Source organism: Notolepis coatsorum (assembly GCF_963971535.1).
Source record: "Notolepis coatsorum genome assembly, chromosome: 8".
NCBI classification, from domain to species: Eukaryota; Metazoa; Chordata; class Actinopteri; order Aulopiformes; family Paralepididae; genus Notolepis; species Notolepis coatsorum.
The window spans coordinates 125,317,753-125,389,841 of record NC_140172.1 but is presented as its reverse complement, the minus strand read 5'-3'; the positions used below and the strand labels follow the sequence as shown (position 1 = coordinate 125,389,841).

At 46.2% G+C, this 72,089-nt stretch overlaps 2 protein-coding genes across 2 annotated transcripts in view; both read right to left on the bottom strand.

Annotated features, from left to right (window-relative positions):
• Positions 1-17,881, bottom strand: part of sh3pxd2b (SH3 and PX domains 2B) — a 127,438-nt gene extending 109,557 nt beyond the window's left edge. The window contains 2 exon segments of the mRNA XM_084320675.1: positions 8,209-8,289; positions 17,286-17,881. Coding sequence (XP_084176801.1) covers positions 8,209-8,289; positions 17,286-17,357 — 153 coding nt within the window. The 5' untranslated portion in view covers positions 17,358-17,881.
• Positions 17,882-23,688: 5,807 nt separating this feature from the next.
• On the bottom strand, positions 23,689-62,938 carry LOC311233548 (uncharacterized protein). The gene is made up of 6 exons (XM_084320514.1): positions 62,932-62,938; positions 62,511-62,576; positions 53,911-54,297; positions 34,012-34,102; positions 32,511-32,656; positions 23,689-23,887 (listed from the first exon to the last, which is right to left on the bottom strand). Exons 2-6 carry the CDS (start codon positions 62,548-62,550, stop codon positions 23,721-23,723), a joined length of 831 nt encoding a protein of 276 aa, XP_084176640.1. The 5' UTR covers positions 62,551-62,576; positions 62,932-62,938; the 3' UTR covers positions 23,689-23,720.
• Positions 62,939-72,089: the final 9,151 nt, after the last annotated feature.

Here is a 72,089-nt window from a genome sequence, read left to right as displayed (position 1 = left end):
TACTTTTGAACACTGAAGGAATGTGCAACGAGATAGACTAACCCGTGCTAATGACCCATGTCTTTCCTTGTTGTCGGAGTCACTGTCTGCTCAGTGTAACTTGTTGGCTTAGATTTGGAAGTATACAAAATGACTCAGGCTATCTTGAATCAGGGGTTCTTAATATGGGATATTTTGACATTAAGTGGTATGAAATAATTGCCAGTAGTGTAGTTTCTGTTGTGGACGGTTACAACCTTTGTCTGTATGTTGTGGTGCAGATTTAAAACCTTTTTTTCTCAAGAGTCTGAAGCTTGCCGGTTCGCTCGGAACCCTGCCAGAACCCTGCCAGAACCCTGCCAGAACCCTGACCGCAGGACTCGGTAAGTAAGCTGATGCATATGCATCAACTACACCACTGGCAAGTAGGCTATTTCATACCATTTAATGTCTAAAAAAACGATCCCTTTAAAAGAAACCCTGCCTAGTACAAGCACATATGACGTCGTATGGAGGCAAGAAATAAGTGCAGTGACGAACACAGAACAATGTAAAATACTCTCTACATGAATCAACTCCACCCTGGGCCCAGTGATCACGCACAAAACCACACACTAAGGTCCGGTTGAGGTTAAGCTTTAGCTTCTATAGCGTGGTCACCAGGGCAGGATGTGATGCATAGGACGTCCTGTCTGGTAAAGCAGGAACAGGTCATCTTTCATTTGCTGCCCAGTCTTTTCTTCTGTTCATTTCAACCACTCCCCCCAACAAGAGGTTCACAAGGGTCAGAGAGAGAACATGACATCTGAGAGAACGAGATACACAAGCAGCATAAAGAGATAAGAGAGATAAGGGGGGGGGAGATGGGGAGAGAGAGAGAGAGAGAGAGAGAGAGAGAGAGAGAGAGAGAGAGAGAGAGAGAGAGAGAGAGAGCGAGAGAGAGAGAGAGAGAGAGAGAGAGAGAGAGCGAGAAAGAGAGAGAGAGATAGAGACACGCACACACACTCAAGCTAGGTCACAGCAGTCCAGACTGGGTGACTCAACTATCACTATTCAGACAATTCATCTATCTCAAACCCTGCCCTCTTTTCTTTTATTGGGTCAATTCTGGCCAGGTGTCAGAGAAGATGTCCCAGTCGCCTTTTCCTTAATGATAAGCAAGCAGTGCAAGAATGCGGAAGCATTCTACCGTAGTGGCGTGCGGTAATGCGCCTTTCATTTTCCGCCGCCCAGCGCCCGTGCGTGCACCGGCGGCGTGCTCGCTCAGGTGCGTGCGCGCGCCGGCGTGCTCGCGCGAGGTGCTCGCGCGAGGTGCCCGCACATGCGCATGAGATCCCGCCTTGGTTCGACACGAGCGGAGCTCAATATATATAAGTCACCGCCCCTTATTCAGTATCTAGAAATAGCTCAATTGGCAAGACTACATGGCTGTGGATCCTATGGCTTGTTTGCTGGCGAGTTCGAATCCCATTGAATATTTTTTTTTTAACGTGTATTCTTTCGCCGGTTAAGGTTAGGCATGGTTAAGGTTAAGGTTAGGCATTGTTTCGGAGTTGGTTAAGGTTAGAACGGTTAAGTTTAGGCGCTGTTAAGGAGCTGGTTAAGGTTAGAGTTTGTCAAAGAGAATGGCAATATAATTTCTATGGTTAAGGTTAGGCATGGTTAAGGTTAAGGTTAAGGTTAGGCATTGTTTCGGAGTTGGTTAAGGTTAGAACGGTTAAGTTTAGGCGCTGTTAAGGAGCTGGTTAAGGTTAGAGTTTGTCAAAGAGAATGGCAATAGACAGCCTATTTCCGCGCGACAGCTCCCAAAGCGGGCCTGAAAAGAAAGGCGCTTTACCGTAGTGGCGTGCGGTGACGAATGCTTCCGCATTTTTGCACTGCTTGCTTATCATTAAGGTAGACGCGTCCCAGTCCTACCAATACTACCATTACCTTCAAAGTCCCTTAATGTCCAATTAACAAACCCTTCGAAGACATGATCCCAAGTGTATATGTAAACCAATTCTACAGACAAAACAACAAAGAACAAACCATCTGATTTTTATCAGTTGAACTTTAACCAAATTAGTCGAGTATTTTACATGCATTACATATTGTATTGGGAGCGACAGGAGAACACAATGAGCATGCATCAGTTGCACAATAAAAGAACGTTTCACAAAATGCAATTAGAAATGAACATATTGCGAAAGGCTTTGTTCGTAATTATTTTCTTTTGTGGAACTAATGGAATAAAGATGCATCACTGAAGTAAGTTGGTCTGTCGTGCAAAGTGTTTGGAGGAGCCTGCATCCTCTCCTATGGATGTGAATCCAGAGAAGAAGCTTTAATTCATTCCCGTGCAGGATGACAAAACCTCTGCCACAGACTCGCCCAAGCTACTAATCCATCACAGTAATCACCAAGCCGTAATTTGGTTTTGTCCAAGTTCCTCTGTTTGTCGTTATTGCCTTATTCCCAGAGTCCCCCCTCTGAGCCGAGCCTCTCTCACGTCAGTGGGCAACATTCAGAGACCTCTCATTGAGACCAGACGTTGACGAAGCGTTTCGACAATCGTCGGCATCGTTTCGTAGATTACGTTACGTTCTCCTTACTGTCAGTCACCCGACTCCCCCGGGGAGAAGTGCAAGTCTCTTCCAGGAAACAATCCCTCATAAACATATCCTCCTCACAAACTTCCTTTCCCCATCCATATCTTCTTATTCATAATATGTTTATTTGCCAGGACGACAGTTAATTTCAAGCTAGGCTTAACATCGCAAGGTTTTTGTGTGATTCTATTCACAAATGTCACCATGTATGCATAATATATGCTCACTACTACATGTATTTATTGCTCCAACTCCGCCCACTACATACAGTGTACTCGACTACATACGAACTCTCTAACCCCTGTCCCCATCTCCCCATCTCTCTGAGTGGTTGTCTCGTAGTGTTGTCCAAGGTGGTGGATGTCTCGGGGTGATGGCCAAGATTGTAATGACTGTTCTACCCCCACATTGGTTATGTGCACCATTGAGGTCATGGATCAGCTTCCTACCGTCTTCTGTCCGACCTACAACGTCTAAACCATGCCTATTCTATTTCATTGCTGGGTTAAGTACTTCTATTCTATTCACATATATGCTTACTACATGTATCTATTGCTATGTCCGCCCATCACAAACATGCAAACTGTCTAACGCCTGTCCCCGTCTCCCTGTGAGTGGATGTCTCGTGGTGATGACCGGAGTGGTGGACGTCCCATGGTGATGGCCGGGAGGATGCGATCCTCTCTACGCCGCCCTCCTACCTCAAATGGATCCGTCATCAGCTCTATTTTCAATCTTTTCAAAATGTTCTTATGTACCCCAGTTGCTATTGCATGTACTTATTTGTGTTTCATTACACGCATAGTACATACTTACCAACTGTTTCGCCTGTTTTATAGCAACACTACTATCGCCAACATCTAAGAAGGGAGATCCCCCCTTGAACGGCCCTTCTAAGATTTCTCCCCTCCACATTGCCTGTGGTTCTTTTTTCCTATTGCTAGGTTTTTAGTGAGTTTTTCCTTACCTTCGCATGGGGTATGTCTGGGGGTGTTGCATTCATTCATTAAATTTTATTTTGGATTTCATGGTGTTTTTGTTTTGTTCTTGATTTATTGTGATGTTTCTTCTTGACTTGTTTAAAGAAGACGTGTACGGCCCATGGGGACATTAACGAACAAATACATTTGATTTGATTTGTATTTTTAAAGAGTGCAAAATGACTGGGGTGTACTTTTGTAGGAATAAAAAACAGTAGGGATTGGGCTTTAAGTTAACTCTAAATGACATTCTCCTTTAATGCCAAACCTAACAGGAGATAGGAGATCAGGGTGTTATCTACATCTCCCTCGCCAGGCAGAACCCACCCACAGGCTGTCAACACAGCAGGAAGTGAGGCAACTGGCACGGCAGAGGCTAAATATATATATATTACCAAGACGGGCTCTCTCGTGGTAATATTCATACAAGATCATCACCTTAGAATGAATGCTTCTCAATGATGTGACTGGTGAGGAGATGGCTGTTCACAGCACGCTATTATTACAGTGTAATGGCAGAAAAATAACCAACTTAATCGGTACAAAAATGGTATACTAACTGACACCTGATTATTTCCAATACCCTTTTTACCTTTTTCATCTTATTTTTGATCAATTTCTTTTATTGTCAATTTACTGTTTTATGTCGATTTTTTATGCTCTAATTTGCTTTTGTATATTCTCTTCCAACCATTGTAGCGCTCTTGACAACAACACAATAATCTCCCCCCAGGGGTGGAGGAGGGTATTCTGCTATCTTCTAATAATGTCGGGCAGAGCCGTCTTCCCCCCTAAAGAGATTTTTACCAATCAACAAAAAGTGGCCACCTGTAATATCATATTATCAATAAAGGACAACAAACAACCAGACTCAGCATCTCTGGAAGCCGCCCTACCTGCATACTTTACTCTGATAAAGATTATCATTATGGATGAAAAAGGACTTGGCAGCGACGGCGACAGGTGCAGTGAATTACAATAAGAGGAGCTGATCTATGATGAGATCTTTGGCAGTTTCTCCAGCGTTGAATTATCTTAATGAAACTGCTGTTGAGATTCTGTAGATAGTTTAGTATCCTTGATGTTGAAATTAAAGTCACACAGGCGCCTTCACAAATCCTGAACGTATCATCATCATAATTCTGTATGCGAAGTAACTTTACTCCGGACTGCATTTATTTATAGAGCTTTTATCCAAAGCGCTTTACAACTTATGCCTCACATTCACCCATTCACTCACACACAGACGGTGGAGGCAACCATGCAAGGTGCCCACCTGCTCACCGGGAGAAGTTAGGGGTTAAGTGTCAAGTGCTCAAGGACACTTTGGCACACTGCCGGGGGGAGTCGGAATCGAACCGGGAACCTTCTGATTACCAGACTACTGCTCTACCTCCTGAGCCACTGTCGCCCCACAGTGTGCAAACCTAGAGCATCCTGTCATCCACGTCAATAGAGGGCTTGCACGGAACATTTGTGTAGTTCACTCTCTTCCGTTGGTGACCACTTTCAAAAGAAAATGCCTAATTGAGAGTAGGTAAAACACTGGAAAAGCATGATATTACTGTTCTACTGTGACATATCAACCGCTGTTTTTCACATAGCAACCATTGTCTCTTCCATTGCCACGCACAAAACAATGGTTGCTATGTTGCAGGCAGCCATGCTGGAAGAAAGAGAACTATACAAACATTCCGAGCAAGGCCTCCATTAAAAGGAATGTAATCAAAGTAAGGTTGACGGTGTACTGCGCCCACAGACGTTGAATTGATCATTTTGACTATTCCCATTCTAGTAAAGATATCTGAATGGCTCATCACAATCCTTCTTGTTGGCACATCCTAAAAAATGGCTGCCACTGAATGTTTGATAATATTGTCATGGAAACTAAGGCTGAATAAGACAAAGGGGATCATCATACACAGAGTTGGACAACACTCCACCTGTATTCCACTGTCAAACATCTCTGCCCAAAGATTCAGAAGTAAACTAACCGGTGCTACCTATGCTCTTATTATTTCCATTAACATATTGAATAAATAATATTATATTATTGTTCCCCCCAGATGAAAAAGTGAAAAAGTTAAATAATTACATTTCACTGCGTCTGTGCAGCCTTGTCCTCATGCAAAAAAGACATAGAATATAGTTCTGATAACTACGTAGGGCTGTACCGAATGCTTCGAAGCTTCGATCATAATGTTGACATTCGAATTCTAAATCAACATTCGAATTTAAAATGTTTAATAATTTTTTATTTTTTTTTTTTAATCTTTTTTTTTTTAAATTATTATCTGTTTAAACCAATTCGAATTTAAAATGTTTAATAATATTATTATTATTATTTTTATCTTTTTTTTTTTATTATCTGTTTAAACCAATGGGGGTATAATATTATAATATTATACATAAGACGTCACCATCACTTTCATACCAACCGTGCCCTTATTGGATTATTTATGTTGACGAAACTGAGTTATATTTAATGAGTTATATTCATTAAAGAAATTTGATTTAATAAAAGAAAAGTACTAATTTAATCAGATTAATCACTAATCATTAATCAAAAAATTGAGGATTTCGTTTGAGAAAAAAAAATTATAGACATTCGAAGCTTCGTTCGAATACTTCAATCGAAGCTTCGAATGTTAAAAAATGACATTCGGTACAGCCATATAACTACGTATAGCACTGCATAACTCGTAAATGTTCAGACAAGCTTCATTTTTGGTTATTAGGGATACTCTGTACGCACCCAATTCAAAGTTATAGCTGCATTTTCTTTCAAACTAAGTCACGGATATCCGGATTCGGTACAGATATCGTCTGTCTTGGGCAGAGCTGTTCAGCAGACTCTGCTTCGGAGCTTGGAAGAGGATGGGTCACAATCCCAACTTTCGGACGTACGTTATTCAGCACTGAGACAACGCTGCTTCTCACAAATGCGATGTATCTCTCGGTGGTATGCAGAGAAGCCGCTTTCAAACGTTTCTATGAGAACACTGACCCGTCCTCTTATTATTATTCTAGTGACTAGAATCTAGTCAATGCATTTGATTAATTGAAAATGGAGCACCCCTATGTAAACAAGACGAAAGTATTTTTCTGGTCTTCATCCTCTTAGCAGTTCTTGTATTGAACTGTATTGTACCCATTCTGCAATCTGTTAATAAAGTTTTCAATCAATCAATCACAATGGCAAAGGCATCGTTTGGATGAACATTCTAGTGGCAATTGAATATGAACATTCCAACTTTGAATTTGACAATTATACTAAATCTCATACACTGAAACAATACTGATTTCCATGACAACGTTATCCTAATTCTTGGCAGCCATCCTATAGTGAACCAAAGGAGATTACCGTAATACTCCAGCACCAGGTTGGACCACCTATGCGCACGTTTAGGATGTAAAGTCGACACTCGAGGCTTAGTTTCTACTAATTAGTATGTAACTGAATCATCTACTGAAATTGAGTAGTTGATCAAACTCTGCAAGCTGCAGTTGTGATTGGAGGATTAAGAAAAGAGGGCGGGTTTGATATAGGTCTATTCTGTGACATCGTATGATTTACACCTACCCTAGGGGCATGTGTATAACCACTCAGCTGTTGCTTAGAGTTACATTGTAACTTATCTCTGTGGTGGAACCGCTTTCATTTTAGTAACACGCAAATCACAATGTAGTACGACTTTACGTTATAACCGGCCTAAGTCTGAACTCGCGCACAGCTGGTGCAACAGGACCCGTTTATCCGTTCTAATTCTGTGACTGCGTCTTAAATTAAGTTTTGCGCTTTACTGTAAGAGGCTGTTCTCAAACCCATGCTCTCTAAATATAGACGGCTACAGACTCTGCTAGGATCCACTGCATTGGAAAGAGGAACTGCAACCAGGATACTGATGAGATTCCCTCCTTGTGCAACTCAACGCCAGCGTGACGTTAAGGCACCGAGTCAGACATTTCTGTGGTCGTCGCTTGAAATCCACATTCGCCACCATTTCCCTATGAACCCAGTTGGGGCCTTTGCAGATTCTTCTCTCATGCACAGTAATGAGTGTTAATGTAAGGTACACAGGGGAGGTGTGGATGGGGTTTGTCACCAGCTCTGGGTGTGTGGGACTGTATTCAGAGTATTCTCATGACAAATGTCCTACCATAAATGGTAGATGGACTGCATTCACACACCGATAACGGAGGCAACCATGCATGGTGACAACCTGCTTACCGGGAGCAGTTAGGGGTTAAGTGACTTGCTCAAGGACACTTCGGAGCTGGAATCAAACCGGGAACCTTTCCAATTACCAGCCGACCGCTCTACGTCCTAAGCCCCCCAATGTCCTACCAATGTAGCACAATGCCATCAACACCGCCCATCGGCCATTCCTTTCATTATGATCACAGGTGTTATTTGATTACCATCGCCTGTGGTTTTCCAACAAAGATGCCTGGGGTGGTGATGATGACAAACTACTTTTGAATAGGCTGGATTGATGTAACTGTGGTGTTGCTCAAATTCCTTTTTAGTCTTGTGTGTCTTCATTGAGCATTTTTGTAAACTGTACCAAACCCATAGCTCACACACCCGCACACAGGAAAACACACAAACACAAACGTGCATGCACATGAACGCCAACATGCACACACTCACTCACCTGCAGGTCAAAGAACTTGCTGTAGCGTCTGAAGATGAGCTCTGTGCTGCCATCGCTCCAGGACACTTTGATGATGTAAACCTGAAACACAAAACACAAAACACATTGGTCCCGTCTCCTTTTGAATTGCCATTGCGTTTCGGGGTCTGATCGGTGCGATCGTTGTATGTTACTAGGCAGAGTGAGTAACTGATCATGAATAGTCACACCTGAAATCCATCCAAAACTGGAAGCGCTTTCTGAATGAATGATGAAGGGAAACAGGATGCGATTCAGACTGCACCGCCACAACCGTCCGACTTCAATGGTTTAATGAAAACCCCATAGGGCCGTGCACTCTGACTCAACATGTGACTTGAGCCTCAAAGACGACGCGAGAGAGCAGCGCGCTGTACGCATCCTCTGACCACATCTTGTGGTTGTCGCTGTCATCGTCATCTGTTCCCTGCCTGAAGCACAACAAGTGATCCCTGTGAACTCACTTCCTCATGCCGTGCCCACGGTCTCTCCTGTGAGAGAGGAGGTCACCACGCTATGCAGTTCTTTTTTCCTTTTACCTTGCGGTTGGCTTTAGAAATTATGAATGAAATCATATGATGCGACTGATCTTTGTGGAAGGGACTATTGAAGGTAAAAGGAAATGTTGTGGAGCAAAAGAGGCTACCAAGGTTACACCTTACAGGTTGAAAAAACCCTCAGCTCGGAACTAGGCTAAATCTGCACCTGGCTCGCTGACAACAAACTATCATTAAAACAGAGTCCATTCTCTTCGGTTCAAATAACAAACTCAGCAAGGCCGACGGCTTCTCAGTTACAGTGGGTGACAATATTGTCACAAGGAAAGATGAAATTACATACCTAGGTTCCATCCTAGAGGCAAATCTTTCCTGTGACAAAATGGCATCCAATGTAATAAAAAAAAGTCAACCAACGAACTAGATTCTTGTACCGGATCTCCTCTCTGGTAAACAAGAATACCCTGAAGACTCTGGCAGGAGCACTCATTCAAGGGCTTGCACCTCAAAGGCGCTAAAAACAAAATTACAAACATCACAAAACAAACTGGTCAGACTACTGCTTGACCTTACTCCTAGAACCCACCTCACCCCTGCCCACTTTGACTACCTAGGATGGCTTAGAGTAGACGACAGATTACAGCAACTTGCAATGGGCCTGGTCTACAAGATACACCACACGACTAAGGTACCGATGTACATGTCAAAATACTTCCCAAAGGTCAGTGAATACCACGACCACAACACCAGAGGGAGCTCCACAAATCATGTTCAACCCAGATTCGGCTCAAACAAGGGACTAAACACGTTTAGCAATTATGCCACATCAATGTGGAACGCCCTACCCAAAGCTGTAAAGGAATGTGAATCACTACCCACTTTTAAAACCACTCTCAAGGAGCACCTACGGGAGACTGCAATTCGAAACTGGCCCCTGTAAATGGCCTAACCCAACCCCCTCCAATGTACAGTAAATGTCCTAACCCAGTAATACACAGTGACGAGACCCTCTTCTTGGACCAAGTAAGGTTGTCGTGTCGATAATCCAATGTAACAGTTACGCCCACCCCACCTACCCATCCCCCCCCCACTAGGGATGGGTACCGAATTCGGTACTTTTGAGGTACCGAACCGAAACACGTCGGTACTACCGAGTATCGAATCAAGTGAGAAACCGAAAAAAATTAAAAAAAATAAATTATTTTACTTTTCTTTTTTTTTTTACTTTTTTTTTTTCATGTCAACGTTCACACGCACAATATATGCTTACCTAGGATTTGACTTGATTCAACAACAAAGCAGTCGGAGCAATGACAAGCCAAAAACTGTCGAAATTGTAGTTATTTGAAGTTTGGATTTTTTTTTTACGACTGAGGTAGGTAAATTACATTTCTTGAGACTAAAGTACCGAAAAAAGGTACCGTTGGGTACCGGTATCGATTCACAGGTACCGGTACCGGTTCAAATGTGAAAGGTACCCATCCCTACCCCCCACCCCACCCACCCACCTCCAATGTACAGTTCCCCCCCCACCCCACCCCACCTACCCCACCCCACCTACCCAACCCCCCCCCCCTCCCACCTCCTCCAATGTACAGTTTCTTCGTCAAATGTAATCTCTCTTCTTTTTTTTTGTTGCTCTTTTTGTATCACAAACAGTACTATATTTGTAAATCTGGTATGTCATAAATGTATAGATGTAGGTTCAAATAACAAACTCAGCAAGGCCGACGGCTTCTCAGTTACAGTGGGTGACAATATTGTCACAAGGAAAGATGAAATTACATACCTAGGTTCCATCCTAGAGGCAAATCTTTCCTGTGACAAAATGGCATCCAATGTAATAAAAAAAAGTCAACCAACGAACTAGATTCTTGTACCGGATCTCCTCTCTGGTAAACAAGAATACCCTGAAGACTCTGGCAGGAGCACTCATTCAAGGGCTTGCACCTCAAAGGCGCTAAAAACAAAATTACAAACATCACAAAACAAACTGGTCAGACTACTGCTTGACCTTACTCCTAGAACCCACCTCACCCCTGCCCACTTTGACTACCTAGGATGGCTTAGAGTAGACGACAGATTACAGCAACTTGCAATGGGCCTGGTCTACAAGATACACCACACGACTAAGGTACCGATGTACATGTCAAAATACTTCCCAAAGGTCAGTGAATACCACGACCACAACACCAGAGGGAGCTCCACAAATCATGTTCAACCCAGATTCGGCTCAAACAAGGGACTAAACACGTTTAGCAATTATGCCACATCAATGTGGAACGCCCTACCCAAAGCTGTAAAGGAATGTGAATCACTACCCACTTTTAAAACCACTCTCAAGGAGCACCTACGGGAGACTGCAATTCGAAACTGGCCCCTGTAAATGGCCTAACCCAACCCCCTCCAATGTACAGTAAATGTCCTAACCCAGTAATACACAGTGACGAGACCCTCTTCTTGGACCAAGTAAGGTTGTCGTGTCGATAATCCAATGTAACAGTTACGCCCACCCCACCTACCCATCCCCCCCCCACTAGGGATGGGTACCGAATTCGGTACTTTTGAGGTACCGAACCGAAACACGTCGGTACTACCGAGTATCGAATCAAGTGAGAAACCGAAAAAAATTAAAAAAAATAAATTATTTTACTTTTCTTTTTTTTTTTACTTTTTTTTTTTCATGTCAACGTTCACACGCACAATATATGCTTACCTAGGATTTGACTTGATTCAACAACAAAGCAGTCGGAGCAATGACAAGCCAAAAACTGTCGAAATTGTAGTTATTTGAAGTTTGGATTTTTTTTTTACGACTGAGGTAGGTAAATTACATTTCTTGAGACTAAAGTACCGAAAAAAGGTACCGTTGGGTACCGGTATCGATTCACAGGTACCGGTACCGGTTCAAATGTGAAAGGTACCCATCCCTACCCCCCACCCCACCCACCCACCTCCAATGTACAGTTCCCCCCCCACCCCACCCCACCTACCCCACCCCACCTACCCAACCCCCCCCCCCTCCCACCTCCTCCAATGTACAGTTTCTTCGTCAAATGTAATCTCTCTTCTTTTTTTTTGTTGCTCTTTTTGTATCACAAACAGTACTATATTTGTAAATCTGGTATGTCATAAATGTATAGATGTAGCAGTACTGTCTATCTGTATGTCATGTATGTCATATATGTTATGATGAATTGAAAATGGGGGACCCTGATGTAAACAAGACGAAAGTCTTTCTCTGGTCTGCATCCCCTTAACAATTGTGTGTATTGAGCTATACTGTATTGTACCCATTCTGCAATCTGTTAATACAATTTTCAATCAATCAATCAATCAATCAAGACTGTGGCTATAAGCATTGCCATTAGTCTGGATCACAGGACTGAGACTGTGGGTATAAGCATTGGCTATTGGTTGACTATTTCAGTCTGAATTCTCCTCCACTTCCGTTATCTGCAACACTATTTTGCAAGGTCACCGTCGCTGTATCCTGGGCTTAGCGCTGCCCAGGATGATTGTGATTAGTTTAAAGAAATACAAACAAGCCAGAGAGTTTGTCCCCCCTATACTGGCATGACAATAGGTTCAGCCAGACCTCTCTCGGGCGACGGCACAGTGCTAACACAGTGTGGAGACTCCGGAGAGAGCTATGGCTACGAGAGACTACCCAAAGTTTAAAAAAAAAAAAAATCTATCTCTTTTACACATTCGTCTGTCCCACCCCTTGCCAATGATCAAAGCCTTGCACAGTGATTAATAAACCTAAAACATCTAGGCTAACCCACTGTCGTCATCTAGCTTAATCATCACAGCCTGTTGGCTCACCCTCAACTCTAACAAACACGTTGCTTTTTTTCCCTGGAGGAGGAGAGGAGAGGCAGGGAGGTGATCGGAAACTCCCTGGTGTCTGGACCATAGGTCTGGATGAATGCTTCTCTTGGCCTCACTCCCAGGCTTTCTCAGGCCTCTCTCTCTCTCTCTCTCTCTCTCTCTCTCTCTCTCTCTCCGGCCATGGCCTGTCCACTGTAGGAGCTCAGAGGGAGGCAGAGTTCATTACAGCCTAGTATAATACACTCTACATTGTAATGAAGGAGTGAAGTGATTAGATTGTCGTGGCTAATGTATTTAGTAGGTACTTTTCTGAATGACCGACTTTCCTGCTTTTGTTTCGTTTTTTTTGTTTAACTTTTTTCCCTATCTGCAAAAAATTGTTTACGAGTACGACTCGAGGTATTATCCCTCTCTAAACTAAGATTACAACAGGCTTTCCCAACCTTGGGGTTAGGACCCCATGTGGGGCCACCGGACATTCAATTGGGGTCCCTTCAAAATAAAACGACTGTATTAATATTGTGTTGTTATCAGTGTGCTTGACAAACTGCTTTAATGGATTTTTGGGCTTGTACAGAAGGGACTGTAAGACATACACCCGCTGGTCTGAGAGTTCGACACTGACGAGTGTACAACAGCCGCTTGGTTTCTGCCCCTTACAAAATCACGTGGGCCTATTAGGACAGCGTGAGTGATTTCATTCATTTCAAATGTTGGTGTCATAGGAATGTTCTGACCTCAGTATATGGTATCAACAACTGCTCTCTTACAAGGCCTATTTTAAAGCAGACAGGTCCAGCAAAGGGCAACAACTTTGCCATAGCTTGTCAAAAAAGAAAACAATCACCATACATACTACCTATAGCCTTAGCTATGAAAGATTCACAGACCAATGAAACGCTACTCCTCATATCTATCCTCAATGCCAGTGTTTCCCATAAACAGGATAGTTTCAGGCTATTTGTGTCGGCCACAAATATCCGTTAGACCCACCACAAAATAAGATTCCCAAAACTGATACAATAGTTTATTGTGTTGTATGAGCCGTTTTGTTTTTGCTCCCTGCCTAGTGCCTACCACCAACACAGCAAACAACCTAGGGACTAGGGCTGGGCAATTAATCAAGTTTCAATTATGATTTGGGCATCCTGCGATCATGAAAACAAGATAATCGAGATGAAGCGATTATTGTGCTGCATGCCATGTTGCTCTCATTTTGTCTTGTGTTTGTAAATGCGGCGCACCCTTCCTTCACAGTGGTGCGCTCTGCCCCTCCAGCTCAAACAGTAGTTTCAGCATCGTGTTGAGAGGGAGGAGGGAGCCACGAGGCGCTTCTCCAGTTGTTTTGAAACATCTTCGGTAACTTGTAGAATATGACAGAAAGGCGGCATTTGGTCGGGAAGAAAGGTAGAAAGAATTCAGTCGTGGTCATACAATGTTCTCAAAAGATCAGTGAGTAATCGTGTTTGCTAATCGTGAATTCAATATCAATCTAAATAATGGTGATTATGATCTTTGCCCTAATGGAGCACCCCTACCAGGGACACAATGCACGGCCTCTCATGGTCTGAGGTCTTAACACCTAGTCTACGTGTGTGTATAGTACACTGGGAGCCAGCATGGACCAGAACCATACTGACTGTACCGGAAAACACAGGGACAGATGGTGGAGACACGGGACCTCTAGAACTGCACGTCCTTCACCAATAACACTCACAGCGCTGAAGTCTGTTGGTAGATCAACCCCGTCATCAATTCACACACATACACGGATGAATGCACACACACACACATACGCATTGCAAAGTAAACACAAAGCCAACTCATCCACCTGCTGATAAGAGTTTGACCGTGGCCCCACCCACTTCTTCCTAGATGAGATGATGTCATGTCCGTCTCAAACAGACCAGTAGTCATCCATCCATACCATATTCTTGCAATATCGACATCAAGGTATTTGGTCCAAAAGATATTGTGATATTTGATTATCGCCCAGCCCTAGAATGTGGCTCTACTGTTTTCCCACTTGCACCAAACGTGAGAAAAGTGCCTTTGTCTTTATGGCATTCTTGTCTTGTCTCTCTCACAAGCCATGCATTATGCATCAACACAGCAGGCTGAGCAGGGAATGGTTGTCAATAAAGGAGAAAACTCAACAAACATTTCTCTGCGCTTTTTCAGTCTGTTTGTCTGTCTGTCTGTCTGTTTGTCTTAAGTTAACCCATTGAAACTGGGAAACACATTTATGTGTATAATACAGGCTATATACATTTATAATGCATTATTAGCAGCAGTTTAGGTCTAAATGGGTGCTTCCAAACGGAAGCCAGACATAAACCAACTGAAACGTTGTCATGGTTACGGCCTGATCGCAGCATTATCACCTATAATGCACATGAAGACTGGATGAATGACTGTGCCCGTTTGAACCTGTCTAGACCGTTGTAAAGCTAAAGCCTGTGCTATTTCTCTACAGGCTGCATGATTGTTTTGCACATGTTGATACAAAAAAAACAAGCCTTAAAGATCTATCACCAGTACTCCTTACTAAAGTCAAAGTCAAAGTCAGCTTTATTGTCGCTTCTCATTATGTGCAAGTCATACAGAGAAATTAAATGACGTTTCCCCCTGAAGCCACGTGCTTAAAAAAATACCTGTATCACTGTACATAATACATATTACAACTGATCGGGTTAGCATTACACAGAGTAGTACTAATTTATATATTTTATACCCAGTTTAATCACCTGTACACTGTATACCACTATTGCACTTTACTGTTACATTTGCACTCTGGTTGGATGCCAAACGTCTTTTCATTGTATTGTACTTGTGCTGTATAATGACAATACATTTTGAATGTAATCTAAAACACAAGTTCAGCCGTCCTATATTAAAGGTATTTGGGCTAAATACCATAAATACATACTCTTCTGTCCTGAAAGCAGTCAGTAGGCCATTCCCTGTTCAAACACGTCTCCAAGGTTTTGTTTACACTGTGCCAACAATGACCTCAGAAACGGACACGCAAAGCGTGCGGCCTACGGTATTTCCTGGTCAATTACAAGTCACAGCTGGCGGACGAAATAGGACTGCCTGAAGGTAGGACAGGCCTGGGCCTCCCCCCCATCTGAACTTCAACCATGATTTGTCCCACCAACGGTGGTCCACACGGTTTGGACAAGCATTGTGGGACATGGACATTCCCTGGTGGGACCGCCAGCCTATCTGGATCAGTCCCTTTGATGACATGGGCCAATGAGCAGGGATGGGATCCTAAAGTCTGGGCGCCATGTGACACTCGCCTCCATTAGAATGCTGTCCTGTACGTGTCATAGTATGGTATAGCTGAAACAGTAATAGCCTAACGCTAGCCATGAGCTACCAGGCTAGTGTTACTACACAATAAAAGTCATTAGTCATAGACATAATTGTCTGGGTGTAGGCCACTCCAGATGTTGCAGAGGGCTATACAGACTGTAGGCCAGGCCTACTCAGGTCCAGAAGTCCCATATGGACCACTTCCAACAATGGATTGATGATTGGTGATTGATTGAGCTGTACTGTATTGTACCCATTCTGCATTCTGTTAATACAATTTTCAATCAATCAATCAATCACGACCCACAATAGTGACCCCACTTCCTCTAAGGACAGAAGGGATCAAACTCAGGCTACTTAGGCCAACTTGTGCGTATAATACCTGAGAAATGTAGTTTTTCTTTCCTTTGTTCTTTTCAGCATAAGCCTATATGTTATGCTGGCCTAACACACTTTCAAGAACCACGAAAAGCATATATGCACTGGGTTATTTAAAGGAGTCAAAGTTACTTATATAGCCTAAAGTGACCTTTAGATATAGCTGGTGAAGTTACTTTTAGACTATATGTTGCTGGCAGATATATGGGACGTCACATGAGGACAGGGGCTGGTTTTAGGCAGGCAGTCATTTTCCCTACCCCATCCGATGATCTGTCCCTGAATCCATATTTAGGCTATGTGTAGAGTAGACACAACACAAGTCAGAGGGGTAATAATGAAGTCAGATCATAGATGGCGATTGTCCGGCTTCATTTCAGCACCCCAATATACAATAATTATAACTTCAGCTGCACACAGCATACAATCTGGCCTATGTCCCGTTATTCCAGAGTCTGTATCCTAGTAATATAGACTAGTAGTCTTGAGCATAAAACGTTGAAACAATGACCTGAAAACAAAACAATGACCTGAAAACATCTGCACACAGCATACAATCTGGCCCTATGTCCCGTTATTCCAGATGCTGTATCCTAGTAATATAGTAGACTTGATCATAAAACGTTGAAACAATGACCTGAAAACATCCGTGAACTCTTCAATAAAATCTGAACGCTGGCCCATTTCAACTGTTGTAAAATGTAATTTGATACGTCCCCCTTTGTTTTTACTTTCCCCCCGATAGCCAGGAATAATAAGGGAATAAGAGTCATTCGATGAGGGGGAAAAGAAGTGCGCTCGAAGTGGTAACTCAGTTTTGATTTGTACTTCTTTAGGTTGTACTTTAGTTTGTATATATTTTGTATAGTGTTTGGCCTTTATTCTTTTTTTTACCTTTTACTGTATGAAGCACACTCTCAGGGGGGGGCTCATGCAGAACCAAGCATTTCACTGTAATGTACATTATAGTGGGAAATAAAACTTGAAACTTGAAATACATAATGATGAGCTGTCAACTTGTTGACTTACATAGTGTTTATTGGGGTTCCTCCGCTTCTGGACGTCTTGCACAGTTACTTCGTGCACGGTCCGCCGTGGCATGATCAGTCCGTCCTCCTCTGTGCGTCTCCGTCTCAACAAAAGGCCTGGTTGTTGTTGTTTTATTGTATGACAAACGATTAAACCCACAACTGGAGAAAAAAGTTTATATACCGAGACTCAGTAGAATTGTGAATGCGACAACTGGCGATCTAAATCCAAACAGCTTTATATCCCGTCCCGCACCGATTCATCGCTCAAAAATAATAAGTGCGTCTTTTCGGAGGCGTTTACATCTGCGCGTCTTTTCAGGCTGCACCATATGTATATTATTAGTATATATATATTTCCGAAATAGGATCAAGCGGTTTTTGTAGCCAAACTTGTTCCCCTTCTTCCTCGATTGTGTCGTCCACTCCTCTTCTTCACTTCTATGCGATCAGCCTCGACACTGTATGGAGGAGGTGGGAGGGTCATTGAACAATGATCATATTCCCCCCCCCGGTGATCGAATTCACACACACACCGAAAAGGAAAAAAGTATCCTGAAAAGAGAGCGAATCGTACGCCTTGCTTTCTACATGGACCACCTACTTCTTTTGGAAGCCATGAATCAGTTCTTCTTTTTTCCCTCTTGCGGTGTCTCTCATCCGGCTCCAACCAAATTCCCAGCCTATCCTAGCTCACCTACTCTCACCACAACAAGTAGCTCCAGGTCCCATGGTCTTCATGGACCACCTATAACCCCCCCTTGACTGATGGGGACACAACATCATCCAGATGTAAGATACTGTATATGGGCCTCCTGTAGTAATAAATAATAGCCTAATGATATGCCAAGGACATTTTTATTTGGACACTGACAACTATTTTAGTAGTGATGTGCTCATAGCTTAGTAATAATAGGCAGCATTGGTTTGTGTTGTCATTCACCCCCCCCCCCCCCCGTAAAGCTCCAGTAGGCAGCTTTTTTTGTATTTTATTTGCCAGAAAATGCCATAATACCCTTTCGTCTATCAGTAAGTGAAGTAGTGTGAGAGTAAATCTGCATATCGTGTGTTTTAAACAGGTAGGCCTGTACCAAGTGTCTTGATTTGGCCTACAAATCACATGAGTCATAAGTGATATTATCATAGGCCACACTCACAAAAACACTTAATATTGCATAATACTGATCATAACATTTCTCCTACCCTGTTGATATGATTATTGGGGGACATTTGGCCCCCACTATTGGTTCATTTAAGAATGGCTCAACATGTTTGGTTAATGACTACAGAGCAAGTGAATGAATGAATGAATGAAATGAATGAAAAAAAAGTGTCATGTTGATTGGATAAAACATATGTTATGATAAATAATATCACTGGTCACTGTCACCCACAAGTACATTTTGTACTCCAGTTAGTTATCAACCAGAGGGTAAAACTTCAATCAAATGCAATGTTTCTAGAAAAGAAAAGAAAAAACACTAGAGCTACTAAAAAAACCAAGACCGTTTAATATTCGTCATGGCATATACAGTATGCGGTGCATATGCCAAGTTGTATGACAACATGATTAACCGTCTGTCGTGTCACAGTGAAAGGGTTAACCATTTGGTAGTGTGGTAGTGAAAGGGTTACCCTTGTGGCATGTGGGCCATTTTAAAGGTACATTCTGTAATGTCGTCAAACAGCAACCTCTAGGCAGAAGAGGTTGCTCTTGGTATTGCGTTTTACTTCAAATATTTAGTTTTTGTCTGATCGGCAGATCTGAGTGAGCGGGTGTTGGTGTAGGGATGGATGAGTTCCGTGATGTAGATAGGGGCCTGACCGTGGAGTACTCTGAAAGTAAAAGTGTTCTATAGTGTACCGGGAGCCAGTGCAGGGATGCCAGAATGGGAGTGATGTGACATGATTTTTTTGACCTTGTGAGTAGCCTGGCTGCAGCATTTTGGACCATTTGTAGTTTGTCTGTGGATGATTTGGTGAGACAGGTGAAAAGCGAGTTGTCAAGCCTAGAGGAAATAAAAGCGCATGTACGGACAGTTCTAGTTCAGAGTGAGATATGATGGTGCGTAGTTTTGCAATATTTCTGAGGTGAAAAAAGCAGTGGGTATAGGGAGAGGGGTTTCTACTGAATTTAATTGATTTAATTGAAAACCTTTATTTATCTGAGAGGGGAGATTCAGATACGCTGGCCGCGTGAATACTTTCCCTAAGCCAGTTGTACTTTTGCGCGATCTGATTGGCCACTGACGTTTCTGGTCATGTGACATGTGTGCCAATCGTGGGACGGCAAGTTCTGCCACCGGTTAAGCTTAGGCACTCTTTCGAAGTTGGTTAAGGTTAGAGTTTGTCTTAGAGCAGGGCGATAGAACACTAGCCCTGATTCCAAACTCTAACCTTAACCAACTTCGAAAAAGTCGCCTAAGCTTAACCAGTGATAAACTAGGCGTTAGGTAGTTTGCAGGCTGTTATAGACCCGGAAATAGGCGCAGAACTTGCCGTCCCACGATTGGCGCACATGTCACATGACCAGAAACGTCAGTGGCCAATCAGATTGCGCAAAAGTACAACTGGCTTAGGGAAAGTACACCCCAGACTCTACCAAGAGAGGTCTGGAGAAATGCACAGTATAATAAGTTACTAAACTCCAAACCACACGACAGACCAAAACAAAAAGTAAACGGAGCACAATACCAAGCAGGGCTCTCTCTCACGTTGGGCTCCCAGAAGGCAAGGGACTTTGTTGAACAATTGACTAAGTGTTCTGACGATTGGACCAACTATGAAAGAGTCCTCTCTAAAGTTCAATGGTTTAGAGGCCACGTGAATTAAACCAAACTGAGCTGTTTTGTGTACTTTCTTGCAATAAATAAATTGATGTTCAGCAACAAATCAGCATCACATAACATTGGTAATCTAGCAGAGTTATTTTTAGCAAATAGCAGAATAGTCATCCTTGTATATTCTCTCACTGTACTAACTTATAGTGAAATATATATCAGTGAAATGAAACTGGGGACCCCCTGGAACTCCCTCAGGGACCCTTGGGGGTCCCCGGACCCCAATTTGAGAACCACCGGCCTAAAGCTCTCAGCGACGAGATCAGTATTATCCTGTACAACATAGAGGAGAGGCAAAGCTGTGGTTACAAGCACTGGGTTTGCTGCAGTCTGCTGCACACCGGTGCCAACGGCCATGAAGTGGCACAACATCAAAAATGTTTTTATACAGAAGCAGTTTAACACTAAACAAAGCCAGAAGCTTTATGTTCTGACCATTGTATCTTGGTCCCCCACCAAGAGAAAAAAAACTCTACTATACTCTCTAACTCTATGAGTTCATTGTTTCAGCACAGTGTGCAATTACTGAAAGAAAATGAATCAACGGCTGCAGTGGAGGAGGGAATGTGTGCTGAAGCGCTGCAGCTACTCTTCGACTAACAGAAAAGGGGCGGTACTGGTTATGATGCAAAAGTTACAGTGAATTAATTCGATGTAAATGAGACAGATAAATCAAGTCGTAAAGCGCTATGTGGTCATCATAAGCACTCATGGAATGCCTCCCACCCGATCATGCTGTGTAAAGTACCACGTTCCCTCAGCAAAATGGAATGAATCAACAAAATGTTACAAGGGACACTGAGAAAGAAACAAGCCGCATCAAAGAGGAACAAATAAATGGACTTTAATGGGAAATATATGGATGTTTTTTTTTCTCTTGCAGAGTTTTTCAAAACCCTGTAGTAGGCCTATATCGAAGCTTGGGAACAAGTCATCTTATACGTTTGAAATATTATTGGGTCAGGGTTAAACAACCTGCGATTGGTTGGAAAATGTACGGGGTCTACTGTCCAGGTCAAAGCAAGTTCAGTGGTATTGAGGTTGGCCGAAAAAAGAAGCATCTCATGTGCACTCTGAAGATAAAATAACGTTGAGCTGCTTAAAAGGCTAATTGGACTTGGAGTCATTGATTAAAAAGGACCCAGTATCTCAGGATGCAGATAAACCTACTTACTTCCTCCTGGTCTCAAGCTCTTGATGCCTGCAATCTTGTTGGTCAAAGTTTCATGTCTCTAGGATCAGATGGACATCTCACAGGAAATTGAGCCAGCAGTGGGTAAACAAGCCCTCTATTGACCATAATTCACATGGGGCCATTTTGCTCTTATGTCGTGATCAGGTTGGGATTCCTTTTATGTCATGTTCAGGAAAGGAATCCCAATCTGAGCATGACATAAGCACAAAATGGCAGCTGTGTGATAATGGTCAATACAGGCTTGGTCAGGTACCAAACCTCTATGATTGTATGTATCCAAGCTTCATCTTGGTCAAACTATATAAAAAAGCAGCCATTCAAACTCATTTAAATGTACTTATCTATACAATAACTACAGGGATTCATTTAAAAAAAAATCTGCATTTTGAGAAAAACATTTATTCAAGATTTAGAATGAGATAATACTCTAAAGTCTAAACCCTCCCACCCTCAACAATGTGTTTTTATTGGCAAAGGTCTTAAAATAGCTATTCGGTATCTTCAGACATTGGGTTTTGCATTTAAATCTGCAATAATTTAGCAAAATAATTGGTGACAGGAGATATAGGCCTATAGGGCACAGCAGCATCTTCTTTGATAGTTATATATATAGGTCAATGTCTCTTTTCCACCTGACAGACAGATGTTGTTGCAATCTTAAAATTCTGGGATTGATAATATTGATTACTGGAAAGCTAAATGAGCAATATAATTCTAAGGAACACACACTTAGTACTAAGTAAGCAATAGATGTTCCAGCTGTCATTGGACACAGCAGCAGACGTAAACACAAGGGAAATTATGTCTTCTGTCACAGATTCCATTTCTGAGGAAAAAAATATTTCAGATGGTTTATAGCACACAAGTATTGGAAATTACTATGCCTCTGTGTGTGGGTTTAGATTCAACAGATGTTCCACGTTGAGAATGAGAAAAAGCACAAAAAAAGAAAGAAAAAAGTAAAAGAAAAAGCACAATCTTGATGATAGCAATTTATTCACTCTTTCCCCTATAGTGTTTGAAAGAGCAGACATGAACTCTGTGGATTCCAACCTGACAATTCTGTTGAAAAGCAACGCCACCTTTTGGTATGTTAGGCTCATTACATCTGGCAGCACCTCTCTGCACATAATACTGTAACACTAGGTGCCCTCCTGGCTGAAATGAAAATTGCAGCTAATGTGAAAATGTCAGGTTTTCTAGTGGAAAAATGTATGAACCACAGCGAGTCACAATTTAGAGCACAAAATCCACCTCTCTTTGACAGCCTGAGTACGACCACCTTGGGATTCAAATGGTTTGTATTTGCAGGGAATGTCTCTAGTCCAATCACAACGCATGCTTGGAACTGTTGTGTCACATGAACAATTATGTGTGAGAGAGGAGATATGAATAACAATTTGGGGCACTTCACCAAAAAACAATGCTAATTTTATTTTGCACATAATCTCACACACATCCAAAAACTCTAAACAGTTTTGCACACATTCATTTAGTTTGCCAGTTATTGAGAGTAAATGAGATTGAATATGGCCACCAGTGATGTCATCAGCTCAATGAAATCACAAGGTATCAGTCCCTATAAGACAAGGTTGCTATATGCTTGCACCTCATGGTACCAAAGCACCTCAAAGGCGCTAAAAACAAGATTACAAGCATCACAAAACAAACTGGTCAGTCTACTGCTTGACCTTACTCCTAAAACCCACCTCACCCCTGCCCACTTTGACAACCTATAGGATGGCTTAGAGTAGATGACAGAGTACAGCAACTTGCAATGGGCCTGGTCTACAAGATACACTACACCACTAAGGTACCCATGTACATGTCGAAATACTTCCCAAAGGTCAGTGAATACCACGACCACAACACCAGAGGGAGTTCCACAAATCATGTTCAACCCAGATTCGGCACAAACAAGGGACTAAACACGGTTCTTGGGACCATCTGGTCTGCATCCCCTTAACAATTGTGTGTATTGAGCCGTACTGTATTGTACCCATTCTGCAATCTGTTAATAAAGTTATCAATCAATCAGGTAGTGCTATTTCTTTCATCTACATCCTTTTGTTGAGCTGTACAACACAAAGATTCATGATGTCCCCCATGACATCACTGGTGGCCATTTTCAAACTAATTTACCCTCAATAACTGGCAAACTAAATTAATGTGTGCAAAACTTAGAGTTTAGAGTTTTTGGATGTGCAAAATAAGCAAGCATTGTCTTTTGGTGAAATGGCACTTTAACCCTTTCACTGTGACACTACAGAAGGTTAACCCTTTCACTGCCACACAACAAAGGGTTAACCATTTGATAGTGTGGTAGTGAAAGGGTTAACACAAAGAAAGTAACAAATTGCTGCTCTCCAAAGGACATTGGGGTCAAGTGAAGGTTCATAGGTCATATGAAGGGTGAAGGGTCAGAGCCGTCACACATCTGCAGCTCCATGTGGGAGGTGATGCCAGAGAAGAGGTCCTGCAGTGGCAGCAGGTATCCCAGGCCCTCACCCCGGGTCACGGGTCCCATGTAGCGATACGGACGGATGTTGAAGATCTTCACACAGTGCACTGAATGAAATGAGATATATGACACATTTTATAATAATGATAATTACGGCTCCCGCCTACCTCCGGTCAATGGTCTCTAACAACACACCCTCAAGACCCCTCCGCTCTACATCCTCTGGCCGCCTCAGACCCACTCCTATCCGAACTCCGGGAGGGTCATCAAAGAGAAGCCACCTATTCTCGGTCCTCGCTCCACAATGGTGGAACTGTTGCAACTACCACCTCGTCACAACTCGTCAAGCCTAATCAGACGCAGTCCGAAACAGCTGGGCACACGCGGAGACCGAGACACCTGCCGCATAAGAAGCCCGACAGACCATCTCTCAGTGCTTGATCGTACTGATCACTTGTGGTTAGTCTAACCTAATATATTCAAGTATTAGCATATTTCCCTCGTGTTGTAAACTAACACGGCTTCGTTATTTTGTTTTCCCAGTGTTTTGTTCTTTTGTTTTTCTAACCGGTGATGAAAAAGTCAACAAATAATTAAACTGTTTTAGACATTTGTTAATGATGAATAGTCTTCACTTTAGATTAGGGCACGCAATAGCATCTGCAAAGGATTTATAGATGTTTTATGAATGTCCAACAAATCATTTGTTAAACATGAAAAGACAAGTCTGGTAATGGCTTTTTGTGTGTATTCATAAAAGTCCACAAATAGCGGCACGGTGGTGTAGTGGTTAACACTGTCGCCTCACAGCAAGAAGGTCCAGGGTTCGATTCCCGCTTGGGGACCAGGTTTCCATTATGCCAGGTACCCAGGTGGGGTATCTCCCAGGCCCTTCTGTGTGGAGTTTGCATGTTCTCCCCGTGCTCGCAAGGGTTTCCCCCCCGATAAGATAAACCCAATGGAAAAACATGCACAACAACAGATCGCTAACGCTGTGGCGTCCTTGACGAAGACGGACAGAAGCACTTGGATTGGTCCCCTGGCGCGGCTCACGTTGACGCCTGTCTGCTCCCGGCTGCCCTTGGGGGCGAAGGACGACGGGATGGGTTAATCGCAGAGACTAATCGCATCAGCGATCCTACAGACAATGCATGCGTGTGTGTTCCGGTGTGTGTGTGTGTGTTGAGGATAATTGCCAATGCCAATTAAAGACCTCTGAGCAGGTCCTGCATTATATTATTAAATATTTAACAAACTATTAGACATTTGTTAATGATGAATAAATAGTCTTCACTTTAGATTAGGGCACACAATAACTTCTGCAAATGATGTATAGACCTTTTAAGAATGCCTTACAAATGATTTGTTGAACATGAAAAAATAAATGGAGGTATAGTAATTTTTTCATATCCATTTTTCAAAGCATCTACAAATGTGTTACTACACATTAAATAACATTATTTAATGATGAACAAATCAAGTACCAACAATGTTGATAATGAGTTATGAATAATGTATAATTCTAAATGATTTTATAATAATTTACTAATGTATATAAATGGTTTGTTCATGTTTAGTTCATTATCCACAAATACCTTATAAATGTCTTATAACTGAGTGTTATTATAAAGTGTTACCAGATGTTCTGTACACGAAAGAAGGTGCTGAACGAGCTCAGTGGCAGTTTTTCATGTCTGGTCATTTTTAACCATCAAAGATAAGAAAAAAATGTAATTGCTATACTCCTTTGGTTCATTACAATTTACTCAAGCCTAGTAACATACACAATAAGTGGGGATACATTCCCTCAGATCCATAGGTGTCCCTAGATACCAAGAACATGCAAATGGACCTTGTAGAAGTGGAGCCATCTTCCATTTACTTAGGTATGTATTAGGCTTAAGAGGTTAATATCTAAATATCTAAAATGAAGAAGAAGAATCTTTTTTTTATTAAATAAACAGTACACTAACCTTCTTACTGTCTTATACTATCATACACTCTTTCTACTATACTAATTATGTCTTTACTACTATGCAGTCAACCCTGCAGCACCCAAGTTTCAGCACTGTACCCTTCCTGCTGACTTGTCGAACAGAACGTGTAAGTCGCTTTGGATAAAAGCGTCAGCTAAATGAGAACATTTATTATTATTATTATTATTATTATTATTATTATTATTATTATTATTATTATTATTATTATTATTATTATTATTATTATTATTATTATTATTATTATTATTATTATTATTATTATTATTATTATTATTATTATTATTATTATTATTATTATTACATGGGTGTGGATCTAGATATTATATGAAATGGTGAAATATTTCTTTTTTCTGTGTACTTCCCGGGACCCCTCTACGACCTTTTGGGGACCCTGGACCCTGCGTTGAGATCTGCTGAGCTAGAACACTTTCCGACAGTGTCATCAAATCCTATCTGCCGCTAACGAGAAGACATTTGGGCACTGATGTGGGTGTCACGGAGGAGTAATACCGGTATGTGTCTCTATGATGCCTAATCATGCCTGTGGTTTACCCAGAGATAAAAGGAGCTTACAGGGCATGTGTTCCTCCTGGAACAGTTTAATTAGCGTTTGCGAGATACAGTAGAAGAGTAATGATGTTTACTCATCACAGTACTTCATCTGAGAATAGACACACATAATGGGCACACACACACACACACACACACACACACACACACACACACACACACACACACACACACACACACACACACACACACACACACACACACACACACACACACACACACACACACACACACACACACACACACAGTACAAAATCATTAGTTGTCTCAACTTAAATTTTTTTATAGACTTTTGCCTTGGCTTTTTTTTTGTTGAATCAACTAATTGGAGAGAGTGAATATTAAATATCAAGTCTACATCACTTGGTTGAATCAATTAAATACAAGTAGTGATCTAAGGCCCCGTTTAGACGGAAACGCTAGCAGGTGAATCCGCAAAAATATTTTTTCAGATGTGCCTTTCGTTTATACGGAAACGGCGTTTTTACGGGGTGAAACCGTAAAAAAGTGAGACCACCCTCCAGGGTGGAATTCCTAGAAACGGTAAACCTTTGCGCTCTCGTCTAAACTGTCAAACCGCATAAAACGATGACGAAAGGGTCGTCAAGGCTCTCGTCGCGCCTACTGCTTACATCACAGGCATGCGCCAGTAGCCTAGAAGCGTAAACAAAGCATGTCTGATTCTATCCATGGCGATCACCTGAAGGCTACATTGGCAGTACTTTTAAATACACAAGAATCTGTCCCGCGGCTATCACAACTATTATGACTCGACCCCCACTGTCTGTGAGTGACTCTGCTTTGGTCCAATCACATTCCCCACCCACACTCTGCGAATCAGAGGCAGAGTAGGGCGGGTCTTCACAGCACGTCATGTGACATATGCGCCAATCGTGTGACAGCGGGGCTCCGTTGTCTCGAGTTGTTACAGCCTCGTCTGCACGGATAATTCCACCCCAAAACGCTCGTCTAAACGCAAAATTAAAAGTGAAACCGCAAGACGACTTTTGCGGTTTCTGTTCAGACTTACATCCCAAAACGCTTGTCTAAACGTAGCCTAAGTAAACCTAAACTTTAAATGGTAAATGGCTGCATTTATATAGCGCTTATATCCAAAGTGCTTTACAATTTGTTCCTCACATTTTACCCATTCACTCACACATTCACACACCGACAGCAGAGGCAACCATGTAAGGTGCCAACCTGCTCATCGGGAGCAGTTAGGGGTTAAGTGTCTTGCTCAAGGACACTTCGACACACTGCCCGGGATAACCGGGAATCGAACCGGGAACTTCCGGATAACCAGACAACTTTAATATTCACTCTCTCTCTCCAGTGCAAAAGGTTACTTGGAATCTTCTTTTACAGTGTACAGTACACACAACCCGGTACACACATGCACAAACACACACCTGCATGTGAACACACATATACTCTCACACTCAAGAGCATGGACACAAACACACTCATACATAATATTAAGGACTGTGTAATGAGCACATGCACACATACCAAAACTACACAACCATAAACGCTGACGCATGGCTTTGCACCGTAATGACCGCCATTAGCAGAGATCATTAGGCATTAGCGGCCCTTTGATGGGGTTTCACAGGCAGCCGGGTCCTGGTGTCAGAGGCAACCAGGAGTTCAGGAGAGTCCCAGCCGCTATCTCCAGCACCTTGACTAATCCCTACAAATCACCTCCTCCCCTGATGCCCCCCATACAGCTACCTACCGCCTCCGCAAAGCAACCCCAACTTCCCCCCGATCTGCCCCGTCAGCACGGGGGCCTAACATAAAGTACAAGCCTGTAGATTAGCAACCAAGAACGCCAGCACCCCTTGACCGGTCATCATGAAAATCACACAGAGATTGTGAGTTACGCGACGACTGGTTCAAGTTCAAGTTCTTTAATAGTTGTCATACAGAAGTACAGAATACTTTCATACAAAATGCTTCTTACTGTTACGCTCCAGAGACTGTGCTAGACAAGATAGTATCAAATAACATAATAACATAATATAGCATGAATTTAGAAGAAGAATGAGGTCACAGTTGTTCGGTATAGACATATGTACAATGTTCTGAGTTACCATATAATATACAATACACAATACTATGCAGTGTACTAATGTACAGTACTATCTAGTGCAAAGCAGAAATGGGATGAGGTACAATTTTAGGTACAATTTACAGTAAGGTGTACGAGTTGTAGTGCAATCCTTCATCCATAAATATAAAGTGTGGGGAGTGGGTGCTACAGTGTGTTTGTTTAAAGTGGGTGTGTGCTATAAAGTGTGTGTAGTGGGTGCTACAGTGTGTTTGTTTAAAGTGAGTGTGTGCGTGTGGATGTGTGTGCTATGTGTGTTTGGTGGTTGTTGTTGTGTAGTGTTCATTCATTGTTCGTTTAGCAGCCTGATGGCCTGGGGATAGAAGCTACTTCTGAGTCTTTCTGTGCTCGCCTTGAGACTCCTGTGTCGCTTGCCTGACGGCAGCAGTTCAAAGAGGCAGTTGTTCGGGTGGCTCGAGTCCTTAATAATTCTCTTAGCCTTCCCCTTGCAACGCTTGTTGTAAATGTTCTGGAGGGTGGGGAGCCCCCCTCCAATTGTGCGTTCGGCTGAACGTGTCACTCTTTGTAGTCTGCTTTGGTCTTTTGCAGTGCTATTCCCAAACCAGGAGGTGATGTTGCCGGTCAAGATGCTCTCTATTGTACATGAGTAGAAGTTCTTAAGGATCTTCTGGCTGACTTGGAACTTCCTTAGGCGCCTGAGGAAGTAGAGGCGTTGTCGTGCCTTCTTCACCACACTGTTAATGTGTATGGTCCATTTCAAGTCCTCGGATATGTGGGCTCCGAGGTACTTGAAGCTGTTGACTCTCTCAACCGGTGCCCCGTCGATGCTGAGGGGGCTGTAGTCCTTGACCCCCGACCTCCTGAAGTCCACAATCATCTCCTTTGTTTTGCTGACGTTCAGGGAGAGGCTGTTTTCCTGGCACCATCCCGCCAGGACCTTGACCTCTTCCAGGTAGGCCCTCTCGTCGTTGGCAGAGATCAGGCCCACCACCACTGTGTCGTCAGCAAATTTGACGATTGTATTGCTACTCCGCTGAGCCACACAGTCGTGTGTGTACAGGGAGTAGAGGAGGGGACTCAGAACACAGCCCTGGGGGGCCCCTATGTTGAGGGTGATGGATGAGGAGGTGCAGTTGCCTGCTCTCACCACCTGGGGTCTGCCAGTCAGGAAGTCCAAGACCCACTGGCAGAGGTCATAGCCCAAGCCCAGGTCCCTGAGCTTGGCTATGAGTATGGAGGGGACTATGGTATTGAATGCCGAGCTGTAGTCGATGAATAGCATTCTCACATAGTTCCCCTGCCTCTTGTCCAGGTGTGATGCTGCTGTGTGCAGCACATGGGATATGGCGTCCTCCGTGGACCTGTTGGGGCGGTATGCAAATTGCAGGGGGTCCATGTTGATGGGGAGGGAGGAGCAGATGTAGCCCTTTACTAGCTTCTCAAAGCACTTCATGGCTATGGAGGTGAGAGCTACAGGGCGGTAGTCGTTGAGGCAAGCAGGCTTGGATTTTTTGGGTACAGGGATAATAGTGGACTTCTTCAGGCAGGTGGGGATGACAGCCTGTTCTAAGGACAGGTTAAATATGTCAGTGAATACTGGGGCCAGTTGGTCGGCACAGACTTTTAGGACGCGGCCGGGGATGCCGTCCGGACCTGCTGCCTTCCTGATATTCACTTTTTTAAAGGTCCGCCTCACCTCATGCTCTGTTACCCTGAACACTGCGCCTCCATCAGCAGCCGACCCCCCCCCCCCCCATTGCCGAGGCTTGTGAGCTGGTGTTGTTATTACCAGCATCAAACCTCGCATAGAAGGTATTGAGGTCGTTTGCTAAGGAGATGTCATTGTTCAGTTTGAGGGAGGCGCCTTTGTAGTCTGTCATCGTTTTGAGCCCCTGCCACATAGCTCTAGAGTCAGCTTGTTCAAACTGGAGTTCAATTTTATCCCTGTAGCGCCGTTTGGCCTCTGACACTGTCCTCCTTACGTTGTGTTGCGCCACCTTGTGGTCATTCATGTTGCCTGCCACTAGGCCGTCATTGTATGCTTTGGTGCGCTCTCTCAGAGCTTCACGGACGGATTTGTCTACCCAGGGTTTTTGATTTGGGTAAACTTTCATTTTGGTAGTGGGGATTGTTTCTTTCACCCTAGTACAGACATAGTCCAGCACTGTCTCCGTGTAGGCATTAATGTTATCTGTGTCGCGGAATACAATCCAGTCTGTGTTGTGGAACACTGACCGGATCGTATCCTCTGACGTCACATCCCATTTCTGCACCTCTCGCGAGACTACGGGAGTACTTTTAATTCTTTGTCTGTACTTTGGTGTAAGGAAAATGGATGCGTGATCTGACTTGCCAAAGCCACTATCAGAATGAGCCTTGTAGCCACCTTTAAATTGCGTGTAACAGTGATCTAGGATGTTACCGCCTCTGGTGTTGCAAGTCACATGCTGGTAGAAATCAGGCAATACCTTTCTCAGATTGGCGCTATTGAAATCTCCCAGTACTAAAATGGCGGCGTTAACGTTCGTCGCTTGTATATTATTTACCTCGTCGTGTAGTCTGGAGAGCGCGGCGTTGTTGTTGGCTTGCGGTGGAATATACACTCCGACCAGGACGATCGCCGTTAACTCCCTCGGGAGGAAGAAAGGACGACACTTGATGGTTATATATTCCAGTTCTGGGGAGCAGTAGTTGGATAATTCCTTCACATTCGTTGGATCACTCCAATTTTTGTTAAACATGAAGGCAATACCTCCACCACGTTGTTTACCGGACTCTGATTGTGTCCGATCCTTCCTATGGATAAAGAAGTGATCCGCTGGTTGAATCGCGTGATCTGGAACCTCCGGTGTTAGCCAAGTTTCGGTGAAGCAAAGGACATTGCAGTCCCTAACGTCTCTTTGATATTGAATCCTTGCTCGGATGTCATCCAGTTTATTGACTATTGATTGTACATTGGCTAGCAATATACTGGGAAGTGGTGTACGGTGTCGTCTGGATCTCAGCCTGTTTCGGATCCCAGCCCTTTTTCCTCGACGTCTTTTCCTGGGGTCTAGGAACAAAGGATCTGGTCCTAGTCTCCGGAGGATTTCTTCCGGCCATTGATGTGGTTCGGAAAGTTGATCCAGCGAGTAATCCAGTTGGTAAGTTTCCCGTAATCCAATGTCTATGAGTGACTGACGGTCATATACATTAAATGCACCAACAGTTGGTACGCACAAAACTCTAAAAACTATAAATATTAACAAAAGTAAACACAGTCTCGACGGAGCTAACAGAGAGGCAGCCGAACGGGGCGGCGCCATCATCAAGGGTAAGGGTGTAAGGGTGCAATGATCGTTCAATTTGAAATATGACCTCACCCTACTACCTGCCATTTTGTTTAACAGTGTTCTGTGGAGGTTTTACAGTTGGTCATCGAACAAGCCGATGAATTAAAGGCTTTTTAATTTTACTAATGGCGAGCGGCGTTGAGCGACTTTGTTCTTGTTCATGTTGAGAACCTTCATCCATGGTGCTTCTTCTCAAATTGAACCCAAATGTAGCACTACCCCTTTTTTCTTTCTACACACACACACGCACGCACACACACACACACACACACACACACACACACACACACACACACACACACACACACACACACACACACACACACACACACACACACACACACACACACACACACACACACACACACACACGCACACACACACACACATATACAGTACATATATATACACATACACTTACATATACAGTACATATACATATACATTATTGAAATATAATGATTTTGGTCGGTGGTAATGCAGTAATTCCATTGTGAATAGATATAACATTCAGATTACAATGTTCACTGAGATAGATTCCCAGTTTGTTTCTCATTGAGATTCATTTGAGATAATCTGAGGAAATTCTCCAAATGTCTCTACTGTATTGAAAAATGCTAATTCCTGTCTAGGAGATAATAGAGATAACACATTCAGAGATATCTCAGATCATCAAACATCAATCAATCAATCAATCAACCAATCAATCAGTAATCCTCCTATAATAGAGCACTAGAAGGCGACTGGTAGACCCTACCGTCATTGAAAAGTTTGACTCCATCGTACTGTATTCCACCAGAGCCTGTGCGACCCACCGGTCCTGCCAGTGAGCCAGAGAACGGAGCGTTGATGATGCCATAGTCGTCACACACCACATCCACAGCCCTGTGGAGGTCCTGGCCTCTGTCAGGGGAGCCAACAGAGAGTTATCACCATGCTGCGTTCACAAGCTGCCATCTGTACCATGGTAATCTACTGGTGTTCACTCATGGCGCTCTTCATGGCAGCCTCAAATAGCCCAAAATACACTATATCGGCCATTGGTGAAAATCAAACTGAAAATGTGTTTTAAAAAGTCTCAGAGGAGATCCTCGCACTATGCCAAATCAAGACGTATTAATTATGCAGTCTCCCTTTCTTCAAACGGCAACACAAAGATCAAAGATTGGACTCTTTGGAAGCAAAGATATGTGTCAAATAGCCAAAGATATATGATATATGAAGTGTTCTAAGCTCTGGGCTTGGAACTCAAAAGTCTCAGAGCAGATCCTCATGCCGTGTCAGCTCACACTGTATTAGTAGTGGGGCGTCTGGGTCAGTGTTGTAGTACTCCAGTCCGAGTCATGGACTGATTTTCAGGACTCGTGACTCGACTTGGACTTGAGCACTGATGACTCAGACTCGGACTTGGACTCGAGCATTGACTGCATTCGGACTCGGAAGGTGCAGACGAGGACTCAGACTTGTTAATTGATAAATACAGTTATTTCTTTTGAATATCTTTTATAATAGGCCCTAATCATTTGGCATAAGATATTGATGGCATTGGCTAGTGCATTTGTGTGGCTATTGTGTCACAAAGTAAATAAACTCCCTTTAAAATTGTGACCGCAGTGTCATTTATGTTTAATGTAGACCTTTTTTTATTTGTGGAGTGGAGTGGACTCAACCTTGATGACTCGGACTCGGACTAGGGTAATGGGGACTCGACTCTGGCTCTTCTTTGGTGACTCGGACTTGGACTCAGACTTGAACACTGGGGACTCAAGACTCGATTCAGACTCGAGAATTAGTGACTCGACTACAACACTGGTGTGGGTAGTGTAGAGGTAAAAGCACTCTCCTACCACCGCAGAGACCAGGGTTCAATTCCGGCTCGGTCAGGCTCGGTCAGATTCTCCAGCGAACACAGTAGGCAGTGGGAAGCCGGTGAGGGTATTAGTCCTGGTCGTTTCATTAGCGACCCCTACTGGTCGGTCGGGGGGGGGGGGGGGGGGGGCCTGTTCAGCGGGGAGGGGATCTAGAGGAGAGATAACGCAAACCTCACGCTCTCCCAGTGAAACTCCTCGCTGCGGCTGGCGACTCCACATGTATCGGAGAAGACATGTGGTTAGTCCACACCATCCCCAGACCGACGGATTGCGCAATGATCCGGACTGTGACATACAGAGGGGAATTGGCATAAAGACTAAATTGGGGACAATTGTATTAGTAGTAACTTTATTAATAAACAGACACAACAAACGAGATATCACTACCTTCCGGAGTTGAAGGCCCCGCAGCCGTACACATCACACGCCCTCACTCTGTTGTTGTAATGACCGGCACACAGGATGCTCCAGGCGGCCACTGTGGAGACATCATCATCATCATCATCATCATCATCATCATCATCATCATCATCATCATCATCATCATCATCATCATCATCATCATCAACCTTTATTTATTCTCGAAAATACAATTGAGGTCACCCTCATTTTCAATGTCGTCGAGACTTTACAGACATTTCAATGCACACATTTCTACAATATAACAATAAGAAATATGAATAACTATCTATATAGGTCCGCGTCAACATTAGCAACAGCAGAAAGTCTTGGTAGTCTTGAGGTAAAGGCACTTGCCTCCCATGCCAGTGCCCTGGGATCGTTCACCAGCAGGGGAACTCAAATATTTTTGGAAAATGTGAAAAAGTTAAAAGAAATTGCATAATATATGTACTAGGGGCGACAGTGGCTCGGGAGGTAGAGAGGTTGTCTGTTAATCCGGAGGTTCTCGGTTCGATTCCTGCTCCTCCCGAGCAAGACACTTAACCCCTAATTGCTCCCTGTTGAATTTAGAGGTTGTATGTAGGGTTGTAACTAACTGTAACTGTACTCTACTGCTTCCTTTAACTGCATATATATCTGTGTCCACTGGAGGGCGCTATAGGCGGAGCTTCTACTGTTTCCACCAGGTTGGGAGGCGTCTATGCCTTCTACAACGCTGTTCGGTTTCCGGGTTCCTCTGATTGGCCACTAAGCCCACGTGACCCTACGCTAGCACGCCCCCCTTATGGCTGAGAGTCACACACAGCTAGTGGCAGGCAGAGAGCCTTGCTACTACTAGCCGAGTGATGAATGAAAATCTATCTGTTTCACCTAACAACACTATTGCTCCGTGATCATAGCCATCCATCTCTAAAGCTAACCACTATTTGTAAAAGCCACAACCACGTTACCATATGTAATAATGTAAATCATTGTGTCGTTGTACATATTGTGTATACACCGTTAGAAGCTAACGTAGCTTAGCTTGGTAGCTATTGTTGTGCTAACACCCAGCTTGTTAGCCAGCATGAATGCCCGATGTAGAAGGCATAGACGCAGGTCGCTTGTTGGCCGGCATGAGTGCCCGATTTGGGGTGGTTCTCTCCTCTTTTTGTGCCTTTGTCCTCGCGGGTGTTCTGCCAGGGAACTTATGGACGCGACAATAGTGGTGGTTGTAGGGTGTTTGAGCTTGTAGCGTTAGGTAGCTCATAGCTATCGTTAGCTTGTGGACGCGACAATAGTGGTGGTTGTAGGGTGTTTGAGCTTGTAGCATTAGTTAGCTCATAGCTATCGTTAGCTTCTAACGGTGTATACACAATATGTACAACGACACAATGATCAAACACCTTATAACTACTACTATTGTCATGTCCATAAGTTCCCTGGCAGAACACCAAATCGGGCACTCATGCCGGCCAACAAGCGACCTTCGTCTATGCCTTCTACATCGGGCATTCATGCTGCCTAACAAGCTGGGTGTTAGCACAACAATAGCTACCAAGCTAAGCTACGTTAGCTTCTAACGGTGTATACACAATATGTACAACGACACAATGATTTACATTGCTACGTTAGCTTCTAACGGTGTATACACAATATGTACAACGACACAATGATTTACATTATTACATATGGTAACGTGGTTGTGGCTTTTACAAATAGTGGTTAGCTTTAGAGATGGATGGCTATGATCACGGAGCAATAGTGTTGTTAGGTGAAACAGATAGATTTTCATTCATCACTCGGCTAGTAGTAGCAAGGCTCTCTGCCTGCCACTAGCTGTGTGTGACTCTCAGCCATAAGGGGGGCGTGCTAGCATAGGGTCACGTGGGCTTAGTGGCCAATCAGAGGAACCCGGAGACCGAACAGCGTTGTAGAAGGCATAGACGCGGTTGGGAGTATATAAGCCTTTGTTTCCTCCCCCTCTACCTTCTTACCACATCTGCCTCTCACGGAGAGGAGTTCTCATGCGCTGTGCTGCTGTGAATCACTGTGAATGAATAAACAAGCCAAAGGCTAAAGATGGAATTCATGCCTCCTATATATATTATTGTCGCCCCATAGCCAATTCTGTCAACAGGTTATGGGCCCAGATCTCGCAGGGGCGAAATAATAAGGGTAGTGTTGGGGAAAATGTGTATGGGGTGGACTAGTTTAATATAGGTCAACTAGCAGTGCTGAAAGACGGTCTGGCTGACGTTCTTAAAACAACTTGGAACAGATGGACATTTCAGTACGGCACGTTGTGTGCTGGTAATCTCGTACATCGTATGCTTTCATATCTTGTTCTTTTCTCTCTTTCATACAGGCACAGCACACACACACAGACACACGGACACACACAGGCACAGCACACACACACAGACACACGGACACATACAGGCACAGCACACACACACACACACCGACATACACAGACACACGGACACACACAGGCACAGCACACACACACAGACACACGGACACACACATACACAGCACACACACACAGACACAGCACACACACACAGACACACAGACACACACAGTCACACAGACACACACACACACACACAGACACACACAGTCGCACAGACATACACACCGACACACACACACACACACACATTCCCTGTGACACAATACACACATACAATACACATACGTCTGTACGCAGACGCACACACACGCAGACGCACACACACACAGACACACACACACATACACACACACACACACACACACACACACACATCTCACTCTCTCTTCAATGTTCTTAAATGTTTTACATCATATCGTGGGTGTACATCATATCTTGTTTATCTCTCTTCATGTTCTTAATGTTCTTATCTCTCTCCGATGTTAAATCTACGTATCATCTTAATGTACGTCATGTCAGATCTGACATGATATGATACGTCATCATATCTGTCATGGGGGGGCAGGACTGAGAGGGGATTTAGGGGACGAGCAGAGGGATTGAGAGGAGAGTGTTTTTTGTTCAAGCTGTGGTGATCCTCTGCTCGACCCATAGCTCTTGCTGTTAAGAACTTCTTTTCTTAAATAAATTACCTACTTGTTACAATTGGAAATATCGTCTCCTGCTGTGTTAAACAACCTTCAGCCACAACATTTGGTGACCCTTGACCTGTAGATCGCTCCACCGGGCCTTTTCATACGGCCAGTTCCTGGAATCTCCCGTAAACATTCTGCCGGTTGTCGACAAAAAAAGGTAAGCGTTGGGCTTGTTATATAAATATCCGTCAGAGTTTCTGCGGGAGGAGAAAGTGAGCTGGTTGTGTGAACTGGTTTTCTGGATGGACGGCTAAAAAGAATACGACTGATGAGGTGTTTACACTGGGGCGATTCCTCTTTTAACAGGCTATAAGTACGCCACTAATCAATTTTAATTGCATGTTTTCGACCTCTGGTCAAATTTTTCTCCATCTCTTCAAACCTCTCCCCGACCCTTTTCCCTGATTTCTTAACGACACTCTCCACATATACACATAACTGTGCCTTCTGTCCTCCGTAGATAAGACTCTCAATTTTCAAAAACAAAAACCGGTACCTCTGCTGTTATTCAAAACACACTATCACAGCTGGCATTCTCTGTGTCAAACACTATTGTTCGTTTTCTTATTGGCTTGTGAGGTTGTTGCTACAGAGAGGCTAGCTGTCCTACACACACACACACACACACACAAAGTCACACATACAATACACACACACACACACACGCACACACACACACAGTCACACACACAGTCACACACACGCACACACACACAGTCACACATATAAACACACATACACAGACACACACGTCTGTACACAGACGCACACACACACACACACACATACACACACACACACACACAAACACACATACACACACACACATCTCACTAAATCTTCTCTCTCTCTCTCTCTCTCTCTCTCTCTCTCTCTCTCTCTCTCTCTCTCTCTCTCTCTCCTGCACACACACACAGTCACACACACACGGTCACACACACACACACACACACAATCACACACAAACACACACACACACCGACACACACACAGACACACACACACACATAGACACACACACACACACACACACACATTCCTGTGTCCCGGTAGACAGCGGGTTGTGACACACACACACACCGACACACACACACACACACACACACATTCCTGTGTCCCGGTAGACAGCGGGTTGTGACGCACACACACACAGTCACACACACACGGTCACACACACACACACACACACAATCACACACAAACACACACACACACCGACACACACACAGACACACACACACACATAGACACACACACACACACACACACACATTCCTGTGTCCCGGTAGACAGCGGGTTGTGACACACACACACACCGACACACACACACACACACACATTCCTGTGTCCTGGTAGACAGCGGGTTGTGACGCACACACACACAGTCACACACACACGGTCACACACACACACACACACAATCACACACAAACACACACACACACCGACACACACACAGACACACACACACACACACACATTCCTGTGTCCCGGTAGACAGCGGGTTGTGACGCACACACACACAGTCACACACACACAGTCACACACACACACACACACAATCACACACAAACACACACACACACCGACACACACACAGACAGCGGGTTGTGACGCACACACACACAGTCCCACACACACAGTCACACACACACACACACAATCACACACAAACACACACACACACCGACATACACACATACACACACACACACAGACACACACACCGACATACACACACACACACACACACACACACACACAGTCACACACAGACACACACACACCGAGTTGTAGTAGCGTTGTAGAGTAGTAGATCTAGGTTAACTGTGTCCTGGGGTAGTTGTAGAGTAGTAGATCTAGGTTAACTGTGTCCTGGGGTAGTTGTAGAGTAGTAGATCTAGGTTAACTGTGTCCTGGAGTGGTAGTTGTAGAGTAGTAGATCTAGGTTAACTGTGTCCTGGAGTGGTAGTTGTAGAGTAGTAGTAGCTGAAGTACAACCACACACACACACACAACACAATAAACACATATACACACTAGACAACGATGCATACAGCAGAGGACATACTGTTAGACCGGAACCCGCTGATAAAGAACCTAATTCTCAAGGTTGGTGTCCGGTGGCAGAGGCGTACAAAGGCCGGGGACACAAAATGGCCTTCCGGAGGTACTTTTGATCTCGACGTATGCGAAGAGATGAATGTAATGATTCGTAACCACAAGCCAGGCGACAACAGCAAAAAGAGGTTGAAAAAGAGGACAGAAGAGTTGGGGGTAATGAAGCTCTACGCCCAGAAGGGGAGAGCATACAGGCAGGAAGCTTTAGCGCTAAATCAGAGAGAGACGGATATAGGGAAACCAACATCCCCACCTTATGTCACGCAATTGCCGGTGGGCACTGTGACAATAAGAGGAGAATATGAGGAGACGGAATTAGGGACCCCCGCTAGGTCAGAAACCCCCGCTAGGTCAGAAACCTCCGCTAGATCAGAGACCTCCCTTAGGCGAGATACCCCCCCCAAACTGACCCCGCAGGATCTCTATCCGAAAGTCCTGGCGGCATATGGCGAGACAGTACGTCGGAAGTTGTATGATGCAGAGGAAGAGGAGGTAGAGAACCTGGGCAGGCAGAGGGAGGGAGTCGGGGGGAAGATAGAGGAAGAGGCCCGTCAAAATATGGCACAGCAGACATCAGGGAAACACGGAGCGTGTGGCCACACTAAACTGTTGAATGAGGAGGAAGATGAGAATGACACAAAACCAGGACAGGAGAAAGGAAACATTACAGGAACCCTGACTTTCGCCCCTACATTCGTGGGAAGTGTGACAAGCACAGGCCAGTTTCCCCTGCTAATAAAGGGGAACGATATCTTTCACATGCCATGGTCACCTCTAGACATCGATGGTTTAATAGTAAGACTACCGGACCTTTCAGAAGGAGCCTCCAGGTGGATCACGCAGTTTGAGGAAAATACGTCATCTTTTCTGCTAGCAGTGGGTGACGTCAAATCCCTGTTGACGCGTTTGCTAGGAGTTGGTGCCTGCCGGGACATCATGGGTGATACATCGATGCGAGTGGCATGCGACACGCAGGCCCATGATGGAGACATATTCAACGCGCATAGAGCGGCGTTGTGGTACAAACTCAGGAATCAATATCCATCACGTATTAATCCGGCAAAACTGGCAGGCAACCCCATAATGGAGACGGAAGGGCCTGGCGCCTATGTGAACAAAGTACTGAAGGAGTGGAGAGGTGAGCTAGGACACAACCCAGAAATTGACCCGTTGCAGAGAGCGATGTTTAGAGAAAGTGTGATGAGAGGGCTTCCAGAGGTGGTTAAGAATAGACTGGAAGACGTGGTGGGGTTAATGGACATGACTTATCCTTTGTTCTGTGCACATGTAACACATAGTGTGGAGAAGCAAAGGGCTCAGGAGCAGAAAGTCAGGGATCAGGATAGAAATGACGCAAGGAAGTTAACTCAGCAACAACTGCAGCCCCAAAGGAGGTTGCAGGCAGTAATGGTGTCATCTGCTACCTCTCCACCCATGCAGGACCAGGGACCCCCGCCTGCACCTCAGGTAGTGAGAAGTTATGGCTATAGTTCACAGAACCAGGCGTCCAGGCGGCAGGCAGGGAATGGGCAATCAGGCCCACGGTTTACACAGGGACCGGGGAACGAACAACAGTTTCCCCGTTTCCACTGTTGGAACTGCGGCATGCAGGGACACAGGGAAATGAGATGTAGGCAACCATACCGTCCCGGCTCGGAGTATGGAAGACCCGTGCGCCAGGGGGAGTCACAAGGGCCCCACGACCAGGGGGAGACAGGAGGGCCCCGAAACCAGGGGGGTAATCACTAGGGGTGCCCAGAGAATGCGACGGGGGGAAATCAAATGATTGTGGTTTCCAAGGGAGCTGAGCAAGAACCTATTCTGCAGGTCCTAGTGGAGGGCAAATTAACAGAGATGATGGCAGACACTGGAGCAGGTTTTTCCTGCATAAAGCAAAAATACGCCGCTCACTTACCCCAGTCTGGACAGTATGTTCGGACGGTCGGATTCTCGGGAAAAACACAATTAATACCCACATCAGATCCAATCTCTATGACGTATAACAACAAGACCATAACAATACCTGCATTAATTTCGGACAGCACCCCGCGCAATCTCTTGGGACGAGATGCAATGTGTAAACTAGGCTGTAAAATCCTATGTACGCCCGAGGGGATTCAAATTGAACAAGACGTGTACCAAATGATGCTACAAGGGACGGGGGAGAAAGAGGCCACTGTGTTCTGGCTGGGCAACATAGATGCAGAGCTGCAAAGGGTCTGTGCCCCCTGGGAGCCATTTCTGAAAACCCAACTGCCTCAGTCTAGACAAACAAACATGGAGGCACATTGCACACTACAATATTTGACGAATAGTGACCTAGTTAGGAACAAGGCATGGTTGCAGGGACAGCCCGAGCAGGTGCAGATTAACTCATCTACGATAATTGTAGGGAGACAGGGCGCGGCGTTGAGGGTTAACACGGGTAAGTATCTACGGGAACAACATAGACTAAGAGACGCCGCCCCACACATCACTCTGAGAATAAATCCTGGTTACGAATCCGAACATCTAGGTTCAATGATACAGGAATCCGAGACTCAAAGGTGGGTCTCCACGGAATCTCCGCTAATTTGGAACAGCGCAGATGGGAGTTTCATAAAAATAATGATTTCCTTTTCAGTTTTGGCAAAACCGCAAGTAATCAGATTACCAGGAGACCCTTGCGTTATTCCAGAGGCGGATGCTTTGCTGGAACAGGACATGTTGGCGCGCACCCCGGAACGGTTGTGGTCAAAACACGACACAGATGTGGGTCTAATATTGTCGGCACAGCCAGTGAAGGTCAGGTTAAAGAAGGGTTGTAGACCACCCTTTATCAGACAGTATACAATGAAGCCAGAGTCGGAGGAAGCTATATCACATCAGATTGAGGGACTGTTAAAGGGGGGAGTGCTCGTCCCTTTCAAATCCAGATGTAATACACCTATCCACCCAGTGCTAAAGGCGGACAGGGCTAGGTACAGACTGGTACACGATTTGAGGGCGGTGAACGACGTGGTGTCTGGACCAGAGGCGGAAGTCGCTAATCCACACACCCTCCTGACAAACATCCCGAGTAGCTCGCACACTACTCAGCACGGTTTTACTGTATGCAGATGACATTCTAATCTGCTCGGATACACGTCAGCAGTGCCATGAGGACTCCATCAAAGTTTTGAGTGGATTAGCCGTGGGAGGCCACAAGGCATCCCGTTCAAAACTGCAGTACTGCCAGCCAAAAGTTGAGTACTTGTCTCGCGTCATTCAAAAGGGCATAAAAAACATCTCACCCACGCAACTCGAAGCTGTATCCAAGGCACCTAGGCCATTGACGGTCCGACAGATGATGACGTTTTTAGGGATGACTGGGTACAGCTCTGAGTGGGTGGAGGACTATACGATAGCGACAGCGCCGTTGAGGATGATGATAAAAGAGGCGGGTACAGACAAGCTTCGCGCTCCCTTGACATGGACCGAGGAGGGGGAGGACGCGTTCATAAACATTAAGCGTCTGTTGTTACAGGCCCCTGCCCTGGCGCTGCCGGATTATGAGAAGTGTTTCCACCTATTCGTCTCACATAGAGCGCAGCATGCGACAGCTGTCCTGACTCAAACACAGGGGGGGAGTGGGAAAAAACAACCGATAGCATATTACTCTAGAGCTCTTTCGCCGGTGGAGCAGGGTCTGCCACCTTGTTATCAGGCCCTGGCCGCAGCACATTTGATGTATGAGAAGGCAACGGCCATGACAATGGGATATGACATTTGCATTTGGACACATCACAAATTGGCAAACTTGATTGAAAGAGGCAAATTTGTTCTGACCAGCCAACGGCAACAGGCTTACATGAGGCTCCTGCAGTACTCGGACGTTACGATAAAAACATGCCACGGCAGTAACCCGGCGGATCTGGTACCACTCCCGAGCGAGGGTCAACCGCATGAGTGTGAGGTGGAGGTACAGGCTTTCGTGAAACTCCGTCCTGATTTGGGAGTCGACCCGCTCGCGATAGCAGAACTCTCACTTTTTGTGGATGGGTCCTGCTATCGGGAGGGGGAAAATTTAAGGTCAGGATACGCCGTCGTACAGTGCAAACCTAACGGAGAAACACTAACAAGAAAGGCCGAACAATGCATGCAACCATGTTCGGCCCAGCTTGCAGAACTAATAGCACTAACAGAAGCATGCATAATAGCTAAAGATCGCACGGTTAACATCTTTACAGACTCTGCGTATGCGCATGGCGTATGCCACCTATTCGCGGCCATTTGGAAGGCAAGAGGCTTTAAGAAATCGGACGGCTCACCGATCCTTCACCACAAGCAGGTTGTGGCGCTTATTCAGGCTGTAAAGTTGCCCAAAAGCATTGCTATCGTAAAGTGCCAGGCACACAGAAAAGACCTGTCCTTTGTGACGACGGGAAACAACGCGGCGGACGAGGCCGCGAAGGCGGCGGCTGCGGTGCCGTCCACGGCTGTTCTGATGTTTGCGGCCGAACTGACGACTGAGGTAACTGAGGATAATTTGAGTGATCTTCAGGACTCAGCCACGCAGGCCGAGAAACAGTCGTGGACGGAGAGGGGGGCTGTAAGGGGGGCAGATGGTCTGTGGAGGAGTCATAACGGTTTGATAGTCGCCTCCATCGATCTTCTGTCCTTAGTGATACCTGAGGCTCATGGTGTTGATCACTGTGGAAGAGCAGAGACCCTGAAACGAATCACGAAAATGGGATTTTGGTCCCCAAAGCTTCAGGCACAAATTGACGTTACACTAGCCAGGTGTTTAACATGCTTACAGGGCAATGTGCGCAAAGGAGTACCGACAGTGGCGGCTTACACACCCCTCCCTGAGGGACCATTCAGACATCTGATTATGGACTATACAGACATGATAACGCCAGTGCAGGGCAAACGATACCTCCTGGTAGTAGAGGACTGCTTTAGTCGCTGGATTGAGGCCATTCCATCTAAACACAAGAACGCGGACACAGTGATCAAGTTCCTGTGTCGCGAGGTCATTCCGAGATTTGGAATTCCCACGATATTACAAAGCGATAATGGCCGCGAGTTCATCGACAAGGTGGTTAAAGGGCTGATGCAGAAATTAGGTATAAGACAGCGCCTTTCCTGTGTCTATAGTCCCGGGTCGCAGGGGAAGGTGGAAAGGGCCAATCTGGTAATTAAAAACAAACTGTTGAAAATCTGTATGCAAACTAAGCTTAACTGGATTGATGCTTTGCCACTTGCTCTGATGGCTATTAGAAGCAGCGTAAACCGCCAAACACAGCTAACACCGCATGAAATGCTTACAGGCCGCAGCATGCCAGCACCGCCATTTAGACACCTGGCTAGGGGCCCGGCATTCGATATTTTTGAGCAAGATCTGAAAAAATATCTTCAGCAAGTGACTAAAATACATGAAGCTGTGTTTCGACAGGAGCAGAGAAAGGAGAGAAAGGGGGTGAAGGAGGCGGAGAAGGAAGCCACCAAACCGAGACTGATCCCTGGGGACTTGGTCTTCGTAAAGGTCCACAAGAGAAAGTGGTCATCACCCCGGAGAGAGGGCCCGTACGAGGTGATCCGATCGACTGGAACGGCAGTCCAAGTCAAAGGATCAGCGACCTGGTTCCACTTCAATCACTGCATAAAGGCCAGCGGCGATCTCTTGGGGGATACAATCGATCGCAGTTATGCAGAACCCGACATGGAGGGTCCGAGACGGCAACTGGAAGGTGCAGTGCCTGCTGATGCTCCCGCAGATGTTGGCAGCAGTGTACGGACGGTCGGCCGGGCACAACGACGTCATTAAGAACCGTCACGGTCGACCCGTCCTTGAGGATGACGGGTTTGAGTGGGTAGGAGTCCCACGGGGTCCCGCTCAGGCTCAAGTACCAGCAGGCTTTCATGACCAGGCTCAGAATCAGGCGCCCCCTCTTCCCTCCATCGAGGAAGGGGGGGAGAAGATAAGACTACAACCAAAAGGGGTGTTTCCCGTAGGACCGCAAGGGCATGTTTTTGATTTTGACCATTCCCCCGTTACAGGCGGGGATACTTACCATTATACTAACGAGGATCGGGTTGTGGGGGTAGATAGGAGAGTTGAGCCTGTCCCGAACCAATCACAGGGGACAGGGGTGAGGGGAAAAAGGGAGGTCAAGGACACTGAGTCGGAAGAGGTGGGGGGACAGGATATGTTCCAGAGGACAGCCGGAACGTTGAGGGACTCAGTGGGCTCACTCTGGGCCAGGTTGAGGGGTTTGCTTCCTTCCGGGGAACAAGATGGGGGCGACTATGACTATGACGAGGAAGACCCGGAGGCTGACCCGATGTATAGGGCGGCTTTAGGGAATGAGTGGTTTAAGTGGGTCCAGTACACGAGCGCGCAGAATCAGATAGAGGATTGTTATGTCTGCTCCAAGGCACGTCCGGATAGGCTGCTGGTGAAGGGCACGAAGTTCAGTTGGGCTCAGTGTGACAGGGACGCAGAGGCATGGGAGGGGCCCCATAATAGTCGCCCTTGGTGCGAGGCAGAGTGTTTGGGGTTTCTCGGCTCTAGTCGTTTTAAGGCGGCAGGAAACGTCACGGATTTCAAGGATGTCACTATGCGGGAACGTTGTAGGAAATTGGATGTACGTGTGCAGGGGGTAGCGACGGGGTTGCCAATACCCAGAGGTGTCAAACTATGGCTGACCAAGGATTTCGAGTGCTTGCAAAAGGAGGGGACCCGGGATGTAGGGGAGGTGGCAGAGGGGCGGTGCACTACTATTTGGAGCATCACGACTAACTGCACGAAAGAAGGAAAGTGTGGACACGGGGTCGTGTTAAAGGGAGTGGATACCAACCCACGGCCTGTAGCTTGCCCTTTTCATGTCCAGGATATGGCACTGGCGGACCAATACTGGCTCTGCGGCGGTAGGAGGTTGAGGAATACACTTCCTTTAGATTGGTCAGGTAGATGTGCCCGGGTTCAGGCGATCATGCCAATGGTGGTCCTACCATTATCAGTGACGGAAGGACCTTCTGAGTCTCCTATCTCTCGAACGAAGCGTAGCTACAAGGCAGACCCAAGGGTGTATCTGGACAGCATAGGACAGCCAAGGGGCATTCCAGCCGAGTTCATGGCTAAGAATGAGATTGCGGCAGGGTTTGAGTCTATTCTGCCATGGATATCGGTCAATAAGAACACCGGGTGGATCAACTATTTGTTTTACAATCAGCAGCGGTATCTCAACTACACCGAGGAGGCGTTGGATGCAATGGGGGACCAGATGCACGCGACCAGTACGGTGGCGTGGCAGAATAGACAGGCTCTGAACTGGTTAATGGCGGAGAAGGGTGGAGTCTGTTCCATGTTTGGACAGTACTGCTGCACATTCATTCCGACGAATGTGGGGCCAGGGGGAAAGTTCTCCGAGGCCATGGCTAAGCTGAAGGATTTGAGGGAGGAGTTGAGGGGGAATTCTGGCCGGAATGAAGAATGGTGGGGGAGTGGGGTGTTGGAAAGATTGGGACAGTGGGGAAGCATAGTGATGCAGACGGGGATATCCATTGGGGTGGCAGGGTTGATATTGGTTCTCCTTTTCTGTTGTGGTATGCCTCTCTTGGGTAGGCTGGTAACTTCACACGTAACGAGCCAAATGCTGATGGTGGGACAGAAAGAGATTGAGCCACAAATCGGGCCATATCCTCAGCTTTATGCTGCCTTAGAGGGAGACGAGGGGATAGAGGATTAGGGGTATGGTGAGGTAGGGACATTTTTTTTTTGTTGGTTCTTTCCTTTAAGAGTGACGGGGGATGGTCTGAGTGCAGTTTTGTTGGTTTATTCCTTTAACTAGGAATTTTAGTCTGATTTTCTAATGATCCTTCGGCATAGAGATTGCAACCATTGAAAATCATTGCATTGTTTTTTATTTTTTTATTATTTTTTGTTTATTTTACTTGTGGTCCTGGTCAAACCGGAGTGGGAAGGGGCATCGGCAGAGTGTCGGTTCTGAGCCTGAGGAAGCATTGAGAAGAAGTGGTCTGGGGATCGGTTCTGGGGACTGGAGGGACAAAGGGGGGGGCTAACGCAGTGGGCAAGATGGGCACCTCACGTCGAAGATGGGGGGACACGTGGTGAGGTCGGTACCAGCGCCTCCCGTCCAGGCATGGGGACATGCTTCTACGAGGACTGGAGGTGTGGCGTGGTGGTTGCTGTATTGGCAAAATGTGACTTTTGGCAATACGGTGAGGAGACTATGGCGTGGGCATGGAAGGGGGGCTGAGCGATGGACACTGGGACTCAATGTTATGGAAGAGACAATGTCATTTTTTTTGGGAGGGATGTTCTATGTTTAGTTCTGACGGTCAACTTCTCCTTTCCCTGATGAGAGTCGCGGTTTCCGGCCGGAACTGTGGCTCATTTGGTAAGCGGTGGAGGTTGGGGGGATTTGTCTGTCAGGTTAGGATTATAAATTGGGGTATTTTTTTTTTTTTTTTTTTTTTTGGTGTTTTATTATTACTCTTGTTTTGAGCGGTTTTGTGTTTATTGTGAGAACGGTAGTCAGCCTTTGTTGGTCCGTTAGGGGTCCAGTGAATGAAGTAAGGTTTCTTGTTTAGTTAGACATTTAAAATTTATTATATGGCTAGGTTTCTTGTTTAGATCAGCCATTTAAACTTTTATTATATAAATATGGTTTCTCGTTTAGTTAGACGTTCACATTTTCTTGGTTATATGATTTGGGTGGGACTAGGGATAGCCCCAAATGGGGGAATGTTGGGGAAAATGTGTATGGGGTGGACTAGTTTAATATAGGTCAACTAGCAGTGCTGAAAGACGGTCTGGCTGACGTTCTTAAAACAACTTGGAACAGATGGACATTTCAGTACGGCACGTTGTGTGCTGGTAATCTCGTACATCGTATGCTTTCATATCTTGTTCTTTTCTCTCTTTCATACAGGCACAGCACACACACACAGACACACGGACACACACAGGCACAGCACACACACACAGACACACGGACACATACAGGCACAGCACACACACACACACACCGACATACACAGACACACGGACACACACAGGCACAGCACACACACACAGACACACGGACACACACATACACAGCACACACACACAGACACAGCACACACACACAGACACACAGACACACACAGTCACACAGACACACACACACACACACAGACACACACAGTCGCACAGACATACACACCGACACACACACACACACACACATTCCCTGTGACACAATACACACATACAATACACATACGTCTGTACGCAGACGCACACACACGCAGACGCACACACACACAGACACACACACACATACACACACACACACACACACACACACACATCTCACTCTCTCTTCAATGTTCTTAAATGTTTTACATCATATCGTGGGTGTACATCATATCTTGTTTATCTCTCTTCATGTTCTTAATGTTCTTATCTCTCTCCGATGTTAAATCTACGTATCATCTTAATGTACGTCATGTCAGATCTGACATGATATGATATGTCATCATATCTGTCATGGGGGGGCAGGACTGAGAGGGGATTTAGGGGACGAGCAGAGGGATTGAGAGGAGAGTGTTTTTTGTTCAAGCTGTGGTGATCCTCTGCTCGACCCATAGCTCTTGCTGTTAAGAACTTCTTTTCTTAAATAAATTACCTACTTGTTACAATTGGAAATATCGTCTCCTGCTGTGTTAAACAACCTTCAGCCACAACAGTAGCTAGCTTAGCGGAAGTGTAGGCCAGGTTAGCACCGGGAGTACCGCGTGGCTAGACGCTAGGCCAACAAAGCTAAAGCTACGCCTACCACCAAAAAGGAGGATGGCGACCAAGGGAAAGAGCAAAAGGCCCTCATTTAATGGAAAGGCGGAGGGATATGAGCTCTGGGAAGAGCGCATGCTATGTTGCATGCACGGCGCGGGACTCAAGGCGGTGATCTTGGCAGCCCCCGCGGGACCACTGACGGCGGAGGAACAAGCCCAAGAAGACAAGCTTAATGCGGACGCATACTGTGAGTTGGCACCGCTGCTTGACGATACAAGCTTGGGGCTAATATTCCGCGACACGAAGGACAAAGGCAGAGAAAGCCTGGGAGTGTTGAGGGAGCATTACATCGGACAGGGAAGGCCCTGAGTAGTGTCCCTCTACGTAACGTTAACAGCTCTGAAGAAGGGGCACACAGAGACGATGACAGAATACATCATCCGAGCTGAGCAGATCATCACGGCGCTTAAGAGTGCAGGAGAGGCACCAGGCGAGGGGCTAATGATGGCGATGGTGATGAGAGGACTACCGGAGTTGTACAGGCCGTTCACGCTACTGGTTACCCACGGGTCAACGGACATGACATTGGGGCAGTTCAAAGCCAAGCTGCGGAACTTTGAGGCCTCAGAGGATACCCACCCAGACGCCGCGGAAACGGGGGGGATAGCACTGAAAGCCCGAGTGACACAGAGGGAGAAGGCCAGGCCCACGACGGAGCTGACGTGTTGGCGATGTGGAGAGAATGGTCATCGGAAGGATAACTGCAACAAGACGGTCTGGTGCCAAAGAGTGCCGAAAGAAACGAGACCAGAGCGCCCGATACGCACATGGGCAAGATGGTGGCCATAGACAAGGCGGCGCCTATGGACAAGATGGCGGCGACGGACGAGATCGCGGCTACGGTCAAGATGGCGGCTGTGGACGAGATGACGACTACAGACAAGATGGCGGCAACGGTGATCGTGAGGCGAGTCGAGATGACGCCCGGAGAGCGGCAGGATGAGAGGACTTCGTTTTCGGGGCGCGGACTACGGGCGTCACCCGGCCAACGCAGCACCGGCAGTTCCCGAGGAGGGGACTGATCGTGGACACAGGTGCGTCGTCCCACATCATCAACGACAGGAACAGTTTCAAGAACTTTGACAAATCCTTCGAGCTGGAGGGACACAGCATGGAGCTGGCAGACGGGAAGCGCACCTACGGGTTGGCGCAAGGGAGAGGAGACGCACAGGTATGCCTTATAGACAGTAAGGGGCGCCGGTATACAGTGACGTTAAAGGACGCTCTATATATACCCTTGTTCCCACAAGAACTATTCTCAGTAAAATCTGCTACTGCTAACGGCGCCGAAGTGTTCTTCAGTGAAGGTAAAGATGTTCTTGTAGAACAAGATGGTACGCGGTTTAACATTGACGTATATGGGAGAATGTATTACCTACAAACGGAGTGTAATAATAATGATAAATGTAATGTGACTGTCAGTCATGACATCCAGACGTGGCATGAAATTATGGGACATTGTAATCACGAGGATTTACTAAAGCTGCAAGCAGTGACAGACGGTATGCACATTAAGGGTGAAAAGCATAGACCTGACAAAGAATGTGAAGTTTGCATAAGGGGGAAGTTTACTCAAACAAGGAACAGGGACCCCACGGAGAAGGTAAAGAGACCACTGGAGCTAGTTAACACCGACCTAGCCGGTCCAGTAAGGAACGAGTCCATAGGTGGCTTTAACTATGTACAGTCCTTTACGGATGTGGGTACAGGCGTAGTGTTCGTCTATTTCCTTAAAGCAAAGAGTGATGCACTCCAGGCCACGGAGAAGTTCCTTGCCGATGTAGCCCCCTATGGGGACATAAAATGTTTGAGGTCAGACAACGGGACCGAGTTTACAAACAGAGAGTTCCAATCACTGTTGAGAAGGAACAGGATCAGACACGAGACGTCATGTCCCTACTCCCCACATCAGAACGGGGTAGCAGAGAGGGAATGGCGCACTCTTTTCGAAATGGCCAGGTGTAAGCTAGACAATAGTGACATACCGAAGAGCCTGTGGCATTATGCGGTACAAGAAGCCGCTTACACCAGAAACAGGTGTTTTAATAAACACACGGGCACCACCCCATATACAGCAATGACAAGGAAAAGATGTAATCTAGCCAGAATGCACAAATTCGGATCAGTGTGCTATGCTTACCAGCAGGACAGAGGCAAGCTTGAGTCCAGATGTGAAAAAGGACTCTTTGTAGGACACGACAGAGGGAGCCCTGCACTCCTAGTCTACTATCCCGGTAAAGGGAAGGTGCAAAAGCACAGACTAGGGAAATTTGTCACCAAGACAATGTGCGAAATCGAGACACAGACAGAGGAGCCATGGCTGGACTCCGGGGTAAGGTATGGAGGGACAGAGACACCACAGCCTAGTGTACTGAGCACAGGCGTGCAGGCAGACAGCCAGCCACCCCCAGAGGGCGATGACGAGGAGCACCTGAGGGTGACGTCAAGTGCCCCAAGCAGTGGGAGGTATCCCTCAAGGGAACACAAACCCCCAAAATATCTGAAAGATTATGCCCGGAGAGGAAGTGACGAGGATGACAGTACACTCGCCAGTATTGATTACTGCTACAGAGTGGTGTATGGCGTGCCTCAGTCTTTTAAGGAAGCCATAGTGTCCCCAGAGTCGAGTAAGTGGGAGAGAGCGATGGACGAGGAGATGAGGTCCTTAGAGTACAACCACACCTTTACCCTCACCAAATTGCCAGAGGGCAGACAGACAGTGGGAGGGAAATGGGTGTACTCAATCAAGGAAGGGATCGAAGGCCACGAAAAGTACAAAGCGAGATTTGTAGCTAAGGGTTTCAGTCAGAGGGAGGGGATAGACTATGGTGAAACATTCTCCCCCACAGCCAACCTGACCAGTGTAAGGGTAGTGGTTCAGAAAGCAGCTGAGGACAATCTGATTTTACATCAGATGGATGTGAAGACAGCCTATCTGCACACACCCATAGATAGGGAGATATATATGGAACAACCTGAAGGTTACGAAAAGAAAGGGGAAAAGCTAGTGTGCAAGCTAGAAAAATCCATTTACGGCCTGAAACAGTCTGGGCGAAATTGGAACGAGATGCTTCACACATGTCTCATTGAGGATCACTTCCTACAGAATCCAGTAGACCCCTGTGTTTACTCAAGGGAGTCAAAGGAGTCAGGAAAAGTGATAATCGTCATTTGGGTGGATGATTTGATCATCGCAGCAGACAACACTAGAAACCTAGATCAGGTGAAAGGTATGCTCTCCACCAGATTAAAAATGAAAGACCTTGGCAGGTTAAAGCATTTCCTATTCATGGACTTTGAACAGTCGGCCAATTGTGTAACAGTATCCCAGAAGAGATATGTGGAAAAGATCCTGAAACGTTTTGACATGCAGGAATGTATAACAAGGAAAACACCATGTGATCAAAAACTGGATTACCAGGAGGATGCTCAGAAACTGACAGATGTAAAAATGTACAGGGAAGCCGTGGGTAGCCTCATCTATCCAACAACACGTACCCGCCCTGACCTATGTTTTGTAGTGAGTAAGTTGTCACAGCATTTTGCTGATCCCACAGAGGAACACTGGATTACGGTAAAACATGTTTTTCGTTATCTCAAAGGTACAGTAGATAAACAGCTTTGTTTCAGAAAGAGCAGCGAGGGCTTAGGGCTTAAAGCCTACAGTGATGCAGACTGGGCTGCTGACATCACAGATAGAAGGAGTACCACAGGATACTGTGTTAGTTTGAACACAAACAGCTCACTGGTCTCATGGAAAACAAAGAAGCAGCCCACAGTGGCACTGTCAACTTGTGAAGCAGAATACATGGCTCTGGCCATGACAATACAGGAGTGTATTTATCTAGAACAACTGCTCGGAGGAATGGATACCTATGTATATAAGAAGACTGTTGTTTATGAGGACAACCAGGCAACCATTGCCATTGCGAGAAACCCTGTGTGTCGACAGAGGTGTAAGCATGTGGATATAAAGTACCATTTCATCAGATCTGTCATCAGAGAAGAAAGGATGACACTGGTTTATTGTCCAACAGACGACATGGTAGCAGACGCTATGACGAAGCCGGCTTCCAAATTGAAACTGAGGAGATTTGCAGAGGTCATGTTTGGTGTGTAAATATTGACTGCCATACTATTTTTGATGTTCTAAACTGTGTTATTTTCTTTGTAAATTGTTTTGAAGAGGTCATACAGTGTGCTAAGCAACCCTAAGTGGGAGTGTTGAATTTAGAGGTTGTATGTAGGGTTGTAACTAACTGTAACTGTACTCTACTGCATATATATCTGTGTCCACTGGAGGGCGCTTAAGGCGGAGCTTCTACTGTTTCCACCAGGTAGGGAGTATATAAGCCTTTGTTTCCTCCCCCTCTACCTTCTTACCACATCTGCGCTGTGCTGCTGTGAATCACTGTGAATGAATAAACAAGCCAAAGGCTAAAGATGGAATTCATGCCTCCTATATATATTATTGTCGCCCCATAGCCAATTCTGTCAACACTCCCGATGAGCAGGTTGGCACCTTGCATGGTCGCCTCTGCCGTCGGTGTGTGAATGTGTGAGTGAATGCGTAAAATGTGAGGAACAAATTACTTCTTTGTAAAACCTACACATTGTACATTTCAATATATTACTTATGGGTTATGGCTATAACATAATGTAGAATATATGTACCTTTTTCTTGTGGTCGATTAGTATTTATATTTGAAGCGAGGTCGGGCTGGTGTGTGTGTGTTTGTGTGTGTGTGTGTGTGTGTGTGTGTGTGTGTGTGTGTGTGTGTGTGTGTGTGTGTGAGAGAGAGAGTCCATGACTCAGTGACAGCCTGCTCCGTCCACCTCACCTGGCATACAGCACTGCTGTGTCTTGGCCCCAGAGCACTTGTCTCTCAGGTAGCGGCCCTGGCAGACGAATCGCTCATGCTGGCAGATGCCTCCCAGGCCGGCGCAGGCCGCATCACTCCTCGGCCCCGCGCCGACTCCCTGACGTCCCGCCTCCTTGACCTTTTGGTTCGGAGGCATCGCCCCCGCTCTCCTGTCGCTCCCCGCCGTCCGATTCCTCTTCACATTGACAACAGCATCAGCCGTCCGATTCCTCGTCACCTTGACAACAGCATCAGCCGTCTGATTCCTCGTCACCTTGACGATGACGTCAACCTTCTTCTGCTTCCTCAGAGAACCTCCTCCGCTCTTTCTCTTCTCCTTTTCTAAAGCACAACTTAACAGCAAATCTATAGGGGTTGATGGGGGGCGAGAGAGAGAGAGAGAGAGAGAGAGAGAGAGAGAGAGAGAGAGAGAGAGAGAGAGAGAGATGTTGTTAAATGGGCACTTAACAAAAAAAAACAATGCTGATTTATTTTGCACCTAATCTGGGGCGTGACAGGAGGTAGTGGGGTAGCCTGTTAACCACAAGTTTCCCGGTTCGATCCCGGCTCCTCCCGGCAGCATGTTGAAGTGTCCTTGAGCAAGACACTTAACCCTTAACTGCTCTGTTCCTTAACGATAGGTTATGTAGATAACCTAGTTATATTAGTATTGGCTGAGCGTCCCGCTCTGAGCCTTATGAGATATCCCTATCTCCTATGATACCTATTGTATCTCCCACGAACAAAAAACTACATGCACCCCACCTGTATGGGGCTCCGCCCCCATGGTGGCACCGCCCATATAGCAGTGACTCTGGTCACCACACATCCTTCCTCGCCAAAAAACCCGTCCCAGGAAAAGATTCCTCAAGAGGGAACTCAGGGCCGCGCAGAGCGGGACGCTCAGCCAATACTAATATAATTAGTATTGCCGTATTTGCTATCGCGTCCCGCTCTGAGCCTTATGAGATATGGGGAAGAGCGGACGCGAAGCCCGACAAATGTACCCCCTGAGGACCCGTAAGCCCACATCAAGGGGTGCGGGGAGCCCTGTCACCCCATCCTCCCTAACGAAGGGGGGGCGCAGTCAACTCCACCTGAAATGCGAACAAGAGGGAAACTAGAACCCCTTGAACACACGGTACAGGCGGAACCACGTGTGACTCAACACACTGTGGCCCATACCCATACACTCCTGCTACCCGACCAAAGGACGGGAAGCAGGAAAGGCCACAGACCCCAGAACCGCCTGGGAGACAGAACCCCCGGTCATGTCCATGAGGTAAAACCTTACAAAGGGGCCCGGGGAGGACCATGAAGCTGCAGCACAGATGTCCTCCACCGAGGCCCCACCCAGGAGAGCGGCAGAAGCAGCCACCCCACGAGTGGAGTGCGCCCTGACGCCCCCAGGGGGATCCTGCCCAGCCAACATGTAGCAGAGGGCAATGCCCTCGCACAACCAATGGGACAGGCGCTGCTCCGACAGTGCCTTACCAGCACGAGCCCCACCGTAACAGACAAAGCTGGTCGGTAACCCTGAAGTCCTGAGTACGGCTGAGGTAAATCCCCAAGCACGGACTGGACATGACAGGTGAAGGCCTGCATCTAACTCACTAGTGTGAGGAGGAGGACGAAACGCCTGAACCACAATATCCCGGGAGCGGAAGGAACTCCGGATATTCTTAGGCACGAAAACAGGATTAGGTCGCAGAGTGACACCGCAATCGGTCCGAAAAGACAGGCACTCTGGACGTACCGAGAGAGCACAGAGCTCACCTACGCGTTTAGCGGAAGTGACAGCCAGTAGGAACGCGGTCTTGAAGGACAGCTGTCCCAACGGCGCCTGCTCGAGCGGCTCAAACGGAGCCAAGGACAACCGACGAGGACCAATTGAAGTTCCCAAGTTGGAGCCAAGGAGCGTTGCACCGGCTTAACGCGTTGAGCGCCAAGCAGGAAACGCTTCACAAGAGGGTGGCTGAACAAGACATCCCCTCAAACCCCTCATGATAGGAGGATATAGCTGATGCATATACCCTCACCGTCGAAGCCGACAGTCTATCAAGGAGAGACTGGAGGTAACTAAGGACAGCATCCAGGGGGCAGGAGACTGAGTCCCGGCCCCCCGCCTTACACCACACTTGGAACATACGTCATCTGCCCGCGTAAGCGCGACAGTGGAGGGAGCACGCGCATTCCAGATGGTAACACCATCAGGATCAAGAACCCGCGCCCCTCAACGTACCCGTCCCAACAACTGACCTAACAGATGTATGGGGAAGAATTCCTGGCGGCACGGCATCGGTCCCAGACCTGCCTGGCCATGTCCAGACGTAATCCTCACCCGTCAGGATGAGGACCGCCCAGCGACAGTACCTCTGCACCCACATCCTCCCTGCCGGGGATGTGGGGAGCCCTCAGGCCGCGCAGATGGAGGACGCCCATAGCCAGCCGCCCGCCGCCTGGTGCAGACAGGGGGAGCGTACTCCTCCCTGTCTGTCGATACACGACACTGACGTCGTATCGTCCGTCCTGATCAACACCATATGTGGACCAGAAGGACCGCTTTCAATACCAACACATTGAACGTAGCGCAGACCGGGCAGCATGGTTTACCAGCTGCCCCCTACTGCGTTGGCCCGACGCGTCACCAGCGAGGGAGGCGTCGGTGAAAACGCGACGTGAGACAGCGCCGTAACCGTCCTAGGACGGAACCTCCCGAGCGTGTTGACAACACGCCCTGAGATGGATGCCCATAGCCCTCCAACCGTTGACTGGGAAGAGGAGTACTCTACATCCAGTCTACAGCAACCCCAGGCTGGTAGAGACCTGCCTGGTACGAGACCTGACGATCCACCTTGACCGCGAAGGACCAGAACGTCATCAGGGCAGAACACTCCGTAACCCCGGACGACGCAGAGGCCCCAGTGCGGCCTCCACGCACTTGGTGAAGATGCGGGGAGCCAGAGAAAACCGAACGGCAGCCTCTGGTACTCATACGCTAACCCTGCAAAGGAAGCGTAGGTAAGCCCTAGGATGGAAGATCGGGGATGCGCATACGCATCCTACAGGTCTATGGAGGAGAACCAGACCCCCACCTGACAGTGTTCAACAGGTAGGAGACGATCCAAAAAATGCTGAACCTTCCCATGGGACAGGTCCAGCCTGGGTCTTACACCCCTCCCTCCCGACTTCTCGGGCAGAGAACACCGGGAGGAGAATGCCACGACGATGGCTTGCTTCGTCCACAGAGATTGGATCTCGTTGACCAGAGCTGTCACAGCTGGAGACCCTGACAATAGGGTCTGTACCAAACCTGAAAACGGGTGGGGTTGTGTAAACACAAGTCCCCGCCTCAGCGTTCTCTCCATCCACCTCGACATATGGTACTGCCGTAGTCATATGTGACGACACTCCCAACGCACCCGCCGTCACGTGGCGCAGGTCCGCCAGGAAATGTAGATAGTTGGCCCGGTCCCCCCGCTGTGCGTAGCCAAACCTGGAACCGTGCGAGGATCGCGTTCCGTGTCGGAACACCTGACCCTGACACCACCCACGAGGCAATCGCACCCAAGGGGGAACCCCGACAGAAAGGGCCGGTCTGATACGGGGGGCTTCCGATGAAAAAAGCCCCCCCACTGAACACCCCTCCAGAACATGCTGAAGGAGTTGTTCTGCAGCCGGACATGCAAGGTGTAAGGCCCCCATGGGTTCCTACACACCGTAGCCCTGCAGTGATATTACTACCACCCCAAATCATGTGAGCTGCGACCACTTGCCAATATTTCAGGAGTGGGAGCCACCAACATGATACCTGGCCTGGCGAAGGCGAGGCCGGGGAAGCCCGCACTGTGTGCCTCAAAAGGTTTCGAGCCCCCCTGCTGACAACACTTAAGTTGACAGACGTAACACCAGGCTCAACCAACACAGTTCAAGGTGTGGGAGCCGCTTGACAGCACAACATTCTCACGGACAGACCCAGGCTCAGCCATCAACTGGGTGTCAGCCCCTGTCCCCATGAGAAGCGAAAAGGGGGGCCGCCCGCGCATCAACGAAGGCACGCGGCCCGCAGCCAAAGGAAACAATCAGAGCCCACTTCTTCCACTGGTGTTGAGGAAGGGAGTGATCGGAGAGCGGGCTGCTCGCGGCAGGACGGTGACGGCTTGTTTGTTCAAGCCGAACCCATCCTATGTGGCCGATCCCTCGGCCGCCAAGGCTGTCGGCCTTGTGGACACCTGTCGAATCAACGCCCAGGATACCTCTGGCGGGGGAAAACATGGCCGCCTGTCGAGGGCCTCGTCATCGCCGCTGACGAGGCCGTGCTCTCTCTTCTTCTGGCTGCGCGGTGTGAGGCGGTGTAGGGCCTAGGACAATACCGCCCGCGCTCCAGCAGAAGACCAAAAACCCCTGCGGAGAGGGGAACCCTGAGCGGTTATAGCTTGCGGCTGGGTCAAAGCTAATAACGTCAACAACCTCGCGCGATGTGTCGACGTCGGCTGGCCCTCAAGGCCCCTCCACCAGACACCATTTTTTTAATAGAAAAAAACAGCAATTCGAACACAGTTCTAATCGTTGCCAATTCCATACCGTGGCGGTACAAGCCTTAACAGCCCACCAGCCACTCGCCAGGCCGACCCACCCATGGTGTCGGCCGGGCGGGGCATTGTTTCAATATGTCAAAAAACAAAGGACTGATGTTAACACGGAGCACCAGTGGTGATTGCAAACAGCAACCTCCACTGTGGTGTGCACCATGAAAAGGTTAAATGAATAAAAGAGCTAAACCACAAAATACTGTAGAAAGAGCAAACCCATACACACAAAGTTAAGGGGAGACGGACCAGAGCAAACTAGTCCCGCCTTCATTCAACATATTCACAACAGGACACCAGCCCTAGTTTAGCCCAGTTACCAAAAAAGGTAAACAAAGCCCCCCCCGCACTACTCCCCCAGTACACCGATTGACCATCAGTATGAATGGTTGAGAGGAGAGAAAACTGTAGCAAGACAGACCTTCTCATAGCAGAGTGACAAAACGAAACAATAGCCCACTACACAGGGCCGCCTCAGGGGTTGGGGGGCCTCGCGTCTAAAAACGCACAGGGCCTCACATTTCTCCCAAGCGGCCCTGCCCTTATACTACTGCAGCTTAGCGCGCGGCGATGTGGGACCCAGAACAACAATTGCCTGCGCACAGACACGCAACATGTTTACCATGTCGGCTGGACCCATAGCCCCACTACCCGACGCCAACCCAGATGGGAACACCGTTCAACAAACCCCACCGGAACACAAGGTAACATACCTGGCTAGGCAACCTAGCCACGGCCTACCCTGTTGTCAACCCATTTACCCGAAAAAAGGTAAATAGGACTCAGCAAAAAAACCCACAACAGCTACCGACTGACCTTCATTGATGAACCGGGCAAGAGGAGGGAGAGTGACAACATCTCACGGCGGAGACATTAGAACAGCGTAGCAATTAGCAGTAGTAATAGCATGCGGCATTAGCGATAGCATGTAGCATAGCATTAGATGTTTTAGTAGCACGCCCCAGACAGCTTGGAAACCGTTCCCTGCAGTGAACGTTCACCAAACCATCCTGCCCCCGGCACCAACACACAACATGGTTGTGTAACAAAACAAACCAGCATTACTAACACTAATACCCATGCCTGAAGACACAGGGCCTACCTGAGTACAAGCTGGCCCGACAGCCAGTCTTGTACAGCTGAACCTCGATGTGCTGTCATCAAACGAGGAACATCAACATAGGCCCGTCGTGTCGCCGAAAACATGCGTTGAAGATGCCAGGGGCCAGCAACCTCCGGTAAGCCTTCAAACATTATGGCTCTGATCTTTTCATCCTACTAGTTATCGTATGGTGCACGCATCCAAGTACGCTGGGACGAAAATAGAGGAAGGATGTGTGGTGACCAGAGTCACTGCTATGGGCGGTGCCACCATGGGGGCGGAGCCCCATACAGGTGGGGTGCATGTAGTTTTTTGTTCGTGGGAGATACAATAGGTATCATAGGAGATAGGGATATCTCATAAGGCTCAGAGCGGGACGCGATAGCAAATACGGCATATAACTGCATGGTTGCCTCCGTCGGTGAATGTGAGGCATAACTTGTAAAGCCCTTTGCAAATAAAACAAGCTTGCCCCTTTAACTACTGTAAAGGTTACGGAGATTTGAAGGTACAGTACAGTAGTTAAAACTACCACCAAACTACTGCAAATTGTAGTTAAACTGGTAATTGTACTACATGTAGTGACTACTACTCCCCAGCAATGTGTGTGTGTATATATACATAATACTTACATATGAGGAAAGATCTGAGCTTTGTGACAGCGGTTGAGAACTTTCACACTGCATCGACACAGTGACAGTCAGAGTTCACAGTCGTGTGACGTATTCCAATCTGACTGCACACTAATCACCCGGCCCAGGCCAGGACACGTGTCTTTGATCTTAATTAACTCCATTAACCTCAGTTGCACAGTGAACATTTCAATCACTTCTCCTGGCATGGGAATACACACACGCACACACACACACACACACACACACACACACACACACACACACACACACACACACACACACACACACACACACACACACACACACACACACACACACACACACACACACACACACACACACACACACACACACACACACACACACACGCACACACACACACACACACACAAGTCATTGAAATGAGCAGCTTATCACTAAAGGCCTTAATGACAGAGAGGCAGGCAAGCAGGCTGGCATGCTGCGGTGTGGAACATTTTATTTTGGTGCGGACAGCCGTGGCTGCTATAGGAGGGAGACCAGGCACAGTGGGGGGCCTCCTCAAGGATTATGCAGGGAGGCAATCGCTTGATGTGCCTGGAAACAACCAATGTGCTGCATAATAATAATAATAATAATAACACACAGCGCTGTGCACTAAGCAATACAAGTATGCCATTAGTTCCCAAGATGCTCTGAAACTGGATGTTCCCTATTATGAACTAAATTGGGAAAAGGGGCTTTTAAATATGCTGCTCCTTCACCCTGGAACAAGCTACAGGAGGACCTAAACTGGTCACCCTCAGATCATTTAAAGCCATCTTAACAACCTACGAATTCAGTTCCCTTGGACAGTGCAACTTTGTTTGATAACTTGCCTGAAATTGGATCTTGCTGAGAATGTTTTATCTGTATTTTATTGTGATGTTCTTTTTTTATGTTGAAACTTTCTGCTGCCTTGCTTGGCAGATCGCTCTTGAAAAAGAGATTTTAGCGCGGCCGGGTGGCGCAGCGGTCTAAGCGTCTGCCCACCACCACAGAGACAGTGGGATCGAATCCAGCTGTGGTGCTTCCGGGTTGGCCGACCGTCCATACTAACACAATTGGCAGTGTTAGCGGGTGAGAAAGCCCGGCGAGGGTGGGTCCTGGTCGTTGTAAAACAGCGACTCCTACAGATCGGTCAGGGCGCCTGCACAGCGAGGTCGGATCCTGGGGGAGGTAGTGTCCCAAACACGTTACACTCCCCCAGTGAGAGACCGCGCTGCCAGGTGAAAAGAAGCGGTGGGCTGGCTACACATGTGTCGGAGGAAGCATGTGATAGTCTCCGCCCTCCCAGACCGACGGTAGGGGGCAGAGCACCCAACGACCATGTAGGGGATTGGGAATTGGCATAACGACTAACATTGGGATGGGAGAAAAATGGAAAAAAGAAAGTGGGAAAAAGAGAAAGTATAAAAAAAAATTAAAATAAGAGATTTTAATCTCAATGATGCTTATCTGGTTAAATAAAGGATTTGATCGATTGATTGATTGATTGGTCCTTGAAGACGTGGTTATTTAGAAAGTATCCTCCGCAAGTTCAGTTCTTCTGCAGGATCTGGTTCAAGGAAGGATTTTGAGGAAGGATGAAGGGGGAGCATACATTTTTTAGTACAAATTATCAAATGCATCCCATTTGTAATATCTTATGAGTTTAGGGGAATTATTTACCGGCACACCATCCCTAATTTGCACAAATCAGCCATCAAATAAAATGTGTAAAATAAATACTCAGCAGGAAAGTAGGCTACAGTCCAGTACAGAAGCACACAGTCACACACAACCACAGTCGTTTCCTCGACGACCGTTTCTCCATCTCCCCGACAACAAGATGGCTGTCTCCGTGTTGCTCGACAGTCCTTCGAGTCACTGCTGCCTAGAGCTTTTGGGGGTTAGACGCAATTAATCTAATGTTGCATGAAGCACTCAATCATGCTTTAAATGCCCCCGTACACTTTAGTCATTGCTGCAATGAGGCCCGAGCCCCCCGGGGGTCCAGTTTACAGCCTCCTTAATAAGGCCGAGTTCACAGTAATCCTCACGGGCAGGCAGATATATTTATACACTATTTATTGTCCCTATTAGCATTCACAGCTGAATTTTTCATGATGCGCGTGTGTGTGTTTGTGTTTGTATGTGTGTGGGTGTGTGTGCAGTTATTATAAAAAGGCCTCCAAACATACAGCATGCGTATGGTATAATTACCCTAATAAAGTGGACCTTCTGCATACTCACAACATGCTGCAATTAGGAGGAATCTCAGCAGCGCTCTCATAGTCGGAGGAGTGGAAGTAAAAAACTCTGCAGGATCAAGGACACAAACAACAACTTGTTCGAGTTCCCTGCGAGATATCATCACTTTCAGGCAAAGAATGTTTATTATAGCTTTTTCTTTTCACTGAGGAAAACACATTTTCATCCCAGCAGGGTAGACCACAGGGACAAAACAGGTACTGTGCATATCTATATGGGGTAGACATTCTCAACCCAGCAGGAGCCTCGATAAAAGTTTTTCTCGAGCTTGTTAAAACATAATAATGTTCCCGTTTGTGTGAGGAACTGGGATTTTAGACCCGCTATACCCATTTTGGATTCCGATTCACCGTTTGAGCGACCGGATCTTACTGTGAAAGTATTAATGGAGCCATATACTTACCGGTGGCGTGGGGACCGGGGAGCAGTGCTCAGGCGTGGTGAGGAGAGCGCGACAAAGAGCCGACTGTGTGAGAGTCACTGTGGAGAAGCCGGCCTGCCCACGAGACATTCCACCACTGTCAATATTGACATTGGCCTTTAAAAAAAATAACTCTGTTCCCCCCTGAAGCGGCCTGCTTTACCCTTTCCTCCTGTGTGCAATACTAAAACCTCCACATGAACTATGTGGTGATTTTGAAAAGAGACATTAAGTGGCACAAATGATGAAGCAGTAACATTTCTGGCACATCAAATAAAACATCACCACCGGCACCATCATCAACATCATCACCATCATCATCACATCACCATCATCACCATCACCACCATCATCATCATCACTTTGTTGATGACAGTTATCATAAAATATCATATTAGACTAGTAATTCGTAATAGTCTATTGCTATTGGTTATTGGTTCACTTTGTTTCATCACACACTATCATGCAGTATAACTGTGTAATTCTCTTTTAAACAACAAACTGTACAACTGTCTATGGGAAGAATAAAGAACAGAACAGTTCCTAATTCTTCTAAGGGATGAGATAACCTTGCAGCAGTGGAGCAGCACGCAGTTACAGGTTGAAAAAACCCTCACCTCGGAACTCGGCAAAATCTGCATATGGCTCGCTGATAACAAACTATCATTACACCTGGGTAAAACAGAGTCCATTCTCTTCGGATAAAATAACAAACTCAGCAAGACCGACGGCTTCTCAGTTACAGTGGGTGACAATATTGTCACAAGGAAAGATGAAATTACATACCTGGGTTCCATCCTAGAGGCAAATCTTTCCTGTGACAAAATGGCATCCAATGTAATAAAAAAAGTCAACCAACGAACTAGATTCTTGTACCGGATCTCCTCTCTGGTAAACAGCGGTGCGTTCCTCATATCAACTCTGATTGCACGCACGCTAATGACGCCACGTGCACGCGAGCTCCCGGCGCGTGTGCGCGCCCCCGTGCATGCGCATAAATGTTCCCTCGCTTAAGCGCAGACCAGAGTCATGTATTCTATGACTCTGGCACAGACTAAAGACAGTGCCTAATTGCCTCTACGAATAGAATGTAACACATTTCATTCACAAGTTAGGTGTGAATGTATCCGAGAAAGTATTTAATACACCTGACGACCGGCGCTATTGATATGCAAAGTAGCCCAGGCGGGTACTTATAGCGAGTGCAGCGCATTCCTGTGTGCACGCGCGTGCCGTGCACATCCGTGCATGTGCGTGCACGCGCTTCTGCTCAAATCTTTGGCTGCACGGAGTGCAGCCTCATCCCATGAAGAACGCATCCCTGCTGGTAAACAAGAATACCCTGAAGACTCTGGCAGGAGCACTCAATCAAGGGTACTACGACTATGCGTGCACCTCATGGTACCAAAGCACCTCAAAGGCGCTAAAAACAAGATTACAAACATCACAAAACAAACTGGTCAGACTACTACTTGACCTTACTCCTAGAACCCACCTCACCCCTGCCCACTTTGACAACCTAGGATGGCTTAGAGTAGACGACAGCAACTTGCAATGTGCCTGGTCTACAAGATACACTACACCACTAAGGTACCCATGTACATGTCAAAATACTTCCCAAAGGTCAGTGAATACCACGACCACAACACCAGAGGGAGCTCCACAAATCATCATGTTAAACCCAGATTCGGCTCAAACAAGGGACTAAACACGTTTCGCAATTATGCCACATCAATGTGGAACGCCCTACCCAAAGCTGTAAAGGAATGTGAATCACTACCAACTTTCAAAACCACTCTCAAAGAGCACCTACGGGAGACGGCAATTCGAAACTGGCCCCTGTAAATGTACAGTAAATGTCCTAACCCAATAATACACGAGACCCTCTTCTTGGGACCAAGTAAGGTTGTCGATATTACAATGTACAGTTTCCTCCACCCTGTCCATCCATACTTAGGATCCTAAGTATCCGATGATGATGATGATGATGACGATGACGATGGTAGGATTAAGTGAAGGCTGGTTTGGCTTGAATTCAGCAGGGTGATATCAACCCAAGGACATTGATACCAAGGTTGTCCTGACACATCCAGGGGGTGATATCAGCCCTAGGCTGTAGATACCTACTGTAGGTTGTGCTGATAGCTGATAGCTTTCCCTGGCATTACAATACAGTCACAGACTCCTAATGATACACTTAGGAGTCTAACAGTACACTTATGACTCCTAACGCCGGTACACGTATGACTCCTAACGGTACACGTATGACTCCTATAGGCCATAAGGTGAACCCCGTTTTCGTTTCATCCCGTTCCCACCATGGGGAACTACGAATTTGTCACTCTGGGTGAAAGATCTATTGGTGTAGTTTTAGGAATAAAAACTATTCAATTATACTTTTAAAGTCGGGACTAGATCTTTCCTCGCGAACGGATACTTTGGTCATCACGTAGATATATTTGATGTAAGTGATGCGAGTTCTGTCACGTGTCTTGCGCTCGACCAATAGCAACCGCTTTGTTGCCAGGTTACAGACAACAACAAATATGTGTAGTCTAGCATGGACGGAGTACATCTCGACGAGTACAGAAGAGGATGGAAATGGACAAAAAACACCTTCTAAAGTTTGCAAAAAGGTTTCTAAACAATGTTATATGCATCTCACGTCCGTTCAGAAAGAAAGTGTACAAGATTTTACACAGACACGGTGGGATACATATAGAAACTGCGTCGAATGGTGACTTAACTTGCCAGGCGAGAATCGTACCATTGCGGAGACATACAAACATTGTTTAGAGATCCTGGAGATGCTGGTTTTCACGCTACTTGCTGTAGGCGTTTTATCGAAAAAAAAAGCGATTGGATACAGCTGAGAAACGGGCCACAGCGTGTTCTGCAGCTCAATATGTGTACTTCCAGTCTTGTGCATAATTTGCAAGAAAATGGACAAGTATGTGACTGTGAAACGTGAATGTTATTAATCCTGCGGCCGCGCTTTATTTAAAAACAGCCAATCAATGGAAAAGGAACCCGCCCATACGCTGATTGGTTCTTGTGCAAGACTAGAAAGCGGGGATCTTTGATTAAACCTGCTATCAGAAGACTAGACAGTTAGAACAAAAAGTTTTTACTTTTACTTTTTAGTACTTAAGTACAACGTAGAAACCTTTTGACTTTTACTCAAGTGTGTTTTTAGCCACATACTCTGACTTTTATGTACAAAGCAAGAAATAATCAATTACCGGTAAATGTAAGAAGCAAATCTCTGGATAAAGAGGGGGGATACAACCTCAGAGGACCATTGAACTTCAAAAAACCTGTGATGAAAACCAACCTGAAAATAATGTGCATCTCCTCCTCTTACGGAGCCACCCTGTGGAATGGGCTAGCTAGAGGATGAATTAAAATATTGTGAAAACATAAATCAATTCAAATCTAGACGTACAGAAGGGAAGAAGAGCTTTAATTGCATATTAATAATTAAAAAAAAAATACGTATGATACTGTATTGTACGTTATATCATATTACATTATATAATCATATTATAATTAAGTTATATATTATATAGAACTATATTTGCAGTATATACTATTATATTATGGTACTATATTATATTGTATATATCATGTACTATATATCTCATATCACATTATATATGTGCTGTATACACTATTATGTACTATATACTATTATATACTGCAGGTATACTATACTGTAATGTGTACTATATGTGTGTACTGTAATGTGTACTATATGTATGTACTATGTATGTATGTAAATGAAAAAATAAAAAAAAATAAACGTAAGTCTTCAGGGGTAGGGCCATGACAAGCCTAGTGCTTCTCCCTAGCCCTTTTCGGACCCGTCTCAAACCCTGCCCCTTTTCTTGATCCTCCAATCACAGCTGTCGCTTACCTCTGACTTCCTCGTACAAACTTTGTTTGTACGAGGAAGTCAGAGGTAAGCGACAGCTGTGATTGGAGGATCAAGAAAAGAGGGCAGGGTTTTGAGACAGGTCCATTGGACAATGCTGCAATAGCAGCTGGTAAAACGTTGGTGATTTATGGAATGACCGTTGTTACTGTATGTGTCCAAAGCCCAAAATAAAAAATGATTGAACTGAACTGAACTGAGTCATTAAACCATGAGCAATTCATAATTCCTGCACATTGCACATTTTAAAAGTAAAGCTTGACCACCTATTGTGTTTATTTTGTAGCAATCATGACTGCCCAACCTATGTTAGGGATTGTATGAGACCCCAATTGCACGACACAGACAGGTATTCAAAGTTAGCCAAAAACAAGGGCATGATTTATTTATGCAACAGAAAAGAGCAACACTGACCCATTAAAGGAAAACACCAACATTTTGGGAAATTAGCTTATTTGCCATCTTCCCTGGAGTTAGACAAGAAGATACATACCCTTTTCTTCTCTGTGCATGCATTAGGCTTAGGGAACAGCCGCTCCGTTAGCATAGCTTAATCACTGGAAGTGATCGTTATCTGCTTGAGTGTCCGGTTGTTGGTTTTCGTTAGCTACAGTAGCAGCATATCAACACCAGCCATGGGAATACTGTTTTCTAAATTGGGGAGGCTTTTAATCGTCAAGGTAAGAGGATTTTAAGTCATGGTATCCATAAACTTCAATCGGTTCGGATCCTTTGAATGAAATGAGAATGTAAACAAACACGGCGTCACGTTAGTAAGTATCACTGTGTTGCGTGAAATCACTGACTGCGCCCCGAGAGGAGTGGTTCGGCAAAAAATTGTTCAGAGTATATTTGCTTAGAAAACATAATTGTAGAATTCAATTATTTTTTATTTCTCCACGTGGTAAATACACAGGTCACAACATGTTTACAGGAACGTTTGAGTTGTATTTGGAGTGTATTTCGTGACTGTAGGGCACTGTAGGGAACGTCAGGGTACAGGTCTGACCCACTTCCAGTGATGAAGCTAAGCTACGCTAATGGAGCGGCTGTTCCCTAAGCCTAATGCACGCACAGAGAAGAAAAGGGTATGTATCTTCTTGTCTAACTCCAGGGAAGATGGCAAATAAGCTAATTTCCCAAAATGTTGGCGTTTTCCTTTAAGGGTGAAAAAATACTAAAGTCCAGGAACACAAAAATAGCAGCACTGTGCCTTTAAAGGGCGACCAAAAAGGTACACAACATGAATCTCCTAGAACACGGGCATCTTCCCGACCAGAACGCTGCCGACAAGCAACGCAGCAAACAGGGAGTCCAAGGGGAATGGGGTGAGCACACGGGCATCCTCCCGTGGAACAATAGAGAGCGATGAAGCAGTCTCACCCCGGGAACGAGGTCCATGAAGAGGGAGTAGGGAAGTAGCTGGCACGACATCTGAAGTGGGAACATTGGGATCCTCCCGTGGAAGTCTAGAGAGCGAAGATGGTGTCCTACTCCAGGAAACGGCGATAGGTGGTAATGTACAGAGACGACCTGGCAAGGAATGGAAGGCAACCAGCAGTACTAATACTCTCCCGAGGAGCTGATTGCCAACCACTCACAGGTGCGCAAGGAAGAAAGTTCGGCACGCCCCCTCATTGGGCAGCAGGCAGTCCTACCCAGCCCTCACACAACCCTTGGTACATGTATTCATTAAGTATGTGTGTGCCACATTTTGATGTCGGCTACTAAATCTACGGCTACAAGTGAAAAGATCATCCGGCAAAGAATAATTGTCAACCAAGAAGAGTTTAAAATGAACCACCTGAGAAAGCTGTTTTGAAACATGAAGATCTTGATGCTTCAAGCAACAGGCCATTGAAATGGCTCGTTTATTTTGCAAGTTTGGTAAAAAAAAAGTTTATGCTCAAGATGATAGTGGTGAGGATGATTAACATCAGTGTTGCCTGGGAAGTGTGGTGGTGGATGAGGGGTTGGGTGGTGGATGAGGGTATGGACTGGGATTGGGATGTATAGGGTGAGGGGATTAGGGTTATACAGTTAGGTATAGTGTGATTAGTTTGTATTTTTGTACATGGATTCTATTTTTTTAAAGGTTAATGAGTAACTTATTGATTTGTAATTTCTTTTGCCATTATTCCAAATTAAGTGTTTTGATTGATTAACCATCTTGATCAAAAGTGTGTGTGTTACGAAGGATCAGATTAAACCGAATATATATATTTATTTATTGATATATATTGCATAGTATTTGTATATCGTTTGATATCCCCTGTATATTCCTTGTACATATACACGGAATATCCCTTTAGCCCAGACCATAATAGTTCATTCTCCTATTGGACAGCGGTCCACCGGCGCCAGGGACCGGCCTCCGGAGCCAGGTTCAAAGTCACCGTCAAGATGTGTCTGGACAAGCCCGGCCTTGCCCAGGGATACGCGACAGAAGTGAGAGTGGAACTAGTTTGTTCACCGTGCGTATAAATACGGCGCAGGTGAATGTAGAAGCCCCTTACCTCCGTACCCTTCGTCCTTAGTATGTTACCGATAAGTTGAAGCCTCACCCACGATACAACGTGCGGTGAAGTATGGCCTGTTTGGCCTCAGAATAGAGCATCGAGACCGCGTGCGAATTAATAACTGAATTGTCAGAGTTTGGCGCTATACCGTCGAGTGCGACATATTTCTATTAAGTCTTTAATAGTCTATTTGTGTATAGTGTATCGTGCGGTTAGAATTCTATAGTGACCAGCATCTCCAACGCTTTCTCGTATTAGCTAGAGTTCTTATCCAGGCTGGGCCGACCACATGGCGCTTTCACCCGAGGAGACCTAGACGAGAGCCGTATGGACATGTACACTGGATTAATCTACCCGACGACTACATAGCCCTTTGCGGCTGGAATATATTTGCTTTGGTCCTGTGATTTATGGAGCGGATAATCGCCGACGCCTGCAAGTGTTGGATTTACCCCGAGAGGAGTCAAGTCGAGTCGGCGCCCAGAGAGCCTGAGGTCGACTAGCTTTCTTCCCTGTGGAGCTACAGTCTACAAGAGAACCAAGCTGTATTCGTCTGTGGATCAAGAGGCTACTGCACCGGCTTCTGTACCTGAAGTCTCCCTAGTCATCGTTGACCAGACGTCCTACTACCGACAGATCTTCTACCCCCCCTGCTGGCTTACAACCAGTGGGAACCCCTTCCAGTGTCTCCGCTATATTACTAGTGTACCATAGATATAATTCCCTAAGATTCAGGTTGTATAATTACCTCCTGCGTAACCAGAGAATGGACATTCGTTATTGATTTGCCTACGCATACTCCTTTGCCTTACAAGTGCATTCAAAGAATAATGTAAAGTAACCTATGTACCTTTTGCTCCATTAAATACTTGATTAATACCTTTGACTGGAACCGATTTCATTGTGGGAAGTGTTCATCATATTCATATATCGTGTACTGTATGGCCAGTAATTAAAGTACATAAAGCGGTAGTGGTTTAATGATACCATACTTATCAATACAGTCAGGGAATTGTACCCCTCAGTTACAATTGGTCCTTCGAGCCGGAGGGTAACTAGTGTAATATTAATATAGTGGTATTAATATTGACATGGCCTATGATGAACACTCCACAAAACGGTTCTCCTAAAGTAGATCGCCCGCAGCGTAGACGGCAGACACCTCAGTACTTAGAGGATTACGTTGCCAGTATACTACCTAGCCTTCTACAGACGGTAAACGCGGAAAAAGTAGATAGTAAAATTATGTCCGACCCTATCGCCCAGGTTACCCCGCCAATAGAGGCCCTAGTGGGTTCTAATGTAACTGACCAAGCTCACGGTAGGGACCAGGAGGGACCTGACACGACTTTACCCCCCGCCAAGACCGAAGAAGTAGTCCCCGGAGAGCTCCAGGATAAAGACAGCTCTCCAGGGATGGAACTTTACCCGCTACAAGAAGAAGAGACCCCGGAGATGGATCTCCAGGACTCGCCACAGGAGAACAGATCTCCAACGAGTACTGCCAGGAGCGGATCACCTCAACCAGCGTCTTCCCCCAGCGGGGCGGACAAGATGCTGGCACAGGCATTCCTCGCCAGCCTAGCAGCCTCTACAGAGCGCGATCGACTCCAAGCACAGATGCTTAGCGAGCGCGAACATTCTTCCATGGAAAGAGAACGTCTTCAAGCGCAGCAACGGAGCGACGAAGATCGTATACGTCTAGAGATTAGACGCCTTCAGACGGAAGAGAATATGGTAAGAGACCGGGCCGAAGCAGAGCGCGCCGCCGCCGAAGCAGAGCGCGCCGCCGCCGAAGCCCAGCGCGCCGCTGCCGGTGCCCAAAGAGAAGCAGAGCGCGACATCGCTCTCACCAAGCGCGAAGCCGAGCGCGACCGATTACAAGCGCAGATAATGGAGCAGCTGATCGCCAGGGCGACACCCCCTCCCTCCGCACGGGGTTCCAGGGCCTCGTCAAGACACGGGTCAAGGGCACCCTCCCCTACCCGATCAAACGACCCTGAGCCCGACCACCAGAGAGAGCCTATACCCCCCTCCGAACTCCTTCCCCGACCGGTCCACGCGAGGACCAGCTACAAGGAAGAAACGGTCTACACCGCGGAGAGGCTAAATAGACGACTACAGGATCTAGAGGACCTGCCAGAACAAGAAGAAGAGGGAGAGGAGGAGAGTCAAGCCCGACAGCAGCACAGAACTCCACAGGACCAGGAGGTCCAGTACAGCCCAGGCTCTACCCCCGCGGCTCTGCGCTACAGACCCCCGACTCAATTCACGGGTGAGCTTGACGCACGACCAGCCCCGAGGAATAGCACCTGGATACGCGGGCCATGGTACCCAGCAGGTACCAGCCCACCAAGAGGCGTAAGAGGAGACTCGCCTAGGAGGCCTCTCTTCCAACGCTCACCGATGTGCCAGCCATCCATGGCATCATACATTGGCACACCGACGTTTCCGGACTTCACCCACGAGAACAGAGCACAGTACACCGAGCTACGAATGTGCTTAGAGACAATGATGTCCGATGTAACTGACGAACCGTACAAGTATGCTATCCTACTGAAGCACCTCAAGGTGCCCCGAGCGCACAATATAGCGCTGGCCTATGCCACCTCTACTACCCCATACACAGCGGCTCTAGCAGCACTCGACCAAAGATATGGACGCATATGGGATTACGTAATACAAGA

What these genes read in the sequence shown, in the direction of transcription:
- LOC311233548 (XM_084320514.1), bottom strand. Translation starts at nt 62,550, where the DNA reads ATGAGAGCGCTGCTGAGATTCCTCCTAATTGCAGCATGTT. An exon ending in ACAGCAGTGCTGTATGCCAG is followed by an intron (nt 34,103 to 53,910) that starts GTGAGGTGGACG and finishes ATGTCTCCACAG; the next exon opens with TGGCCGCCTGGAGCATCCTG. An exon ending in AGTCAAACTTTTCAATGACG is followed by an intron (nt 23,888 to 32,510) that starts GTAGGGTCTACC and finishes CATTTCATTCAG; the next exon opens with TGCACTGTGTGAAGATCTTC.